A 72,089-nucleotide genomic window follows, 5' to 3' on the forward strand; every position below is an offset into this window, starting at 1 on the left:
TCGACGTCTAGGACATGTTCTGAGACATCAAGAGATCACCAGTGTAGTGTTGGAGGGGAGCGTGGAGGGTAAAAATCGTAGAGGGAGACCAATAGATGAATACACCAAGCAGATTCAGAAAAATGTAGGTTGCAGTAGGTACTGGGAGATGAAGAAGCTTGCACAGGGTAGAGTAGCATGGAGAGCTGCATCAAACCAGCCTCAGGACTGTAGGCTACAACAATATAAATTAAGAGAGCGCAATTTCATTTACTCTGTATTAACCTTAGAGAGTGACTTCTGCTACCTTGGTATTTATTTGATTGTTGTTATTTTAAAAGTGAAACCGATTTCTCATATGCTTAAAGGTAATTCAGTTCAATCTTTCAATAGTCAAAAATAAATGCTTGCCGTTTTCTAAATTTTGCATTAAGTTACACTGAGGTTACTAAACGTCTTTTTTTGCATTACATTTAACGTTACTTTCAAAATTTAGTGTTTCAGAATGAGTAACTTCAAGTAGTGGGGCAACTGATAACGCGATTGATGTTAGCTGATGACACGATTACCGTTATCCAAGATAGTGGCTTTTGGAGGGATGATAGCTCAATTGCGCTACCTCTACTAACCTAAAAAAATGGCGAGAAAGAATTGGCTATCTCCACTAACCTAAGTCAACTCTTCCTAGGAAGTAGGCATAAGTCTTTATTTAAACCATTAGAGGCAGTACCACTATCAAGTGTTTTCGCCATGCTCTTGTCAAATGTTCACGAATTTTCCTCTAAGAGCTTACTCCTGCAGCTGATGCAAGTTATTATGATTTTGTCATTTAATTCGAATATAATTTTTATAAATTTGTTTAAATATGTTTAAATTTGATTAGATTTCTTTAAATTTATTATCTACCTACGGCATTAGTGTGTTACCACCACGAGGCTGAGATATAGGTTGTCGGTATGTTACATGAAATCATTCAACTCTACACATAAGTCCTTATTAAGCAGTTAGAGCGAAATTAACGTGCATTTTCCAAGAGGATTGTGGTACTGCCTCTAAGAGCTTACTCCCACAAATCATGGGAGTTAGTGTTGTGTTGCCTCTACTAGAGCCTGCTCATTCAATTCGGATATAATTTGTTTAAATTTATTATCTACCTACAGCATTAGTGTCGTGTTGCCGCCATAGGGGGCTAAGATATCGATAGCTCTATTACTTGCACTGGACATATGTCCTTATTTAAACAATTAGAACCTCTACAACCATCAAGTGTGTTCGCCACCGTCTTTGAGAATGTTCACGAAATTTGCTCTAACACTTTATTCTTGCAGCTGATGAGAGTTAGTATGGTGTTTCCTTTCAATTCGAATATAATTTGTTCAAATTTTTATAAATTTATTGCCTATCTGCTGCATTAGTTTCATGCTACCGCCATAACAGGCTGAGATATGAATAACTGTATTACATGAACTAGACATAAATCTTTTTTTTAACGACTATAGCACTACAACCATCCACTCTGCTCACGAAATTTGCTCTAGCAGCCGATGGGAGTTAGTAGCGTGTTTCCAATTCACTTCGAATATAATCTCTGTAAATTTGTATTAATTTCTTTAAATTTGTTTAAATTTATTATCTACCTACAGAATTAGTGTTGTATTACCGCCACAAGAGGCTTTGATATCCATGTTTTAATAGCTGTAGTACATGCACTGTATCTACGTGACAGCGTTGTGTTTCGTCCTCGGATAATAAACATCGTCCGGGTAGAGTAGAGTGCGGGAATCGGCATAAGAGGGTGACATACGTAAAAAGAGAGCCAGACTTTGACGCTCAAAACACCAGATCTCTTCCACTGGCCCACAACGGAGCCGGTGTTGGTCTCTATTCTAGACGTTGCAGTTCACACATAAGGCGAATCTGCAAGATGGGTCCTATGGAGAGTCCCTCGAATACCAGGTCGAACGTACACCAGGATCGAGCGTCACCGCGTTGACAGAGCACCATACTACGTTCCAGTGCACGGTAGGACACGTCAATTCGACGACATTAAGCGACCGGCGGCGAAGTAGTGTGCGGCAGGTGACTGGCTGTTGGTAAGCGAGAGACGGGGAGGTTGCCGTACTCCAGGTAAAGCCTGCCAAAGCAGGAAAAGGGCACCCGTGTCTGACCTGAGGTCAAGGGAACACGGTGCCAGGCCATCCGTCAGTAGGCCGGTGAGGCTGGTCGGTCATCGTCGCCAAAGCCTGCGGTGCAAACTAACGAAGAGAAATACTGCTCGATAGTGAACACTGACAAGGCCAAGTCCGCCTCGTTCTTTCGGAAGAGTGACGGAGTAATATCGAACCTTTAATATCATTCCAGCGCTGACAAAGGAACCGAATGCGGCCACGATGCTCCGAGCTATGTGTTTAGGCATCGGTAGTGTTTGCGCTACGTGCGGAATTCGCGATGCCCGATAGACGTTAACATATTCGGTCCGTTGATGTAGGTCCTACACACGAAGACGAAGATCCACAAGCCCAGCACTTGCAAGAGACTCCGATAATTGATGGTGGTCGTGCGTGAGATGTAGTCCGTGAAGTCGATACCGAGACAACGGATTTTATCGCGCAGTGCCACCCTCGCAGGTGTCATCCCACGCCAGTGTTCAAAACCATTGATTTATGTACATTTACACGGCATCTCGAAGCTTCGAAGTGGCTAACCAATCCAATGATTTGCGAACATCACGTTCGTCACGAAGAGGTAACATCAGATCATCAGCATACGCAGTGCACCTAAAAAAGAAGCCACCAAGAGACAAACCCGTGAGGCGGTGTCGCAGCCCGCACAACAAAGGTTCTACTGCAAGGCGTACAGTATTGTCCATAATAGGCGTACCTGTGTAACACAGCGGCGAATTTACAAGGTGTTCGACAGTCTAACGTTGACAAGCGCTTTCCCTGTTGCGCCACGTAGGAGACGAGTAACACCTCGGAGGAAGCGTCGGGGTAATGCTTATTCTGAAGAACAGCAGTTTAGTACGTATGACTGACGCAATCAAATGCTTGACGAACATCGCAGCCAGAGCTCCCGATACGCGACGCACCTTAGCGAGGGCAATCAGCGGCACAGGGCGGAGCGGATATTATGCATCCCACCTATCGATGACTCATCAATTGATAGGACACGGGATGTCGTACGCAGAATTCGAGCTGCCACTCGATGCGTGAGATTTAGGAACCAGGTTTTAAATTGTATGACATTTCCAGGGGCAGATGTGGACTGTGACCACAATCTATTGATTATGAACTGTAGATTAAAACTCAATAAACTGCAAAAAGGTGGGAATTTAAGGAGATGGGATCTGGATGAACTGAAAGAACCAGAGGTTGTAAGGAGTTTCAAGGAGAGCATAAGGGAACAATTGAGAGGAATAGGGCAAAGAAATACAGTAGAAGAAGAATGAGTAGGTTTGAGGGATGAAGTAGTGAAGGCAGCAGTGGATCAAGTAAGTAAAAAGACGAGGGCTAGTAAAAGTCCTTGGGTAACAGAAGATATATTGAATTTAATTGATGAAAGGAGAAAATATAAAAATGCAGTAAATGAAGCGGGCAAAAAGGAATATAACCGTCTCAAAAATGAGATCGACAGGAAGTGCAAAATGGCTAAGCAGGGATGGCTATAGGACAAATGTAAGGATGCAGAGGCTTATTACAAAAAACTCGATGGTTTGTCACCTAATGGTTCCATGTCACAGACATCAGCGAAAGTTCTTCACCAAATGTTATGCACAGATCACATCTGGATCACCAGTGAAGACGGAACAGGCTAATATTGTTGCTCACATGCCAGTTGCGCAGTGAACTAGCTTTATTGCTGTACACCTGTACTGTGTTGAGGGACAAGGATAAAGTGATGTCATGGCGATGGAACTTGATGGTGTTTGTTTGCCATAAGTACATTGACTCTGCACAAAAGAGTAAACAAGTAAACGGCAAATGAAATCTATTTATAATGTCTACTAGCTGGTGAATGCGGTAAATGATGTTCTCACAGGAGTGCACGTTGAGGGCATACAGGCCTCAGTGATATGAGCATGTCGTCCGATCACGTGACCACGGAATAACAATGGACGTAAGTCTGGAGTGAAGCAAACTTTCTTTATGAACCACCAGGCACACTGTACTTAGGAACGAAAGCGAAACATGTGGACAGCCCTAAATAAAGCCAAACACATCAGTAGCTCACGTTAAGCTCAACCCAAGTAGTCCATGGCTTGTGCACCAGACCCAGAATACGTGTATACACGGTACTATAGCCCATCTCAAACTGGTTTGTTTTTTACTCCTGTGTGCATCATACCATTGTCATAATTTGGCCTAACAGAATATTTGCTTGTCAGTGGACACCACGTGCCACACGCTTTGCGCTGATTGCCGTCCACATATTTCTGCGGGACAGCTGTCGTGATAGTCACTAGGGGAAAGATAGACACTGCCTACAGGAAAATTAAGGAGACCTTTGGAGAAAAGAGAACCACTTGCATGGATTTCAAGATTTGAGATGGAAACGCAGTTCTAAGCAAAGAAGGGAAACCAGAAATGTGGAAGGAGTATATAGAGGGTCTATACAAGGGCGGTGTTCTTGAGGACAATATCATACAACAGGAGGAAAATGTAGATGAAGTTGAAATAGGAGATATGATACTGCATCAAGAGTTTGACAAAGCACTGGAAGACCTAAGTCGAAATAAGGCCCCAGGAGTAGACAACAATCAATTAGAACTACTGACAGCCTTGGGAGAGCCAAGCCTAACAAAACTACCATCTGGTGACCAAAATGCATGGGACAGAAAAATTACCCTCAGACTTCAAGAAGAATATAATAATTCCAATCCCCAAGGAAGCACGTGTTGGCAAATGTGAAAATTACCGAACTATCAGTTTAGTAAGTCATGGCAGCAAAATACTTTACAGACGAATGGAAAAATTGGTAGAAGCCGACCTCAGGGAAGATCAGTTAGGAAATATTGGAATACGTGAGGCAATACTGACCCTACGACTTATCTTAGAAAATAGATTATGTCTACAAAAGCTAGAAACGTAGGTTGGCCTTTCCTTAGAGTATTCCAGTGCACTGTCAAATGTTTTCTCTCTTTGAATTTCTGAGGGTGGCATGGGTAATATACAGGGAGCGAAAGGCTATTTACATTTTGTACAGAAACAAGATGGCATTTATAAGAGTCGAGGGGCATGAAAGGGAATCAGTGGTTGGGAAGGGAGTGAGACAGGTTTGTAGCCTCTCCCCGATGTTATTCAATTTGTATATTGAGTAAGCAGTGAAGTAAACAAAGTTTTTATTTCTTCTCCATGGATTTTAATACATACTCCGAAGTTTTCTTTTGAGGTTCGGCGATGAAATTGTAATTCTGTCAGAGAGGGCAAAGGACTTGGAAGAGCAAATGAAAGGAATGGATAGTGTCTTGAAAGGAAGATATAAGATGAACACCAACAAAAGCAAAACGATGATAATGGAATGTAGTCGAATTACGTCGGGTAACGCTGAGGGAATTAGATTAGGAAATGAGACGCTTAAAGTAGTAAAGGAGTTTTGCTATTTAGGAGGTAAAATAACAGATGATGTTTGAAGTAGAGAGGATATAAGATGTAGACTGGCAATGGCAAGGTAACCATTTCTGAAGAAGAGAAATTTGTTAACATCGAGTATAGATTTATGTATTTATTTCATCTCAATGTCATCGGCAAACCTCAGAGATAGCAAAGGACTACGAACAGCAGTTGTGGGGAATGGATAGTGTCTTGAAAGGAGGATAAAAGATTATATCAACAAAAGCCAAACGAGGATAATAGAATGTGTTCGAATTAAGTCGGTTGATGCTGAAGGTATTAGATTAGGAAATGAGACACTTAAAGTAGTAAAGGAGATTTGCTATTTTGGGAGCAAAATAACTGATGATGGTCCAAGTAGAGAGGATATAAGATGTAGACTGGCAATGGCAAGGAAAGCGTTTTTGAAGAAGAGAAATTTGTTAACATCAAATATAGATTTTAGTGTCAGGAAGTCTTTCCTGAAAGTATTTGTATGGAGTGTAGCCATGTATGGAAGTGAGACATGGACGACAAATAGTTTAGACAAGAAGAGAATAGAAGCTTTCGAAATATGGTGCTAGAGAAGAATGCTGAAGATTAGATGGGTAGATCACATAACTAATTAGGAGGTATTGAATAGAATTGGGGAGAAGTTTGTGGCACAACTTGACTAGAAGAAGGGATCGGTTGGTAGGATCAAGGGATCACCAATTTAGTATTGGAGGGCAGCGTGGAAAGTAAAAATGGTAGAGGGAGACCAAGAGATGAATACACTAAGCAGATTCAGAGGGATAGAGAAGCATAAGGAGCTGCTTCAAACCAGTCTCAGGACTGAAGACTCCAACAAAAACAATGTGGGATATGGAGGGCAGTCGTTGATGATTCCAACCATTTGACGAGTTCAAATGATGGTCCCTTCACGGTGTTGACGTGCTCGGTTGACAGTCATCTGTCGAGCCGGTGTTTGTCGCATAACAGAACAATATCCGAGGATGGCGTAGTAAAACTCTGTGATTCCCGGGGGGGGGGGAGGGGGGGGGGTCAGGGATTTTCTCTGCGACGTGATGACCGGGTGTTGTGTAATGTCCTTAGGTTAGTTAGGTTTAAGTAGGCACAGTCTACACGTGTCTCCAACTGCCGGTTGACATTCCGGTGAGATCAGGTAAGCGGGCAGCGCCTACGCCATAGTAGTTGTCGTCGAAGCTTGATGGTACAGGCGTAAGCAGTGTGATCAGTAAATGCAGCTGGCCACAACTCGGCTGCCTTGACCGCATCCTCGAGAGAGCGGGATGTATACAGCCTTTTAATTCTGCTTGATTAATGTCCCGTAAAGTGCGCGAAACCCTATCAGCACAGATGATGATCCAAGTGTCTATCTAATCGAGCTCGCAAATGACAGTGCCGAGTTCTGGGCGTAGTGTATGCTGAGGAATTTGGTCATAGCGAATTGTACAATAAAACTGCCCCCGATCACCATATCATCTATCCTGCCTGGGCATAACTGTGTTAATTCCTCAGTAAAGAACTGAGGAACGTTCACGCCTTTTGTTGGTACCGGACGCTGCGTAATCATTGACGAGGAGTATCTCTGGGATTATAAGAGCCATGCCCCTGGCATTTGATAGGTAACTTATATCGGTCGCTATTAAACTTTCTTTGAAAAGTTTTGCGGGGCCACTGCCTGTATCCAACGCATGTGATACGCGTGTCGTGCATCCAGAGATGTCCTGGAAGCCAAGAATGTATATTTCCTGCAATAAGGCCACCTCAGTGTCGGCTGAATAAAGTGTGTCGCGTAACAATGCAAGATTCTCGCGCAACTGGATGATATTGATGTTAATCTTCACGAATCGACATGACTGTCGTTCGCCCTCGACGGCAGCGTCAGTCATCGGTGCACCCGGTGGCGACAGGTTCGCTCACCCGCACGCCACCCTGACGTTACCATTACCATGTTGTCCGCAGGAGATGGGTAGGATGATGTAACTTCCCCTCTTCTGCATGTGGTGTGCCCACCTGAGAGTCGTCCGCCCACGAGTTACTGGAGAGAGGCTGTCGGTGTGGTTCATCGGCTACCAAAGAAGCCCCTCTTGTTACGATTCCTCGCGGCTGCGTCGGTGTTCCATCGCCCCTCCATCCCCGCACTGGTGTCAGCAAGAAGGAAAGTCCGTCGTGGCAGTTCCTAAGAGTGAGCAGCGTCGGTCGACAACTCCGGAGCACGGACATCCACGACACTGTCTACATCGGTGTGATCGTTTGCCCCTGCCCACAAGAGACAGTCCCGAGACGGCGTGCCTCCGTGCCTCGGCGCCTTCAGAGAGGAAAGTTCGGGTTGGCACGACTCGTGAATCAACATCCAGCCGCTCGTTGTGAGGTGACGATTGCTGTTCAGGTCAATCAGGCGACTCCGTCTGCATAAGGAGGACCGTATGTGGCTCATCAACAGCGTCTTCGCCCGCCTGCGGTGGCAGCATGTCCCGATCCCCGCCGCACGACGTCGCAGATGTACATAAGTAACTGGCAGGATCGATGGAGGAACGTGCTGTGCCGCTTCTCTTGAAGGACTCTTGGCGATCCGCCCCTGCAAATAATCAGAGCGAATGTGACTCTCCTTGCTGCTTCCTGAGCATGTGCCCGGTTGTCCATCGTACGCGATAATTGTACGACATCTCATTTTCATTTTGTTCGTTGCATCTGCTCGGGGCGGACGTCGTAAGCCATCCGTTTAAGTTCGTTGTTGCTCGATTATCTCAGTTTTTTTTTTAATACAGAGGGCAGCTAACCCTCTGACCGAGCACGCTGAGCTACCGTGCCGGCGTCCATCTAAGCCACCAAGGGCACAGAGGATAGCGCGACTGCAGGGATTTACCTCTGGCACGCCTCCTGCGAAATCCACATTGTGCGAATGCACGAACAGTGCCCGAACTCTTACGGGAATCGGCAATGCGCCGTGAGGAATGAGTATAATGGGCGGGGACACAACGAATGTAGTGCGGGACAGTACGTTGAGAATGTGGGTTTCGCAGGAGGCGTGCCAGAGATAAATCCCTGTAGTCGCACTATCCTCTGTGCCCTCGGTGGCTCATATGGATAGAGCGTCTGCCATGTAAACAGGAGATCCCGGGTTCGAGTCCCGGTACGGGCCACACATTTTCATCTGCCCCCGTTGACGTATGTCAACGCCTGTAAGCAGCTATGGGAGTTCATTTCATTGCAATATCATTCTAACGAGCTGCATGGTCAGCGATGGTATCTGTTCTTTCGGACATGTCCAAGAGAACAGATACCATATATATATATATATATATATATATATATATATATATATATATATACTTGAGAGGGGGGGATAACGGACTTCGTGGATACCTCAGAAAGTGGCCTTACACCCCTGCCTGCGTGTTCAGCGGTATCAGCGCCGGTAAGTCCATCAAAGTACGTAAACTGTGGTTTGTCGGCAGTGCACTGTTCTTCGTCAATCATCTAAATATTGACTACGCTGGCTGTGTGCTAAAAGTGAATACCAGTTGTGTCCTTTGGATCTAGACGCAGTTCGTCACGCAACAAGTTTTCTACTTCGTGTGCTCGCGGTCTCGGATATTCGGCTTGGAATGTAATCTTGGTAGTGTTCTTCCTAAATGAGTTCGTCATGTCATTGCAGTGAGCTTGTAGTAAGCGTCTCGCGCTCGCGAACGCCACGAGGCCGGCGGGGCGGCGACGACGCGTCCTCGCCGGTCCGTCACTGACGGCCAACTTTGGTCGCAGTAATTCTACCGACGTGGAATTCTTATATTTCGACCGTGTCTACGAGTTCGAATAATGATTTCCAAACGAAGCGAAAGGATGAGTTAAATTGCAATGTATCTTGACAAATACTATATCCTAACTATTGTGTTGCTTCTATTTGCAGTCGTAAACAGCAAGCTGAATCTCCACAAATCGCTGAGATGTGAATACAGGCTCTTCTGAACTTGGGCATTGGTAATGCTCTGTTCTTGGACTCTAAATTATTATTTTGCCTAAATTATTATTTTGCCCCTCATTGTACATTAGTCATAGCAGGACGTCAGGTTTTGCCGGCCTCTGTGGTCGAACGGTTATAGACGCTTCAGTCCGGAAACACGTGGCTGCTACGGTCGCAGGTTCGAGTCCTGCCTCGGGCATAGATGTGTGTGATTTCTTAGGTTAGTTAGGTTTAAGTAGTTCTACGTTCTAGGGTTAAGTCCCATAGTGCTCAGAGCCATTTGAGCCATTTTAATAATATTGTTTACTTTTTTCGCACTCCACGGGGTCAGTAATCGTGTTCTGATGCAACCCCAACTCCAATTGCGAGACGAGCTGCAATAGGTATCCAGGTTGAGGATCCGTGGTGCGAACACACGGATCCAAGTGGTCCCCAAGATTCTCGACTGGTTTTAAATCCTTGGAGTTTGGTGACCTGGTCCTCTTCGAACTACACACGTACACTGCCAACTGTGTGACAAGTTGCATTGTACTGATGATAGATGCAGTGGTGCTGAGGAAAAACGAGCTGCATATAGAAGTCGACACGGTTCACAGTGGTGGATGCATACATGTTATGATCGACTGTGCCTTCCGGAATGACGATATCACCCACGGAAGGCCACGGAAAGATATCCAGGTCATAACGTTGCCCCCCCCCCTTCCCCATCACCCCCTCCCCCGCCTGGACCATTCCGATGACTGTTGAAGGGTACCTGCTTTCAGATGTCTCATTCAGATGAAGCGTAAAACGTGATTTACCTGAAAAGGCCACTCGGTGGACGTCCAGTTGCAGTACTGGCGTGCAAACTCTACCCTTCGTCGCCAGTGAATGGCAAACAGCAGTCGCCACGGGCGCAGGAAGCGGGCGCCTACTGCTCAAGCCCACAAGTAGCACCGTAGGAGTACGCATTAGGAGTGATTTAAAATGGAATGATCATATAAATTTGATAGTCTGTAAAGCAGATGCCAGACTGAGATTCATTGGAAGAATCTTAAGGAAATGGAATCCGAAAACAAAGGAAGTAGGTTACAGTACGCTTGTTCGCCCACTGCTTGAATACTGCTCAGCAGTGTGGGATCCGTACCAGATAGGGTTGATAGAAGAGATTGAGAAGATCCAACGGAGAGCAGCGCGCTTCGTTGCAGGATCATTTAGTAATCGCGAAAGCGATACAGATATGATAAACTCCAGTGGAAGATGGAGAGATGCTCAGTAGCTCGGTACGGGCTTTTAAAGTTTCGAGAACATACTTCACCGAAGAGGCAAGCAGTATATTGCTCCCTCCTACGTATATCTCTCGAAGAGACCATGAGGATAAAGTCAGAGAGATTAGAGCCCACACAGAAGCATACCGACAGTCTTTCTTTCCACGAACAATACGAGACTGTAATAGAAAGGGAGAACCGATAGTGGTACTCAGGGTACCCTCCGCCACACACCGTCAGGTGTCTGCAGGGTATGGATGTAGATGTAGATGTAGATGTAGATTATGTCAACGACTGGCAAAGGTCCCGAGTTCGAGTCTCGGTCTGGCACGTAGTTTTAATCTGTCAGGAAGTTTCAACGACTGTATTGTTTTCCGCTTCCCTTGACATCTTTCATGTACCCTCCACTGCCACTGCTGCGGCGTGCTGTCAGTGAGTGATTATTGCACGCTGACGTCAGACTTAGGCAGTGGTCACGTGGACTGTCTACATACAGACCATGCACGCCACTGAGCGAGGTGGCGCAGTGGTTAGCACACTGGACTCGCTTTCGGGGGATGACGGTTCAAACCCGTGTCCGGCCATCCTGATTTAGGTTTTCCGTGATTTCCCTACATCGCTTCACACAGATGCCGGGATGGTTCCTTCGAAAGGGCACGGCCGATTTCCTTCCCTATCCTTCCCTAATTCGTGCTTGTGCTCTGCCTCCACCACGCTTGCGTGTGACACCAACTGAGCCGTGCTGCGGTCACGTTGGTGCTGTTCTACAACGTACAGTTTTCGCCCTCTGTTTGAGGCCAGACGGTATCGTTTAGTTGGCACGGTTGAGTTTGTTTGTCAGCTTCTCGTGTTGACTGGCGCCACTCGGTTTCGCAAGGGTTGCATGCCAGCTAGTGGCAGCTGCGGCTGTTATCGATATGTAGTAACTGTTGCCCCATCTTTGGGGCGACGTCGTTGGTTTTCTGGGTCGTGTGAGTTGGCCAGTTCGGTTGGGGACTCAGGAGGAGCCAGGCCCGCACAGTGCCAGAACACGTCGGGGCCGCTGGCGGTACGCATGGACTGCCGGATGGAAGGGCTGTGTTCACGAGGGAGTACGACCTCGTCGTAAACCGGATCCAGCAAGCTTTAAGGTCAGTGCATTTCAATCCATGTACAGAAACCTCCACCAATGTGATATCTCGCGATTCTCCAGTGACTTGGGTTCGTGTTGCTGCTCGTAGTTTCGCCGACGCGAAGAGTAGCGAGTGGAGTGCTTGGGAAAGGCAGATCTGATTAGCTTCTTATTACTATTTACTGCGTTCAACTTGTTACAATTTGTTAAGTTCAACAAACGGTAATTTTTTTTGCCTGGTGGCCGCTAACGTCCCAGTTACCTACCCTGGGGGTTAGTGTGCGTAACGGCAGTGTAAGTTTCCTCGCCTTTCCTCTGCTGTCCAGTAAAGCGCGTAGTTTTGGAAGCTTTCTTGATCGTAGGCCGGCTGGTGATTCTTCTACTCCGGTTGTAGTGATTGCTTTCTCGTTCCGGGGGCTCTAAACACAGTATTCTGGGGACGTAATACAGACTGCCGGTTCCAGCTTTGGCGTATTGTTCCATCGTTGAATTTGGTTTATCAGACGTCAGGTAGCTTCACCAAAATTACCATTAGTCATTCGTCTGAATTACCATCTCGTGAAGTGAATGCAACTCTTGGCTGTCAATCTCATCGCTCGCGAAAGTGTTTGTTGCCGGAGCTTCTCTGAGGTCGATTCCTGGAGCACCGTCTGTGGCCCCTTGGTTCTTGTAAGACATGTGTGTTCCAAAAGGACTGATGGCCAATAGTTCTGTGTTACGCTCCTTCAGCCCACGCCTTCTGCGGGTATAATCTGCCTCAGTACCCTTTAGGGAACTTATGTACTGGTCCTTGTGTTTTATTATTGTATTATTTACTACAATACCTTGTAATGCCTACATTATATATGTCTACTTAATAGTTCTGGTCACCTTCTGGAATAAATCTAGCAGTGTAGTGTTCAGTGGTTGGTTAACTTTGAAAGCGTTGTTTTTTAATTAACCTTTGCTATTGTATTTGCTGTTTTACAGCAGATTTCTAAACTTTTTATATTATTGCCGTTCCTGGCGTGATTGTGGCCATCTGCCTTAAAATTCTAATTTGTCATTCCTGGCCTCTGATGCCTTCTGCTGTGTTTGTGGCGACTTACCTTTAATATTCCAATACCAGTAAGTTGTGAATTGCAGCTAGTTCTTATACAATTCTTAATATATTGCCATTCCTGGCGTGTAAGACTTTCTGCCCAGATCACAGTGGCTTGCTTTTAAAACATTATCTGCTGTATCTGTATTTAATGGTGATTTGCTAAATTCTAACACACTGAAAACTCTTTTTTAGACAGTTGTTTACTTCTTCATTATTAACGTGTGTTATTTTTTATTTATTGTTGAGTATGGAATTACTGGTTTAAAATAAATTGTGTATAACGGCCCCGTCCACAAGCGTAACCAAATCCTGCTTTCTCTTGCCTAGCAGGTTTCACCAATAACTAACAACGTAAGCCACATGAAGGGGAACGGAACAAAATCGGCAGATGTAAAGGTAATATGCAGAGTACCACAGGGACGTGTTATAGCACCGTTGCTGTTTACACTATATATATATAAGCGTGGGATGCCTTTCAAGGCTATTCGCAGATGATGCAGTTGTCTATACCATAGTAGCAACGCCACAAGATGGTACGAATTTGCATAACGACCTGCACAGATTCGATGAGTGGTGCAGGCGCTGACCGTTGACCCTGAACGTAAATAAATGTAACATTGCATATAAGTAGGAAAAGAAATCCGCAACTACACAGCTATACCATTGATGACAAGCACCTGGAAATAGCATATGCCGTAAAATATCCGATAGGCGTAACTATCCAAAGCGACCTTAAGTGGTATGACCACGTAAAAGAAATAATGGGAAAAGCAGACACCAGACTCCTATTTCCTTACGATTCTTGCGATCAGTCTAACTCAGCAACGAACGAAGTGGTTTATAAGGCGCTTGTTCGCCCGATTCTTGAGTATTGTCCATCCATCTGGGATCCCTGTCAGTTAGGACAGAAGTTCCAACGAAGAGCGGCGCGTTTCGTCACGGGATCGTTTAGCTGGCGAGAGACCATCACGGAGATGCTAAACAAACTCCACTGGCAGACGTTACAAAAGAGGCGTTGTGCATCACGGAGAGATTTACTACTGAAATTTCGGGACAGCACTTTTCAGGAGGAGTCGGACAACATATTACTTCCCTCCACATACCACGCGGAGAAAATTACAGATCTTAGAGCCAATACAGAGGTTTACAGTCAATCATTCTGCCCACGCAGTATTCGCGAGTGGAACAGGGCTGGAGGGATCAGATAGTAGTACCGTAAGTACCCCCCGTCACACACAATTAGGTGGCTTGCGCAGTATGATGTAGACGTAGACGAAAATCTGAGTTTCTATCATTAAACACGATGTGAAGAGGAGCTGACATTTGCAGTTATTCTCATTTGTAATTAAAAATCAAGCACTCATTTTAACAACTGAACGAATTATATTAGTATTACTCTTGTAATACGTAGTTAGTGTAATTTTTACGAAATTCGTAGTTTTAATGCGATTATTAAAGTTTTTACATCTGGCCAGATGAAACGTATTGACAGTCCTTTTTACAGGCGACACAGCTACAGTTCTACAATGATTTCCTGGTTCTTGTTTCATTATGGGCCATTTAGTTCACTGCTTCCGCAACAGAAGAAGAGAGAATGTTAGTTTGGCAGGAAGAATAGTTTCCTGACGATTCCTGAAAAATGTTTTTCACCCTTTTGTAACAAATGAGTCTCTGTTTCTGTCCACAGCGTCTGGTTCTTACATAAAAGGAGCGTTTATGTTTTACGACTTTTACTTACTCCAATACATACACGGAAACATTATGAAGATAAGGTCTTCATATAAGGGTTGATCAAAATGTTTCTGTTCGAAGGCCGTACAATCCAGAAACGATATTTCAATCCGGCGAAATCCCCGTCAGCATTGAGGTACTCGCCCCATCGGTGCACCATGTTGATGAAACACGGTGTCCTGCTGCGTGAAGAAGTCCGTTGCTGCGTGCTACACATCGTCCATCCTTCAGTGGCTTTTCTGAAGGGACGAAAGGTATGACAATCACATGAGGCAGAGATCAGTAGTTGGCACAAATGCGTCACGGCATGTGCAATGTGGAGACGTACGTTATCGTGAAGCACCAGCAGCCCTTAGCGCACGCATTCTTCATTCTCTGAAGGGCGTCTACCGCTGCTTATCCTTCGGCAGTGAAGGAAACAATAACAGCACGTTGGTCCCTTTTCAACGCATTTGGTAATATGCCACGTTTAGACATTTACCGGACACACGTCGGATAGAAAGGGATACCACACTAATCCCTCGCCTGCATCATACTGTTTATATACCCACATATAAGTCAAGTTACGTTATATATATGCTGCAGCAACGCCCTAAAACGGAACTTTTTGGTCGACTCATATTATACAGAGTGTCACAAAAAGGTAAGGCCAAACTTTCAGGAAACATTCCTCACACACAAATAAAGAAAAGACCTTATGTGGACATCTGTCCGGAAACGCTTAATTTCCATGTTAGAGTTCATTTTAGTTTCGTACTTCCTCTATTCACCGCCATGATTTCATACGGGATACTGTGCTGTTCGAACACGTGCCTTTACAAGTACGACACAACATGTGGTTCATGCAATATGGAGTTCCTGCACATTTCAGTCGAAGTGTTCGTACGCTTCTCAACAACAGATTCGGTGACCGATGGATTGGTAGAAGCGGACCAATTCCATGGCCTCCACGCTCTCCTGACCTCAACCCTCTTGACTTTCATTTATGGGGGCATTTGAAAGCTCTTGTCTACCAAATATACAGACTCTTCGTGCTCGAATTGCGGACGGCTGTGATACAATACGCCATTCTCCAGGGCTGCATCAGCGCACCAGGGATTCCATGCGACGGAGGGTGGATGCATGTATCCTCGCTAACGGAGGTTATTTTGAACATTTCCTGTAACAAAGTGTTTGAAGGTACGCTGGTACGTTCTGTTGCTGTGTGTTTCCATTCCATGATTAATGTGATTTGAAGAGAAGTAATAAAATGAGCTCTAACATGGAAAGTAAGCGTTTCCGGACACATGTCCACATAATATATCATCTTTCTTTGTGTGTGATGAATGTTTCCTGAAAGTTTGGCCGTACCTTTCTGTAACACCCTGTATATATTATACAACGTTCATTATGGAGCAAACCTTCTAATGAGTTACATATTAACATGTTGTCGTCTTACGATCCTCGTCATTCCCGGAGTTTTAGATCTGAGTACCAACATAGCAATTTCCAAGCCGTGTAAATATCTCTACAAGCACTGTGAAATACTGAAATTTATTCCTGAAATTCAACTTAACTGTAAAAGGTATAGATGTACTACCGATGCGACATTTGAAAATCTGATACCAGGGCCGGCATAAATTTGTTTACAAGGTGTACAACTTTGCTTCCCCCGTTTTTCCCCAACATTTGAGGCTTTAGAGAAAAAAATTGATTACACTTGTATCATTCAAGGTATTTTCGACCGGTGGCCAATACGTTCTCCCATCTTTCGGGCACTGTACGAATCCAGCGTCGAAAAAGTTGTTCATCTTTTGTAACGTTCCAAGAATAGATCCAATTTCCTACTTCTTCACGAGTTCAGAACTTTTCGTCAGCCAGGCCATGCGCCATTGATCTAAACAGGTGATAGAGGGAGCAATGTGTGAAGAATACGGCGAGTGGGGTAGGACATCCCATTTTAACGTTTCCTAGTACATTTTGACCTCCTTTACAACGTGGGTCGAGGGTTGTCGTGCTGCAAAATCACTTTATCGTGCCTCTCGCTCTATTGCGGCCGTTTCTCTTTAAATGCTCTGCTCAAACGCATTAACTGCGTTCGATAACGAGCACCTGTGATTGTTTCACTTGATTTTAACACCTCATACTGCACCACACGACGCCGAGCTGGTTCCACCAAATGCAGAGCATGATCTCGGAGTCGTGAATATTCGGTTTGGACGAGATATCCCCATGATTTTCTGCCTTTAGGTTATCGTAATGACCCCATTTTTCGTCCCCGGTCACAATGCGATGCAGATCCCTTCCGTTTTTGTCTCTGAAGCAACTATTCACACAAAAACGCCGTTCAACATCTCTCGGTTTCAGTTCACAGGGGATCCACGTTCTTTCTTTCTGAATCGTGCCCATAGCCTTGAGACGTTTTGAAATATCTTGCTGTGTCACTCCCACTAATCGTGCCAATTCTTCTTAAGTTTGACGAGAGTCTTCACTCAGCAATGCCTCCGATTCTGCATCTTCGAAAACATTCTCTATTCCACCACTATGCCGGTCTAAGACGTTAAAATCACCGCTCTTGAATCGTTGAAACCACTCACGCAACATTCTTTCACTAATAGCGTCCTTACCATACGTGCTTGAGAACATTCGATGAGACTCGCCGCTGTTTTGTTCATACTGAAACAAAACAGTAACACCTCCCGCAAATGACGAGAATTAGGATCGTAAACTGACTTTATTACGCAGACACAAATCGACTAATGTCTGAATGAGGTTATGTTGACCGAGGTCAAGGCTAACTGCCTGACGTCTGCGATCTGTTTCTCTCGACCGCTACTTATCGTTGCCGCCACCTATCGGCAAACGGCGGAAGCAAAGTTGAACACCTTATATATTACAGTTAAGTTGAATTTAAGAACTAAGTTTCTGTGTTTGAAACTGTAGTTCGTCATCAAATATGAATTCAGAAATATTTTTGCTGCTTTGACGTTTAGCTTAAAATTATATTTTCAAAATAAGGGTCCAACCATTCCTTCGCACTTCAACTGTGGGAGAACCGTAACCAGAGTTAAGATTACTCAAGTACGGTGAACAGGAAACAGTAAAAAAGAAAAGACCTTGTAATTTATTTTTCATATTTCATTAATATCTGCAGGTACTTTTACGAAATAGACATTTGATAACCCTTATCAATCAGTTTCCAATTGTAACTGCTAGGTTCCAGATTTTCATTATGTGAGTATGTGATCCTTACGGAAGCTTGTACAAGACTCGAGAATAAACTATCGGTAGTAGACAGTGGGGAGCGAGATTGTCGCGCAGTGCAGATACTAGTTGAAAATAACATGTGGAGTGGATTCTGACCGACCGCAGGAGAACAGTGACATTGCATTGCATTGTATTGTATGTTAACCGGGGACCTAGAAACGACGGAGAGGCTCCGTCCCGGCCGCAGCCGCAGTGGTTCACAACCCCACGACGACTACCGCAGTCCACTTCACCGCTCCGCCGCCCCACACCGAACCCAGGGTTATTGTGCGGTTCGGCCCCTGAAGGACCTCCCAGGGAACGTCTCGCACCAGACGAGTGTAGCCCCTATGTTTGCGTGGTAGAGTAATGGTGATGTACGCGTACGTGGAGAACTGTTTTGCGCAGTAATCGCCGACATAGTGTAGCTGAGGCGGAATAAGAGGAACCAGCCCGCATTCGCCGAGGCAGACGGAAAGCCGCCTGAAAACCATCCACAGACTGGCCGGCTCACCGGACCTCGACAGAAGTCCGCCGGGCGGATTCGTGCCGGGGACCAGGCGCTCCTTCCCGCCCGAAGACGTGCGTGAGACCGCACGGCCAACCGGGCGGGCGAACACTGACATAGTTTGATTAAAGTTTACATTGTCACGGTGAATTAAATACGTTAGGTCGTCTACTTGCAGTTGAAACAATTTTGGAGTAATATTAATAATGACAGCACGAAACAGATTAGTAACTGCAATGCTGTCGGCAATAAAGCTAACATGACACAAATCGAAACTCAGAGTGAGTTTGATGGATATCAGAAATTAAACTTGACAGTGCCGCCCATGACTTGAGTTGGGAACTGTCGCAGAGCTCGAACTCTGGCTGTGTCGATTGGCTAGGGTATGAGAGAGTGCTGCAATTAGGTGCCAAACTGATTCTTATAAAACGGATCCAATCCCCGCGAGTAACCCTTTCGCTACGATGAACTTCTGTAGAAGTCGGGAGCGAATGTGGCGCTCAACCGGTGGACTGGTGCAGCAGTTCCGCTTCGCGTCATACTTCTCCGCTTCACTACGCTCGACTTGTGTGGAAGCTTGACCTATGCACCATCTAGCGGCTTTGTTCAACGTCTGTAGTTAACAACAGTCGCTAGATGCAGTTGCAATCACTTTCAAAGTGTTTGTTTCGCTCATTTCCCGCCTTGATTCTGATCTGAAGTGACGTGTTGTTAACTTCAGTTTCTACTAGAAGTGATATGGCAGGTAAGCGATATACTGTGGATGAAACTCTTTCTCACATACTGGATAGTGACTCTGAAGATGAAAGGGAATCATCGTCCGAATCTGACGATTAATATGGAACACTTATGAGTGATTTGTATAAATCTTGCCTAATAAATATATAGTACAAAGTCCAATAATGGCGACAGCACTACGAGTGTGAAAGCAGGACAGAGCAGAGCTGCAGGGCGCGCAAAAAATGCGGCGTGCAGCGGGCACTGGTGCTCGGCCACAGCGCACGGCGCCGGCATCAAAGGCTGAATATGAACTGCACTCACATAACGCACCAAACACACCACAAAGTTAATCCTTTTCTCAACATTCATTCCTACGGTACCATTGTTCTGGCAATTTTTGAAGCAGTACATATACACGTGAACTAATATTTAATGCGGATAACAAAACTGTCATGTTACAATTATGCATGTAATAGATATTTTTAACGGAATTCGTGTACGTCTCCAATGTAACAACACTTTTTAGTTTCTGTGATGTGTAAAGTGTAAAACTAACTTGCAGAGACGTTAATCAGCCACACTCAAACTAAATTGGAGGACCGAATAAAATAGTAGAAGTAGACGAATCTTATATATATTAGACGAAAGAACCAGAGAGGACGGCCTTCTAAAAGTGAAGTAGATCATATTTGGGTGTCCAAATAAAATGGCTCTGAGCGCTATGGGACTTAACATCTATGGTCATCAGTCCCCTAGAACTTAGAACTACTTAAACCTAACTAACCTAAGGACATCACACAACATCCAGCCATCACGAGGCAGAGAAAATCCCTGACCCCGCCGGGAATCGAACCCGGGAACCCGGGCGTGGAAAGTGAGAACGCTACCGCACGACCACGAGATGCGGGCAAAGAGAGTACCGCAAGTGTTGTGAGGGTATTGTCCCGAGACAAGTTGAGTTTAATCGGTCTCATAAAACACTTCATACTGCCTCTAACAAAAGTAATCACACAAGATTTCAGTCGTACCAGACTCTGAAGGCTGAAGGGTTCTACCACGAATTTGTGAACCACTCCATTGATAGACACATATTTCGCAAAGCGATGTCCACAAGATATTCAGACAAATATTATCATTTTTACATTTTTCTGACAACAATAAACCAGATAATGCCGACCGGCTTTTTGAAGTGAAATTTGCAGTTGATTATTTTTCCAAAAAGTATAAAGAAATGTTTAATCTAAGTCAAAATATCTCAACTGATGAAGGAATGAAACCATGGTGTGGACAGTTAAATTTTACAATCCATCAAAAATTACCAAATAAGGCATACTCATACGGATGCTGTGTGATTCGAGTACGGGATACATTTCTTCATTAAAGATATATCTCGGCTCTGAAGATCCCCCTGATAAAATGAACTTGCAAAACATGAATGTCCAGTGACTACTGACATTCCATGCTTTGACTCACAAATCTGTAGAAGTTCAATATGGTAAAGACGCTAGAAAATCTGAAGAGGAAATTTTAATGTTCACTCTGGATGTAGTGGCAGTCAGTGAAACGATATAGGAAAAATATCATTTCTGGTAAGATGGATTTCTCACGAGCAGAAATGTAGGGTAGAGGTTGAGTCTTTGAATGTTCTAATCCTGCAAGAGAACACAATATAATGATGGACACAACAAACTAAATCTAAAACAGAAATTATACCAGGTACAGAGACGTGCACAATAACAATGAGGTAACATGCATGACAAGGTAAACATGACTGAGCTAGAGGTTGCTCATCCTATACCCAAAAAATGTCAGCTCGAAAGCTGAGTGCATGGATGAGAGGCTGTGTACATCCACAAGCACCATCTCCATCTGACTTGCACGGTACACACTGCAAACTGCTTACAAAGATTTTGGGAGTGTATGTGTGGGTCAGTACAGTGGCCAGTTCAGTGGCCAGTTCAGTAATAAGAATATTCTCATCAAAATTTGCACCAAAAAGCTAATGGTTATGTTTCAGGTATATCTGCCAATGTCACAATCTGACGAAGAGGGAGAAGTATATGCAAAATGTGTATGTAATGAGGATGTAAATCTAATAATCATGAGTGACTGGAATGCAATAAAGGCAATGTAATACATGGCAGAGTTTAGGAGAATGAGCTTGATAATAGAAGTGATGAGTAAAAAAGTTCCATTTCTCTATAAGTCTGTTATTAATTATGAATATGCTATTTTAAAGTTACTGGAGGAAGAGGTATATTTGGAAAAAGTCTGAGGGACATGAGGAGATTCTATCTGGATTACATCATTGAGCCATTTTGTAAAATCTGATATTGGATAGCAGGGTATACTCAGGAACAGATATACATTCATGTCACAAGTTAGTAATGACCAAGAGCAGACCGAGGCGTAAGAGAATAGTCCATAACTGTTAGTGGTGAAGTAAGTGGGGTACTGAGAAGAATGGTGTGTGTTTAAAGTTATCTGAAGCAATAAATAGTGTGGTAATGAATACTGCAACACGCAGATCAGTTGAAGAGGGAAGGATTTATCTGAAAACGGCAGTCACAGAAGTTGGACAGACAAATTTATGTATGCACGAGGTAACTGTAAAAGAACTCTTGTTACAGAATAAATACTGAAATTGATTCGTAAAGTAAGGAACTACAAAAATGTGCAATATATCACAGAAATACAGCGAAGTAAGTCACTTGTTTGAAACAGGAAAGCAAAGGAGGCAAAGTTAAATGACGCGAAAGTAATTCCACTGTTGAACTCGGAGGACTAAGCTGGCATGTGGTAAGAGTGCATTAAGGCTTCTATGTGTGGTAGGATCTGTTTGATGACATGACAGAAGAAGAGTTTGAACACATAGGTGATGCAATGAAAATTAGGAGTTGAATAAATTATTGGGAGACCTGTAATCCAATAATGCTGGAGGCACACGAAGTCCTAAAACTCCTAGTGGAGGAGGGAGTGAAGCAGTTGGGGAGGGGAATTTTACTTTTGGAACACAAATTTATTTTTCTGGTTTATCACAATGTGTAATTGACTTTCATATAATTCTAAGTATTTGGCCTCTGGTTCTACAGAGGAATGACTAAAATTCAGTGGACTGCTGTGGTAAGAAATGAAGAGTTTCACCACAGGAACAGTGGCAAGAAGGGACAAACTGAAAGGGCATGCGTTAAGACACTAACAATTAACTTTCATCATACTTTGGGGAGCTACAGAGGTAATAATTTCAGTAGATGGCAGAGATTGGAATATGTCCAGAAAATAACTGGGTGTTATACTGTGAGGTTATGTAGTTGGGATAGAGGAGTTCACAGTACGCCAAATCAAACCAGTCAGGAGACTGCTAAAACATCAGTATTTCTCATGAACTGTTCTGGATCATGTACAACAAATCTTATAAGAGAAAACTTTTACTGTAAATTTTTAGGTTGAATACCTAAAATCTTATTCAGCTGTCTAAAATACGATCACGGGAGAATACCACATTTATATGGCATCCTATTATACAATATATTGCCTTATGTGTAATTCTCTCATAGTCACTTCAATTAATTAGACTACATTAGATTACACTTTTCTTGCTCATCTTATGATCTCTCAAAGACACTATCCACTGTGTTCAACTGCTCTTCCAAGTCATGTGTCATCTGACAATTTCATAGCCAAGGTTTTCCTTTTATCTTTTTTAACTTCTTTGTTCAATGTACCGACTGAATAGCATTGTTGGTAAGCTCCAGCCCTCTCTCCCTACCTTAACACTATTCCCCTTATGCGTCTTTCAGCACTTAACTGCTGTGTGGCATCCATACAATTTATGAACAACTTTTCTCTCCATGTACAAAAGTCAAACCAAACACCTTTTAACCATCTACATTTCCAAATTGCTTTGTTATTGAGGAAACAGTTTTGGTGATATATTATGCTGTCTTCAGGCCCCACGCCCAATGTGTTTGAAGTTTTCCCACCTCTGGCCCAGTCACAATAGGGGCCAGTATTCAATGACTGGCATCTAGATTTTTGATACGACGCTCACTTTAAACATCACCTGCCGACTGCTCAATTGTCCGTATAAAATAGTCTGTACAGAAAAGCCAAGGTCCGACAACCATCTGTGAGAAGATGGGTCATTTGAGCTCAATAAAACACATGGAGCAAAATATGTCCATCTTGTGTGTTACGTATATGTCATTCTTTATGTGGCTAGTTTTCGAAATAGCTCTTTAATGCCTACTTATTTTTCTGCACTGCAGTATATTTGTCCTATTCTCTAAGTAGCGAGTCATGTTTGTCAGTAACTATATATATTTAAAATTGGACCTCTCCCTACCTCCTAGAGCTCTGTAAAATGTTCTGCATGCCTCCATTAATGTGGTGAAGGCCTTCAAGATAGGTTCCTTAAACTAGACTGACTTCGGTACTCTCCACATATTACTTTTATCATATTCTAAAGGTGCTCTGTCTGGCCAACATTTTACAGTATATGCCCCTGTGTGTTTAAAGTATTCATCACGTCTTTTCCCTATTTCTGTAATTAACCTGGTGTGTAACTAGGCTGATACAGAAAATTTAACCTACAGATGAATGTCACCGATTCTTGTTTTCTAAGTAGTGAACCTACCGCATTTTTACGTACCTTCACTTTGCAAATGGATGTTTTTTTTCTTTTTGTGTTATGCAGTTTCTCTGGTGTCCGACTTTTAGTTGGCTGCTCTAAATTTTTAGAATTGATAGAATTACTGGGCTGCAGGTTAGATTATACATTTACATGGATGTCATACTTACGACCTGATTCACGATTCATTAAGTGATACGTATTTTAATGTACATTAATGTAGACTGGGCAACAGACCATGCTTCCTTGTCTGTCCCAATTCTACATAACTAGGTCTGCAATCCCAGCTTTACTTGTATGCATACTTCCTGTATCTGGTATACTCCTGTATCATAATACATTTCATACTATACACAAGTAGAGTGTCAAATGAACCATGAAAAAAAGGTCATATTGTATGGAACACACCTGAGGAACTACTTGTCAAACAAAATTATCCGACATAAGAACTTCACAACCAAGTCTGATACTTTCTGAAGGTAGTCTCACCTTGACTATTCATGTCTGGCCACAAAAAGTAACTTGTTTTTTGTTCTCCTCTTCCATTCACCAGGCAGGCCCGACGGCAGTTTGTAACCTCCAAATGGATCTGGTAGCTCATATTTCATTCCAGCCATAATGACAACTAAACTTCAGATTAAAATGGGTGCCTGGTGCATCTTGTGGACAATTTGAATGTGTACAACATCTTAGAATCACAATTGTAAAGAAACACTCTACTGGACGATATCTGTCACCTAAATCTCTCCTTGGTTTCCTTTACTTCCATTAGATTACCACTCCTTAACATCCCCCCTGCCACATTAACATGTGTGTTTGATGTTTGTTATGTATCTGAAATAATTTACATTTTTTATTTTTATCATAAATAAACTCATTACTAAGTAACAGTACAGTACTAAAAAGTACCATTACGCAGAATGTGCTTTTGTCTTATAGCAAATGACAGTGTTTTCGTCCAGGCGACACAGCAAGCTAATGGCGTTAGAACGAGCAAACGTGGCCGTCCTCAGATCCGGTGCATGAAACACTGGCTACGTAGTAACATTATTCTAATTTACATCTCTTTGTTGACTGTGAACAACTCTAATAGATATTAAGAGTTGTCAGTGGTTTACAACAATTACTTGTGAAAGAAAAAGATCAAGGAATTTCGTCAAAATATTACGTTGAATTACGTCAATTGAGGCATTACATTGAATTCTGCAGATGGAAGGAAATTAATAATACAAGAATGATATTTCTGGTAATATTGACATTTACATCTATAGTTTCCTACGGTTGTTACAAGGACGAGTGATATTTACCTGCAAGATTCTCTAACTGTTTTCCCTCGAACATAGCTCGTACAAAAGCAATTACAGAGATTGCCTTTACCTTATTTCCTCCATAATTTGCAGTACTATTCTTCTTTTGGAGCCATGGTAGTACAACCAACTGTCGCGCAATGAGCATTAACAGCGACTATTAGTGCCACAACAAAGGAATTGGATGTCAACTATTGAAGGAAAACAGGCTGTACGCAGGAGCGAGCAGCATCTGTTGAAACGAAAAAAGTCAGTGACTTATTTGGTTTCACCAACATACAGCGTAAAATGCACTACTTGTTCTGCCATTTGTAGAAGTATGACTAGTTTCATTTCAACACCAAACGATACGCGACACTCTTAAATGACTATTCAGTGAAAAAAACGAAAATTGACAATTTGCGATTCAGTTTCTTGCCTCGCTGTTTTCGGTCAAAAATCTATCATCTTAAACTTATAAGATACATCCTGGGAGATAATGCAACAGCCTTTACTGATTTTGAAAGTTTCAGTCAGGTGACCAAAGAGTTGTCTTCAAAACTGTCACATTCAAAAACGAGAATCTTGCCAAGATTAATGGAACGACAATTGGAATCTGAAGGACAGAAAGAATGTCCTCAAGAACGAGTCACTGGTTTATAATTTCCTTAAAGGGTTATCTGAGTGCTTTGGCGTTATCTCCAGGAACGAACTGGTCAGGCAAAGTTACGTTACTGGACCTCCGATTCAAACAAGGATTTTCAGCATGAAGGCTATTGCAGAGAAGTAAGCGTTGGTTGTTCAACAAGAACACAGCTCATTTCTGAACTATTTACCACTGTAATGCCAGAGCAACCTGGAATGAGTTTGGTGAAACCAAGAAAGGCACCACGTGCAAAATGCGGCAATTGTAGACTCGGATAAATATTTAGCGGAGGGATATTTGCCTAGAAACAGCGATCCCGTAAACTGGTGAGAAACAAGAAAATTACAATGGCCGACGCTGTATCAATTTGTTCCAAAAGCGTTATGCATCGGAGCAACATCAGTGCCCTGTTAACGAATATTTTTAAAAGCACGACAAATATCCACTGAGGAGAGACATCGACTGAAGAGGGTCAGATTTTATTTATAAATTCCTTTTTGAATACACATATGGTAATACTGACTAAATGAAAGCAGACACACTAATTACAGTTGTAATTTGTATACTGTACATTTCCAATTGAGGTAGCAAGATATAAGAAGTATCACTTGATAAACATTTAGTATTATTTTGCAACATTTGTAACTTTTACAGCAGACGATGTTTAAAACTTTAATATCTCACCATTAATAGGGCAGTAACAATTTTTACTATTTTTAAGTTCTTTAGAACTAGGATCAAACCAGATAAAAATTCCGGGTTAGTGACATGAATTAAAAAGGCGATGTGACTTCCTTTCACTAACTGTGTGAGAGTGGTGAGTCATGAAAAAGAAAGTGTTCTTCCCGGTGGTTGACCAGTTGTGATCCGATTTCAGAGAAGAAGCTCTGCCCATCTCTAAATCTGCCGCAGCGATTTGCTTGGCTGGAAGAGTGGGCCTCCGACAAAGAGACTTGAGCAAAATGCTCGGCAATCGCGTTTGCGTCGGTAAACAATACGCCATTTATCCTAACACTGAACACCTGTTAGGGTCTGGTACCCGAAAAGACGCTTGATTTTTGCCCAGACTTGCGAAGGTGACACATGGCACCCAGTGGTCGAGATTTCTCTCTCCAAACACTCCTGCTTCCATCACTTGGTAAGTTGCCGAACAAGGGCACAGAGCTGTTGTAAAGGCAATGAGGTGCTCCAGGAAGGATGTTGCTTATGCCACTGTAGAGCTCACCGACGCTCCTTAACTGCTTTACAGAGTTCTGGCGACCACCAAGGGACTGCCTCACACCTCTGGCACCCTGAAGAGCGAGGGACCGCGTTTTTCTGCAGAGAAACAATTTTGTCACCTGCTCAACCATAAGATCGGTGTTACCATGTGGGGGAGAGTCAACGGTAACATCAGAGGTTAAAATTTCCCAGTCTGCCTTGTTTAAAGCCCATGTGGGCAGGCGTCTGTATGCCTGATGCTGGGGCAGTGACAGGAAGATGGGGATGTGGTCACTACTATACAGGCCGTTATGTTCTCTCAGCATCGGATTACAGAAGGACGGGGAAGGAAGTCGGCAGTGCCTTTCAAAGAATCCATCCCGGCATTTGCCTAGAGTGATTTAGGGAAATCACGGAAAACCTAAATCAGGATGGACTGACGCGGGATTGAGATTTCGTCCTCCCGAATGCCAGTCCAGTGTGCTAGCCACTGCGCGACCTCACTCTGTCGTTAAGTGATCACCAGTGGATAGATGGGAGAGGTCCTGGGCTGCAAATTGATAAATCAATGGCCGAGTAACTACATCGAGCCACATTGAATTGTGTAGCGGCCCCAGTGTTTAAGAGGTAGAGGTCGAACTGAGACAGTAATGTTTCGATGTCTCTGACTCTGCCAGTAAGCACACTGCCACCTCAAGGGGTTATGGGCGTTCAAATCTCCCAGAAGTAGGAAAGGCTTAGGGAGTTGATCAATCAGTGCACCTAATACAATCAGGTGTACTGCACCATCTGGAGGAAGATATACATTGCACACAGTTATTTCCTGCGTCGCCCATATTCTGACAGCCACAGCTTCAAGAGGGATTTTTTGGGGGGGTTTTAGGGGGCACAACTGCAATTGTAATTAGGGCCCAGACTAAGTTAGGAATGCTCCGCGAGGCACAAGGTTAAAACAGCAACTAAAAGGGACAATACTATACAAGACGGACAGGCAGAGGATTAAAAAAAACTGCATAATCAAATGTCAGACAGGTTTGTCAAGTTGACAAAACGAAGAACGTGAGCACCTGCTCCTGGGTCATCCGCTAAAATGGCATCCAGAGTACATGGCAGGCGGAGATCAACACGCAGTGTATTAAAATTTGGACGGAACTTTAATACGTGGCGGACCGTCAGCAGATGGCGATGGCTGAAGAGGCAGTGTCCAATTCGTAACCGGGCCAAAACGACCTCTTCCCACCGAGAAGGGCATGAAGAGCACGTCCAAGCCGTGGCAAGAGGTTTCAAGGGCGGAAGCTTGTTGTCCCTAAGTACAGCCCAATCGGCATGACACAGTGACAAAATGCGCTGTCAAATGACCCTGCTACAATCTGATGAAGGGACACAACAAGAAGCTGTCTGAGGCTGGAGGACCACAGCCTTGGCCACGGCATCTGCAGCTTCGTTCCCAGGGATACCGACATGGCCAGGAACCCACAAAGCTAACCGGAGAACCGTCGTCCACCAGCTACTGAAGAGAGCGTTGGACCCGGTGCACAAAAAGGTAAACCGGATATGGATCACTGAGGCTGTGGATAGCGCTCAGGGAATCGGAGCAGATGACATAAGCAGATTGTCGGTGGCGGCAGATGTAAAGAACAGCCTGGTAGAGAGGAAATAGCTCAGTTGCTAAGAGCGAACAATGGCTATGGAGCCGGTATTTGAAACTGTGTGCCCTGACAATAAAAGAACACCCGATACCGTCATTGGTCTTAGAGCCATCTGTATAAATGAAGGTCATATTAAAGAACTTCGAACGAAGTTCGACAAAACGGGAGCGGTATACCGAAGCTGGGGATACCTCCTTTGGGAACGAGCTGAGGCCAAGGTGAACGCGAACCTGAATCTGGAGCCAAGGTGGCGTTTGGCTCTCGCCCATTCTAAAGGTTGCAGGGAGTGTATATTTAAGTTGCTGAAGGAGGCAACGAAAGCGTACTCCAGGGGGTATCAGGGCAGAGACATACAACCCGTATAGACGGTCGAGAGTGTCGTCAAAATAAGGACCTATAAGACGGGCGGTCCAGCATTGATAGTAGCCGACAGGCATAACGACAAATCGCGCAGGTAGGTTAGTGACAATTCACCGGCTTCAGCATGAGACTCTCGATGGGACTAGTATAAAACGTTCCTATCGCAAGACGTCAACACCGATGTTGTATGGAATTGAGGCGGCGTAAGATAGACGGCCGTGCAGAGGAGTATCCGAAGCTCCCAATAATCCAGCTTGGAGCGGACGATCGACCGATATATGCGAAGTTGGACGGTTCGATCCGCTCCCTACGACATAGCACTGAGAACACGGAGGAGTTTCCTGTCAAATGTAACACCTAAAAATTTTGTTGCCTCCACAAATGGGAGAGCAATGCTACCGACTCGTAAGGATGGTGGGAGAAACTCTTTGTAGCGCCAGAAGTTAATACAGACCGTCTTCTCGGCGACACTCCTGGAGTAAAGACGGTCAAGAGAACGCTAAAGACAGCGGTCCAGGAAACATGTAAGCTGCGAGCTGCAGTAAATGGTAAAATCGTCCACGAAAAGGGAGCCTGATACATCAGCTGGGAGGCAATCCATTATTGGATTGATCGCTATGGCGAAGAGACCGACGCTCAAAACTGAGCCCTGTGGCACCCCATTCTCCTAGCGAAAGGCGACGGACATGACAGAACCCACACGTACCCTGAACTGTCCATCGATTAAAAATGCATGAATAAAATATGGTGCGGAGAATGCCCGCCTTCCAACAGGTGTCGTAAGCTTTCTCCAAATCAAAGAACTCATCCGCGGTCAGGCGCTTGCGCAAGAGGTTATTCATAACGAAGTTCGACAAGGTAACCAGATGGTCAACCGCAGAGCGGCGCCTACGAAATACACATTATACATTGGTAAGTAGGTGTCGAGATTCGAGCAGCCAAACCAAACGAGAGTTATCCATTCGCTTCATCACCTTACAGACACAGCTGGTAAGCGAGATGGGTCGATAACTGGAAGGCAAGTGCTTGTCCGTTCCAGGCGTAGGAATCGTGGCAATAGATTAGCGCCAGCATGTGGGAACACCACCCTCAATCCAGATGGGATTATAAGTACGAAGAAGGAAACCTTTACCCACAAGAGAAAGGTTCTTCAGCATCGGAATATGAATAGAATCAGGTCTTGGAGCGGAGGACCGTGACCGGGCAAGTGCATTTTCGAGTTCCCGCATGGTGAATGTGGCATTGTAACTTTCACGATTCGAGGAGCGGAAGTTAGGTGGCCTAGGCTCCTCTGCCTGTTTTCGGGGGAGGAAGGCAGGGTGGTAATGAGCAGTTCCCGAAACCTCAGCAATAAATCGGCCAAAGGCATTGCCGACATCCTTAGGGGCCACAAGGACGTCATTCGCGACCGTCGAGCGAGATGCTGGTGAGTGGACCTTAGTGCTAGATAGCCGGCGCAGGCTACCCCAGACAACAGAAGAAGTAAAACTGTAAAGAGCTTGTGAAAGCAGCCCAGCTGTCTTTCTTGCTTTCTTTAATAACACGACGACACTGTGCACGTAATCGTTTATAATTAATACAATTCGCCATCGTATGGTGGCGTTTAAAGGTGCGTAAAGCATGTCGACGAGCACGTATAGCGTATCTACCTGCTGTGGTCCACCAAGGGACCGGTGCGCGACGTGGAGAAGAAGCAGTGTGAGGAATGGAATATACAGCAGCAGTGAGAATGACTTCCGTGAGGTGTGCGACCTGACTATCGCAGCTTGCGAAGGTTTGATCCTGGAAGGTCGCCCTGGAAGAGAAGAGCCCCCAGTCTGCTTTGGAGATGTGCCAACTAGTTGAGCATGTAGATGGGGTATGATGCAGGAGATGGATAACACAAGGGAAGTGAACACTCTAATATGTAGCAGAAAGTGCATACCACTCAAAACAGCGTGCAAGTTGGGTAGTACATATAGAGGAATAAATGGGGATAGGTGTGAGTTGTGTCCAAAAGAAAAGTAGGGGCGGCAGTATTGAGGCTGACAAGATTGAGCTGGTTGAAAACGTCTGCTAAAAGAGAGCCCCTCGGACAGGATGCTGGAGAGCCCCAAAGAGGATGGTGAGCATTGAAGTCTCCAGTTAACAAAAATGGTGCAGGTAGCTGAGCAATAATTTGCATCATGTCTGCCCCAGTAGCAGCAGATGACGAAGGAGTGTAAACGGTACAAACGGAAAAAGTGAAAGTGGGGAGAGTAATTCGGACGGCAACTGCCTGCAGGCCCGTGTTCAATGTGATGGGATCGTAGTAAATATCATCCTGGACCAGCAACATAACCACTCCATGAGCTGAAATACCTGCAGCAGTGGGTAGGTCAAAAACGTACAGGATATAGTGTGCCAAGGCAATTTGATCGATTCATTTCCTGGAGAGCTATGACGAGCGGACAGTGCAAGTGGAGCAGCACCTTTAAGTCCTCTCGGTTGGAGCGAATGCCGCGAATATTCCAGTGAGTAAGTGCAATCATGAGAAGAAAAACAAGATGCAAGAAGGGGGTCACCTCAAAGGCCGCTGAGGGCCTGGCTTTGAGCGAGCACTGCCGCCGCTATCAATAGGCGGATTGTCATTGTCCATTGGTTCAATAGGTTCATCGGCCATCTTGTTAAGATGGCCGGGAGGGGGAGCTTCCTCCAACGGTGAACGGCCAGATGTTGGGCTACCAGCGGTGCGGCCAGGGGAAACGGATGACGGCTTGGAGCGGCAACCGCTGGGTGCAGCAGGAAAAGAAATGCGCCGTGGCGGAGAAGGAGAACATTGCTTCCTATGAGCCTTCTTGGAAGGTCGTTTAGTGGTAGTACTGGTCGATAGCTGGGAGTTCGAGGTTCGTAGGAAGTCTGCACTGGACGGTTCCTTCTTGAAGGCCCGTGCATCTGACTTCTGGGTTTTCGTCGTGGCAGAAGCTGATGAAGGTGCTTGTGTCTGAGGGGTGACGGGAGGAAGAGGAGACGTCGACCGGGCGGTCTTAGCACTGGCCGAACGGACGACCGTAGTGCTTAAGATCAGATCGCGTGTCTGCATCGATAACTCCCTGGTAGTCCGAGGAGCGGCGAGGACGGTACTATATTTCCCCGCTGGCAGCAGCGTGGGCTTCCTAATAGCAAATAGCTTGCGAGGAGCTGAAGTGGATAGTTTCTCTTTGACCCGAATTTCCTGTATACAGCGTTCTTCCTTGTAGATGGGACAGTCGTGGGAGGATGCTGCATGGTCACTCTTGACAGTTCACAGAATGATGAGATGGAGGTGGACGGTCACCCTCATGGACATCCCTGCCACAAGTGACATTTAGCCGCGTTAAAACAAGACTGGCGAGTGTGATTAAAACGCTTACACTGGTAGCAGCGCGTAGGTGTCGGGACTTTGGGGCGAAAAGAAATAACCTCGTAGCCCGCTCTGATGCACAGCAGCTGTTGAACACTATCAATGGTCAAGAAAAGTGTTCGGGTTGGTACAAGGTCATTGTTGACCTTTTCCATGACCCTATGGACAGCCGTCATGCCCTGCTCAGCGAGGAAATACTGAATCTCCTCGTCAGTCAGTCCATCGATCTAGTGTATACCACACCATGAGACGAATTTAAAGTGCGGTGAGCCTCCACCCAGACAGGGAACGTTTAGGAGTGTGGCCCGAAGCAGTTTTTGTGCCTGGAAGGTGCTCTCAGTTTCTAGTAACAGGGTACCGCTACGCATCCTGGTACATGATTTTACACATCCAGCTTTGGCATCTACGCTCTTCTGGACAACTAAAGGGTTGAAAGAAGAAAAATCTTGTCCATCCACAGATCTAGAAATTACAAGGAACTCTGTGGCAGGCGGTAGTACTTTTGTAACTGGTGGCTGGTCAAGTTTCCGTTTTTTGACAGAAGTCGAGAGAGAAGAAGAGATATCCATTGCGGAGTAATCCCCTTATGATTGCCAACGTCTCCAATGGCGCGTTCCTTCCTTGTGGGGACCCTCTCAAAGGGCACTCCCACCTCATGTCACACCTCCCAAGAAACGGACAGAGGGAACAATAGGCATGGTCGGAAGGTTTCCCTGGGCCCGGCCTATACCAGGGGGTATGTGCGTGCCTTACTTGTCTACCCAGCGCGGTGAATTACGCGTTAGCCCGTCACCGAATACGCGTGTGAACGTGTGGGTCGGCCTTCAGGCACACAGGGAGGAAAGAAGGAGAGGAAAATGTAGGGAGAGAGGGAGAGAGAGGGCAGACTGTCTCAAACGCCGAGGCGGAGGCCAGGGAAGGAGGAGCAGGAGAAGGAGCGGAGAAGGAGGGGGGAAGGAAGAGGGTCAGTAGGAAGAGGTGGAGGGGGAGAGGGGAAGGAAGAGGATCAGTAGGAAGAGGAGGAGGGGGAGGGGGGAAGGAGGAAGTGGAGGAGGAGGAGGAGGAGGAGGAGGTGGAGGGGGAAGGAGGATGAGCATGAGGAGGAGTGGGGAAGGAGTGGGGAAATGAGGGGTAAAGGAGGGGGAGGGGGGAACGGAGGAGGAGGGGGGAACAGAGGAGGGGGCGGAGGGGGGAAGGATGGGGGAAGGGTGCAGGGGTGGAAGGAGGGAAAAGTAGGGGGGAAGGATGGGGTAAGGTGGAGGAGGAAGGAATGTCGAGGGAGAAGGCTGAGGAGGAAGGGGCGGGGGAGAAGGCAGAGGAGGAGGGAAGAGGGGGGAGGAGAAGGAGGGAAGACAGTAAGAGGGAGGAGGATAATGAAAGGAACCAAAGGAAGGAAGAAACCATAATAAGTGAAAAACCAAATGACCACAAATATAAGTAGTGGAACCGTTTCTGGATGCAGGCTCAATCTACCCTCTTGAGGGAGAGGGACTCTTTTTAGTCGCCACTTAGGACGGGCAGGAATACCGTTGGCCTATTCTTGCCCTGGACCCACAGGGGGAAGAGGAATTTGAAAGGGCACAGGTTCACTAGAGAGTTTAGGACAAACATGAACACCACCTGACACTGATATAGACGCTACGGTTCCTGTCATATGCCTTATAACCGCGTAACTGGCCTTCAACAAAGCGATCTCACGAGCGCAATCACCAACTATGCCAAAAGCTCTTTTGATAGCGTTTTGGTATTCCTGTGGGGTGAGTGGCCCAGTTATCCTCTGTTTGTTGCCGCCTTATATTGTTAACAAACCTTAGTGCATAAGCCAAAATCCTTTGAGTTTCCTTTAAAGGGGAATACTTACACTACGATTCAGCATTAAGCTCAATAACAGACATCAAAGACACCTACACCCCTTTCTGGCGCATCTCCTATCACAAGTGAAGGAAAAGTGCTGTAGTCCAGGTCACTACTGAATAGCCATGATGGGGCAGAGCACCACTGCAAAAGTGAATCCATATGTGCTGCGCTGATGCCACGTGCTAAGCAATCAGCGGGAGTGTCTTCTGATTTGATGTGTCTCCAGTTGGAAACAACTCATTTCCTGAATTTCAGAGACTCTGTTGACAACAAAGGTTTTCCCGTGAGACTACGTTGCAGCCAGCTGAGAACTATTGGAGAATCCGTCCAAATATGGATATCACTACTGTTTACAATGTCTAAGTCACTGGCCAAATTATGAATGAGCCGGGCAAGACGAAAAGCATCTCATAATTCCAGTCACAGAACAGATAGTTCTGTGACAGGGGCTAAACGAGATTCGGCCACAGCCAATGAAACTACAATCTTGTTGTTGGGAAGAACACATATGATGTATACACAGGCATCATATGCCAACTGTGAAACATCACAGAAACATGGAATTTCGAATTTAATGTATTGAGGACAGGGAATGACATGCCTGCTAATAAAAATATCAGTTCGTTAAGGCAGTTACATATAAAGGACATTCCATTCATCAGCTAGGTTGGATAGAAGGACTTAATACAAGTCAAGGCTTAGTTGACATAAGCGCTGCAAGAACAGTTCCATCTTGTGACTAATGGGTCAAAAAGGCCTAGTTGCTCAAAAATGAATGCTGTTGTAGACAGGCGATCTTTGAGCACCGATGATTCTTCAGCTTCGAGTGGCACTGAAAAGGATAAGAGCTGTGGTACCGTAAGATTCCTAATGTTTTTATTACTTCTCCATCAATGAGATTACAAGGTACAAACGTTTCTGTGTGCTGCACTGGAATTTGTTCCACAACCTTGTGGCTACTGGAGTTCCATTTCCTCAGTAGAAACCATCCAGAAGCTGATAGCTGAGTCACCTGGGTTTCTGAGTTTCAGATTCCATATCTGACTCGCCTATGAAGTCGCCCACATAGAAACTAATCAACGAAGTTTAGGCTGCCACTGAAAACTTGTCTTGATTTTCGAAGCCTAACTGTTGGAGACATGTAGTCGCAATAAAGGCAGCAGGAGCAGTTCCATAAGTGGCTGTGGACAATCCATATTCTTGTATCAGCTCACACGGTGATTCTCACCACAGAATTCTCTGAAAGTTACTACTATCAGGATGGAGAGACAGTGATACCTGGCCTCGTAACTGAATGATAGAAAGAGCTCGAAAAACTAGATTTCGAAGCAGCAGATTCCGACATCTCGTAACAAGTTTCTTACTTAAGTGTTTCAATACTATACCTTACCAATTATGTAGTATATCGATGCGAAAATTACGACAGATCACTGGCGACATCCAATGGGAAGTTACTGGCAATGCTTGAGGGAAGTTCGCTTGAGCGGCTGACCACGATTTCTCGTTAAGGTTTGTTTGTAAGCTCAGGATCGTTCCTCGAAACTACTATGAAATTATCGAGCAAGGTAACGCAGTAGTTAGCAAAATGTACTCGTATTCGGGAGGTTGACAGTGCAAACCTGCGTCCGGCCAGTTAAGTATAGGTTTTCTGTAATTTCCCTTAACTATTTACTGCGAATGCCATGTTGGTTCTCTTGAAAGGGCATGGCCGATTTCCTACTCCATCCTTCCATGAATATGCTCCTCCTCGTTGTCAACAGGACGTTAAACTTTAACCTGCTACTCCTCCAGCTACGAAATAGGAGTTAATATTTGCCTATATCTATGGATACCACAATTTGCACACGGAATGTGGTGTCACTAAAAACCTGTGTGCCATACTTTGCGAACGATTCTTTTGTTCATCAGCAAGTAATTAAATTTGGTGCCATAGCGAAAACATTTATCCGGCTGTGTTGGCTATCGTCAGACGAGGCAAAGGAAGCAGAGGCAGCTCAGCGTCGGAAAGCAGGGAAGTCGCATTTGTCATTAGTTTGAGTATAAACGAACTTTATTTGCGTTAATTAGGGCGTATATAACACCCCTGCACACCCACCAATTTACTGGCTGACAGACGACCAATTCCATGACAGCCTACACACGTCCCGACCGACTAAACTCTGTGATTACAATGCGGGCCTGCTGTCGTAGTTTCTTTATTTTATGTTTAGTTCATTGTGTTTGCCCTATGGGATCCCGCTCGGTTTTTCACAAAAGCAAAAACGGGTGAATCGTGCATTACGAAACAGCTGAACATCATAAAACCATTCTTAAGCGAAAATACTGCAGTCCTGACAGAGGTTGTAAACTTCGAGGAGAGACTGTTAGCTACGTATATTACGATTTGTCGCCAATGGCAGGAGACGTAAGATTCAGTGTTCTTCTGCTGCCACAATTATTAACTAAAGTTGTTCCTGAAATGTGCAACGTGATTTATAGTTGACTGAGAAAATACATCGTGGTAAAGCAAAATAAATAAAACAAAAGTCATTCGTGAAAACATTATTGATTTATTTGTGGATGTAGCACAACAAGATTACCTGTAAATTTCAGAGACCCATATTCGAAGAAGAAAGATTACACATGGTGGAGGCGCGCATCATCTAATAAATACAACAGATGAATAAGAAATGAAGCATTTAGCGACTGTTAGAACTGAAAAAAACTACATGGCAGATGGCATGCATATAGGCTGGAATTTTTCAGTACTTACAACAGTGAAGCAAGTACATTTTATGAATTAACGTCCATGGAATGTCGATACTTCAGTTTTAGATTTCATTTCCGATAAGTATCGGAAATAAAACCTAAAAAGAGAAAGAAGGTCGACAGACTTAACCTCGTGTTGCATAAAGAGAAACCAATATGTATTCGTTAAAAAATGAAACAGGTGCCTCATTTCTTGCATCTCTATTGTTAATACTCCTCGCACGATGTGCCGCAAATACATCAGCAGTCTTTAAATTTCTTTAAAAACTCAGTCCTTAAAGTATCTTCTCCTCGGATGTCGACATGTCTATTAGAATACTATTTAATTCCGTCGGCTGTGACAAAACATGAATTTTAGTCGGGCGGTTGGCACGATCACGCACACTCGACACAATCTGTTGGGTCGGCTGTCCAGTGGTGCGTCGCGCCCGACAGTGAAAGTTGGTCGGTCGGTCGGTCAAAACACCGACACACAACCAATTTGTCGGACGGACAGTGGTTGAGGCGCCACGAGAGGCGCTGCTGGCGAGTCACGTGATCAGGCTGACGGCTGCGACAGACGAAAGGAAGAGCTGTGAATCATTCTTCCTGCATTGCTCGTTGAGATAAAGTTCGAAGTGCTTTTTTTGAGTTGTTTGATGGAGTTGGTGTTGTTGGTGGAGTAGTTTTCGCTGGTGTTGGAGTTTTACAATAACCTGACCAGTTCTATGTGTGTAATGATTTACAAGCTTTAATTCCTTCTGAACAGAGACCGAAAACCATGAGAAGGGGTTTGCTGGAGACAAATCTTGTGCAGAATTAAGAACAATTTGAGGTGGCTTGAAGAGCTACCCTGACAACTCTGAGAAGAGCGAAGAGGAAGTATATCAAGGACATCATCGTGGATTCAGAAACAGGCGAGAGCAGACAGTGTCACAGTAACGCTTAGAACGTTCACAGGCTACAAAGGATATTGTCGAAGACGTAAAATAGTTGCAAACGACTGAAATCGCCAGAAGATGGAAGGAGTACTTCTACCATCTCCAATTGTAATGAAACCAAAGTGGAATTCTATTTCCATTCTAACTACGGCTGACCCACACCACTGTCGTCCCTCCTCCCTCCCCCCCTTTCCCAATGCACACAGCATGATTTCCAAACGAATCAAATAGCTTAAGAAGGGAAGCCCAGGTGAAAACAGAATACAAGCCAAATTGATCCAGACTGGAGGTGAGAAACTTACTTGCAGCAGACTACACCAGCAGATAATTGTAAGGACCAAAGAAGAAATACCAGAAAGGAAAACGCTGCTAATCTATGCAGTCCATAAACGAGGATGATTGACTAAGGAGAGCCACTCAACAATAACACACATTTGTCTAAGATACGTCATCTTGTCCAGCTGCTCGTATAGAGAACTCAACTCTTGAAAATTAGTAATTGATGAATTCAGAGAGCCAAGGTTCTGAACAGTAGATCAGATCTTCGTTCTTTGGTAATTCACTGAAAAACAGATGACACAGTAAGGAACCAGATTTAATCTGTTGATTTCACAAGTTCTATGATTGCAAACACCACAGAAGCCTGTTCATTAGCACTCGTCGACAGGGTCAATATACTGGTCAAGTTGTTACTGTGGGTGGAAGACCAGTCCTGCAACTGAGTTTCTCAATGGGAACCCTTCATATCGAATAGAGATCAGCTCCATGATCTATGCAGGGAACCTGTCCTACAGCCCAATGAATCTGTTTTGGTCGAGGTGAATGTCGAGACCATTAAGGATTCAGCTATAAAAAATATTGATCCTAGAAATAGTACTATATTCCTGAGACGAGTCGAGTATCGACTGGACATAGTGGGGAAGGTAACTTTTAGCCACATGCTGTCCTTTGTGTCTGACTGCATGGAACTGAATTAAGGAAGAACATATTCGCGTTTTTGAATTGAGAGAGTAGCAGAGAGACACTGTGGAACAGAGGCGACAGTGGCAGTGGTAGAGATAACTGGTGGAGACCGCTGCTGAGAGTGAGTGGAGCCTAGATTTTTCCAGGCATCGTCACGGTGGGGGGTAGGGGGGGGGTGGTAGGGGGAATTATTTTCATGTTTTCCACACCCCTATAGCCATCTTTTTGTTCCCCATTTTAGTGGAGTATGAATACTTAACTCAGAGAGATGGGATAAAAGATGTGCAATGTTCCATGTTACAACAGCGTACGTTCATGCGCCAAAATGTTTGATGAAGAAACGAAAATGAGACTGTGCAGCTGGTTCCCCACTTTTCTGTCATTGTTTTACAGAGAAACATTTTCACCTGTTTGTTCTCAGGGGAGCATTTTTAAACTGCTGGTATACTACAAAAATGTCAGTGTAGGGGTGACAACCTATTACATGAATGAATACATACATTTGACTGGGGAGGGGGGGGGGGTGACATCTGTAGCCAGTAGCTGGTCTAATAAAAAATTGAAGTAACAAGTGAAAACGCAGTGCCAGTAACTCAAGGTTCAATATGTTAAAGTCACTATGCAGGCAGTCAGAGCATACTGTAAATCTGACTTTGCCTTCTTGTTATGTGAGCACTTTGGTTACAACGATTATAACAATTGTTCCTGTAACTGGTATTCAATCATGTCTTCCATGTCCCTGGTTGTCACTAAGATGGCGACACTGGTACCGGGCTCTGGGATGGTTATTAATTTCAGGTTGCCTACATTACAGCTTCCAAGGACAACAGAAATTTTATAATTATTATCTCACATAATTGACCAAATTCAGACATTCATAAAGCCATAATTTACTCATTTAGATGTGTAATATAGTGGAAATTCAACAGAATAACACAAATAGTTAGGAACTTGAGGAACCAAGTGCTTTTCGACTCCCCGTAGATTGTGTGCGTATACCTGGACTTTATCAATTCATTGTTGGCGAAAGAGCGCTTACCAACTTCCAAACTTTACACTCAACTTCAAAACTGTCCAGAACATTTCGTTTTTACATGTTTCAAATCAATTAACACAATTTACAGAGCGATGAGTCCTCTACTCTCATGCGTGGGAATCTTTAGAAATTCAAGTTACACTGGTACATTTTTAAGACCTGTGTCTTTTACATTCAAAACTACATAACCCCACATAGTAACTTTTAACAAACTTCTTTGTTCTTTATGAGAGAATTAAAGTGTCTTGCAAACCAGTATTTGCATAATTCATCACTTCGTTCTTAAATATTATCAGAGTGTTCATACTACTGTGAAGAAACTAATTGTATTGTTCACATCCATAAGCCGTAAAGTCATTGGTTTAATTCGCATGGGGAACTTTGCTATTAATTTTACAGACTTTGTCCAGGTTTCATTGTAGAAATATTACCAGAGAATTTTATGGGCATCATAGAATAACAAGGTATTTCTATTACTGCACACTGATGTTCATTAAGGAAGATTGAAGGAAAGCTTGTGAAGTGGAAGGAAGTTTATTCACCGCCAAATTTCTCTCCAACAAAAACCCCATCATTTACAACTCTCCAAACTTAGTTCATTACGTTAGCTATGTTAACTTTCCAATGAACAATGAACTTCCAAAGACCCCAACTGGTAACACTGGAAGAAACATAGCAATTAGACGTTAACTTCATAATTTTGTGTGTAATAATTGGACGTAATTCCACTTGCTACATAGTAGCAGATGCTGCAAAACTAGATATATAAGACACTTTCATACTGACGCTCAATAAACTGTGCAAAGCATCTGCCATCAATCTGATCACTAATAAATGCAGGGCATTTCACGTTTCCTGTTACACTTTTTGATAGAAAGCTTAGTAGACGAAGTTTTGGTAATGAGCTCATGTCCAGAAATGTACAAAGTCTCCTCTACAAACCATGAAGGCCTGTGTTAGGAATTGTGAAACACACTGGACACGGACAACAGCGAGAGCAAACTGCAGATTTTGTATCTTGTTTGTGGTGGCGAGGAGACAAAGTTAATTCACATCACCTGCAGTGCATAAAACAATGAGCAGTAAGACATCCTTACTCAACAGATGCAACATCTAAATTGGCAGTCTCAATTTATGAGAAGCTGTTCATAGTATACTTCAATGTAACTGATGTATACACTCAAAACTGCAAGTCGTCAGTTCTTGTATAGCTTGGCATTATGACAAGTCTCTTGACTGTAGTGCTAAAACTAACGAGTGCATTACGGTGGATGTTCACATTCCAGGATACAATTTTTGTAACTAAAAAATGAGCAGATAACTGCAATAACGAATTTTATCCAAGTCTCTTAATTATCACGTTACAATGAAGTATTACACAGGAGCTCTAAATTCATATAAATTACTGTATTAAAGAAACGTCATTATTCCACTAGTGCTGTCGTCTGTTAAGTTTATCATTGGCCACCCAAATATGACAATGAAAGACACAGTAACAGAAAGTACACACACACACAAAAACCAAAGTTCTGCTGCACAGACTGCATAAAACCCCTTTCGGTGCGAAATAAACACACCAAGGTAGCTGCACAGTAAATATAGATGTATTTTGTAGTAAAAGGACGATACCAAGCTGTTAAACGTTGTTCTATTAATGTTTTTATCAGCACTGAACATGTTATACAGTCAAAAACGCTGAACAGTTTATTGCTCATAAGTAAATAGCCAAAATGGTGCTAAATTACTTTCAGTACATTTAATTCATAAATCATGGAATTCTGCCACTTATTATTTGCAAAATATTCATGGGTTTTGTTATCTTATAGATGCCAATTTACCTCACTTATCCATTGCATTCATTTTAATATGCACATTACACACAACGAAGTCATCTTTCTTGAAATGTTAACCATTTCCTACGTGGTGCAGAACAGATGTAGAGAATAATGCTCAGCTAACATTTATTTACACTGTATTGTATGATTAAATACAATGAATAAGAAAAAAGGTAATAGCAACTCTGCAGGCGAGGCACATACATAAACAGCTTGTGAAGAATACATGAAGTGAAACAACCAACAAGCTCTTTTTTTCAATACTGCCCTTGCTCATGAGATACTTGTGTACTACTCCTCGTCAGAACTAATGTTGCAACAGCGCATCACACCTGTGGGAACTGTGGCTGATGTTACACTGAAGCCAGGTTAACAGAAGTGACTGGGACACAATTTTCTCCTCACAATAACATGTTTCTTTGTACCTTGTTACCTTATATCCCAAGTTCTGGATGGTCTTCTTTGTTGCTGTAGTTCAGTGCGAAGTCAACACAGATATTGGAGAACAGGTGGCAGTTTCTTGTGCCACGTAGCACATTGCACTCTTCCGGTTATCCTATCTCCCTCAAGAAATGTTCTGATGTAAAGCCAGAGACAGGCCAACTTAGGAACAGCGACCCATAGAGTTACCACTGTCCTTTGGCATTTTATAGATCACCCACAGTACTACCACATCTCACAAATTGGTCCGTGAAACATCGGGATGGTACATCTACTAAGATTGGCATCTCGCACTTTATTCATTCTAAGCTGTCCACTTCCACGCCAGACGAAAGTAGCAGTGCACTGGTATTTAAAATTGCATTCAGCTGAAGATTCTGAGATGCAACGATGTGTTCCGAGTGACTGAGGTACAAGCATGTCAGAATCTCACAACATGTAGCCACAGGCAGTCGTTGTCAACTGCTCTGTGTATATTGGTTTCTTGGCTCTTATGCTGGACTTTCCAGCAAAGGTGAGACAAGTACACAACAGGAAGAAACGTGCTGGCTGGTTGGCAGGTAGAGCTTATTTGTCAGAATTTTAAGTTTTGTGGAATGATGTTGGCCTACAGGCATCTTATGTCCCTCTTCCAAATAGAAAACAGCAGGTGAAGATTCTTCAGGCCCCTTATCAAGCTGACTGTACATCATGTCATCTTCCTGTTAAAGATGCAGAACCGTCTTCTTCAGTAACTGTCGTATTTCTCCTAGTAGTGGTCACCAGGTTCCAAATGAAGACTATTAGTGCAGACATCCGTTAGATCTGGGGTGACTGACAATCGGGAACATTACATTTTTTGAGATGCTGTGCAATGAACTGTTTTAGGTTGAAGTAAACTGTCGAAACATTGTGGGGCACTGTTGCTGAAATTGAGGAAGCACTTTCACTTCAGTCTTCACATTTCGCACCAGCAACATAACTTTAGTTCTATCCTTCATTAATGACCAACCCAGTGCATAACGTCCCAGTAATTTTGGAACACCAACCTCATCTGTCTCATTGGTTGATTTCTCTCGGTGCAGTGTTGAAGTGCTAAGCTTCTCTCTAGGATTGTCCCTCTAGTAATGGCTCCAGGAGGGAGTTACCATTATTCTCATTTACTTCTTTTGGCGATGATACAAATGCAGCAACTGTTACCATTTTATGTGGTTTATGTCTCAACTCCTTCAGTTTTGATACAGAGGGACGTCATCAACCACAGGCCACATTGTTCCCAAATGAGAGTAGTAGAGGGTGCATGATGTCTACACACCCATTATGGTATGATCTCGCCATCTTTTCATCAACCTTCATATCTGGGGCTTGTTCTGAAGCTTGTGAGTACTACGATTCTAGCACAGATTACCAGTATTGTCATATTATCCTCAGTTTGGAGGGCGACATTTTGTCTTACAGGTTGGCATTCCTAGCAGGGCTGACTTCACATCTATGGAGGCTCTCCTCCATATGGAATGTAAGATTAGAGAAAGAGAATGAGGGACACCCTCGGGCTCGCAACCTAATACCGTTGGGGTCGAAAAATCAAGAGTTGACCAAGAGAGGCCGACAGGAAAGGAAACCAAAAGTCAAAGTTAGTGGAAGTGGTGTCAGAGCGCTAGGTCATCTAAGGCTATTTGACACAAAGAGAAGGAAGATTTGTGAATTGTTACTTAATGCATAGTACACTCAATACATGCAAGCAAACCATAAGTAATAAACATTATTTTCTATGCACTGACAGGAAAAGCACTTACTGAATAAATATAATTTTTACATGTGGACACTTCATAGAGATTTGTTACATGTACCATTCAATGAGACATTGAAAACTGTTTAACTGGTACACACAGGTCACTCCTTAGCTAATAATTAAAGCTGCTTGGCATGAAAGTATTTTCCTCATTTTAATAATAGTGGAAATAATTACACATATTGTTTGATCTGGTACAGAAGTTAAAATTCCTCATAATTAAATTGAAATTGTTCCACTGAAATGTTACAATCTTTGTCTAAAATACTAACTTAGATAGTTATTGTGTATCTATAGGAAAGCATCATACAGCAATAACACACTGCATGTTCAGCACAAAGCTAATCTTTAAGAGAGCTGATATGTCTGTCAGTTGAAATACTTTGCAGTGGAATTTATTGTCATGATGATAGCCCATACATGTTCAGATAACGACTGACTTCAACCAAGACAAAATATATAGACTTTTTAATATGTAGATTATAGAACAGAATAAATTTCTTTTTCGAAAGTCCCCATGTATTTCTATAAGACTTATAGAGGAAGTAATGGGTTTTACTAATTAAAATGTTTAAAAAATCCCATTTACAAGCTTAATTTCAGTTAGCATTATTGGCTATTATTTAAAAATATGTTAACAGTATGTATGATGTCCCCCAAAATATAGAGCACACATTATCAGTCCACATATACAGGGTGTTAACAAAAAGGTATGGCCAAACTTTCAGGAAACATTCCTCACACACATGTCCAAGTAACATATTTACTTTCTTTGTGTCTGGAAACGCTTACTTTCCATGTTATAGCTCATTTTATTACTTCTCTTCAAATCACATTAATCATGGAATGGAAACACAGCAACAGAACGTACCAGCGTGACTTCAAACACTTTGTTACAGGAAATGTTCAAAATATCTTCCGTTAGCTAGGAAACATGCATCCACCCTCCATCGCATGGAATCCCTGATGCTCTGATGCAGCTCTGGAGAATGGCGTATTGTATCACAGACGTCCACAATGCGAGCACGAAGAGTCTCTACATTTGGCGGAGTTGCGTAGACCAGAGCTTTCAAATGCCCCCATAAATGAGAGTCAAGAGGGTTGAGGTCAGGAGAGCGTGGAGGCCATGGAATTGGTCCGCCTCTACCAATCCATCGGTAACTGAATCTGTTGTTGAGAAGCGTACGAACACTTCTACTGAAATGTGCAGGAGCTCCATCGTGCATGAACCACATGTTGTGTCGTACTTGTAAAGGCACATGTTCTAGCAGCACATGTAGTATCCCGTATGAAATCATGGCGGTGAATCAATACATAATGGCGAAACTAAAATGAGCTCTTACATGGAAATTAAGCGTTTCTGGACACATGTCGACATAACATCATCTTCCCTTTATTTGTGTGTGAGGAATGTTTCCTGAAAATTTGGCCGTACCTTTTTGTAACACCCTGTATAACAATAAATGCATAATAGTACGCATTATATCAAACAGCAACAGAAGAGCATTTAACAATGTGAAGAACAGTAGACAATAAAATGTTATGATTTAAATTCTGTCCTTTTACTTCAGAACCACACTCTGTAGTGTGAAAACCATAACTGATCTAGTAACAACAGAGAGTCAAGATATAGTTTGCTGTTCAAACTTCTGCCTAAGATACACTTAACACAATATACAAGTCAATCGACATTGTAAGCACCTGTAAGAGAAGGTATAATATACATCCTTCAGGATAATCAGCTAGATGTAACACATCCTTTGTTAAGGATGCCGGTTAAGTGAGCAATAACATTTTAAAATTGTGGAGCATGCAAAGTAAGTAATAGCTGTATGTTACATGAAGAGTAATTAACATTTCTACATCAGCCATCTACAATCTCGTGTAGTATTAATCTGAAAATATTGTTCCATCCACATTGGAAGTACTAAACATGACACTGCATCATCTAACTGAACCACATGTAGTTCTGATCGTTGCAAATGTTTGTACCAGACTTTTTTTACAGTGCTTGCAAGAACCAACACTAATAGGGACTTCCGATTGCCATTACCGAAACTATGTTTCCTTTCAAAGCGAACTAATTTCAAAGACTAATAGTACAAACTTAAACTAAGATATATTTGTGGAATACAACTATTTTGGGGAGAGAGTATGGATAACGAAACCATCTTGAAGCACACAAACACCAATTTCATTAATTACTTTGAAACTTGAATTTGGAGTCTACACCTGCAGTTTTAAGACTGTAAACTAATCCAAAAAGTAATTTTACACGAATTGTTGAATACATATGTGAATAACAGTGGCCGGCCGTTGTGGCCGAGCCGTTCTAGGCGCTTTAGTCTGGAACCATGCTGCTGCTACAGTCACAGGTTCGAATCCTGCCTCGGGCATGGATGTGTGTGCTGCCCTTACGTTAGTTAGGTTTAAATAGTTGTATGTCTAGGGAACTGATGACGTCAGATGTTAAGTCCCATAGTGCTCTGAGCCAGTTTTTTAAAAAGCTTTAAGGTCGTATGATTATGGTAACAGAAAAATTTAACTGCGAACACTATGGCTTCAACTAATAATTCCTTTCACAGAGAGGTAAGTGTAGTGAGAGGTTACTTTTTATTACGACTGGTTTTGGTCATTTACTATTTATGTAAAAGACCAAACAGAAGGAAATGGAATCTAACATCAAAATGGTTCAAATGGCTCTGAGCAATATGGGACTTAACTTCTGAGATCATCAGTCCCCTAGACCTTAGAGCTACTTAAACCTAACTAACCTAAGGACATCCAGGCCCAAGGCAGAATTAGAACTGCGACAGTAGCAGTCGCGCGGTTCCAAACTGTAGCGCCTAGAACCGCTTGGCCAATCTGGCCAGCAATCTGACATCGAAACTGAACAGAGGACCCAGTAAGATTACTAAATAGAGTTTCTTTTCGAGAAAATTACTATCACATGATCAGAATTCATACCTTTCATCGTACACGAAAAACGATTATCATAATGAAAATATATGAAACAGTGAACGTAGTGTTGGAATTCTAAAGTAAAAAACTGCCTGTGAGGTACACGGCTAAGATATGAAGTGTCGAAGTTAACAGTTCGAAGATCATGCAAACAAAGAGCGTGAATGTGCATAATACATAACATTAGGTAAAAACACTTCTATGTCAAGTTTGTACAAATGTATAACAGTAACAAAGCTGTGTTCAACAAAGGCACTTTAAAAAATCAACCAAATGGCAAACATACGTACAGGGGGCACATGATGTATACATGCCATACAAACGTAATAAAAACAGTGTACAAACCATAACGTGTAGAAAGCAGAAAACACCCATGTCATAAGCAGCTGACTCTCTAAACATACTGGAGTCAGATATAATTAAATTATATCAAGGAACGTAGATGCAGTACTACATCTAGTATTTATGAAGTATAATAATATGAAGAGATGGCAATGTGTATATCAAACTATCGTATCAAAAACTATCTCTCTATAAGCTTCTGCATAATCACATTAAACTAACAAAGAACACACAACAACAATAAATCCTTAAAAATGTAACCATACATCGTTCATATTAGTCGTACTTGAGACAAGGTGTGGGGAGTCAACAACAGGCAACCAGTATTACCGATCATACTGACTGCGCTTGTGACATTTCTCTTTCCACAATTACTAATTATAAAGGAAACTATTCGCAACTGAATCACAGTAGTGTGTACAAATATCTACAAGGAAATATTATACTAAGAACAAACATTTGTGATGCAAGCACTCTTACAGAGAGAGGCTCATAAGCGCTAGAGTAACAATGAATTACTTTGTAGCTGCACACACTTTCCAGGTAACACTCTAGATATTACAGTTATTAATAGGAAACCAAGCTCAAACTAACATGTCGTGTACGAGGGTTGACTGAAAGGTAATGCCTTCACCTCCGTAACATTTCAACTGTTGACAGCATTGGTATGTGGCAGGTACTGGCTTGTTCTGTAGCCTCTCCTCTACAGCTCCAGGTGGCAGGAAGCCTAAGCATTGAACTGTTGTAGTGTTGTAGTGTTACAGTGTAAAGTATGGAACCCTACAGACGGTAGGGCAATGCATTTAAGCAAGGACGGTAGGGCAATGCATTTAAGCAAGGTGTAGTCATTTGATTCTTGACAGCAGAATGTGTCACTCCAAAGGAGATTCATCAGAGAATGTAAGCATTTTATGGTGAATGTGTTGATGTGAGTACTGTCCGTCATTGGGCGTGTAAGTTTAAAGGTGTTGATGCGAGAACATCTGACTGGCGTGACAGAGTTGGATGTCCTGGAACAGCAACCACTGAGTTTCACAAGCAAAGCGATGACTGATTCAGAACGATCGTCTTATCAGTCAGAGAGAAATTTCAAGCACAATCAACATTTCACAAGAATGTGTGGGTCACATTATTGCTTCACGTGTAACCACAGAAGAATTTCAGGGACAATCTCACCACCATGTATCGAAGCAGGGTTGCCCACTGCTATCCTGCTTTGGTCTTACGCTACTTCAGTAACCTAATTAAGCAATGAACGTTTAATTTTTTTTTTTTTTTCATTTTCACTACTCAGATCCCGACTACAGATTCTGTGGCCTTCAGCCTCATAGCACAGAATTCAGAAATAGTTTAAATAAAATTCCCCTAGTAAAACCTATTATTTCAGTACATTCTAGTATATATTCTAAAAGCAATGAGGTAATCAGTTTTATTGGAAATGCATACTATTAACAGTTATGGACGATGACATATTGTGCAATATATATTAAGTAACATTCGAGTGAGCTAATAGATCAAATTCAGCTATAAGAATGCATCCAAAAGAAAGCCTAAATTTTACTGATTCCAGCAAAGTGTTTAAATTTACCCAAAGTCTGTTAGTTCAATAGATATTAAGACTTAAAATCTGTTGCCTGTATGACTTTCAGTGCCAATTGTGACCAAACTACTAAATAATTCCGACATCTGTTTTGATATTTTTGATATCTTTATTTTTCTACGTAAAGTGACTCCAGTCTCAACTTTGTAAGTGCATTAATTAAGAATTAAGTAAATTTGAATATGTAAAAATTATTGTTCTAAAGGGCTACCGTGGTTACAAGTCGGGAATTCCCACGGCGGATGCATAAGTTAGTTTCGCGTATTTAAATTGATACAGCTTACTCATGTTAGTTAAATAATAAACCCAATAGTTAACTTAAAAACCAGTTAGAAAGGATCATTTTAACCCTGGGAAATTATAAACTATAATATATTAACAGAATAGTCAAACATTCAAGCGCTCGTCTATTTAAGGTCGGAGCTAGTGCAGCTCTAGTTAGTTCTCGGTCAGATTCTCTTGGAGCAAAAGTGCAGCAAGTTGGTCAATTTTTTCGGTAATTGTGACTGTGAACTTTGTTAAAGACTGGAAGTTTTTAACCTTCCTAATGTGACGATTAAGTGTAAGAGGTCTGGTCACATGAATATTCTGTGTGCGAGTGATAACAAAGAAATCTCCATGTGGTTGACATAAATGTTCAACAATCAATAAAATCTTGACTTTTGATTTTGGAAAACTTAACCTAGGATCCTGGCTTCTTAATTTCAGTGTGATTTAGGTGAGACAGACGTAGCTACCGGGAAGACAAAATTGAATAAGCAAAGCAAGTTAGATCGAGAACACTGGGCGAGGAAATATTTCAGTACCAGTACATCCGATTGTGACGTGAACTTTAAATGACACTACTAAATAAGGACATGTCCCGGCACGTTACATGTGGTGCCCCAGGTGAGGAAACAACCCAGCACGTTACAACCATACAGAATCCTCCATACAGTCCAGATTTAGCACCATTTGACTTCCATCTGTTCTTGATAATGAAAGGCGATCTGCTGGAACATTATGCTTCTGATGAATACGTTGAGAGAACTGTGAGACTGGTTTCAGGAACAGTGTCGACTTCTTCTGTGATGGATTCAGAATACTTGTTCATTGTTGGCAGAAATTTATCCAATTGGCTCGTGTTGATTATGTGGAAAAGTGAATACTTTTAGTTAAGGATCACGTTCTACAGACTATGTCTACATGTGATTTATTAAGATATTGCCATCCAAACCCAATTAACGAAGGTGGAGCATTACTTTTCACTCAACCCTCGTACTTGACTATGGCCTATTACATATAACGACAGGAACAAGTGTTGTACCATATTATGATTGTGTGTTCTTAAAGTTTCAACAGCATGCAATAAAACCCATGAAAAATGATAAAGCTAAAGGACACAAAGCAGAAATTTAATACATTTGTTGTTTTAAGCCTTTATTTTAAATGAATATGATGGATTTTAGAAAACTTTTGTTTGAATTCTCTGACTGGAAATATGGTTTCCATAGGCCAGGATGTATTGGACCTCAAGCAAACTTTGAAAATGCTATGGGAGATGGCCAAATACAAACTAGGAGGAAATGTTTACTATTGTGTTTCTAATTGTTATCAGTTACAATTACAATTATTTAAAGCTGTTTTATACACTGCGGTTTCTTTGAATCTCTGGTATTTTGCAAATGATAATATTTTACATATCTGTTGTTCAGCATTTAGAGGTTTGAAATTGTGTCTAATGTTTGTTGGAAGCAACAAAGTGCTCATTATGAAAGTGAGTGTATGTTGTGCATCCTTATCTGCACTGCCTGATGACCTCTCACCGTTTCTGACAAATCCTTTTCTTTGTGTGTTGTAATCTTTTAAGATGCAGGAAAATATATGTAACACTGAAAATAAAATTGTCTGGATTTACTCAGAAATAGGTATGATCTTACATCCAAGATTCATTTCTGTTGAACCAGGAAGCTATCAGAGAGGAATGATTAACCAAATTCATGACATGCAGCACTAGATTCAACTTTTAGTAAGATCAGTGGAATAGTGTTTGGGAAAAAAGTGCCTTCAGTCCTGGGTCCATGCTTTTCTGATTTATTTCAATGATCTAATGCAGTTGTGAATGGTGTAGAATAAACTTACCATGTTTTCACATGGCACCAGAATTCTGACACATCTTTTACGACTGAGTGGCAAATCTGCAAATTACAGCCTCCTTGATCTCCACTGCTGGCGCCAAGGGAATCAGAGGAGAGCCGTGTGGAGGAGACTGGTTAGTTGGTTGTTTGAGGTTTAAGGGACCAAACAGCAAGGTCATCAGTCAATTGTTTCAAATAGGGTCCATTCCGCTAATGGGACATCTGAGGAAAGTCAGAACAATAAAAGGGAAGAAGGCAAAAACGTAAAAGGGCAGTCATGTTGTAAATCGTAAAAAACAAAATGAGGCAAGTTGGCAAGAGAACAAACCCAACGCTATGCTGAAGCAGCATAGGCAAGACCACCTGTGACTTAAGATGTGCAACCTATGGTAAAAGGAGACTGTTTTACCCTTTTTTTAAAGGATTGGTTTGAGTAAAAGCGCAAGAAATGATTATCTCTGTCAGGGAGATGAGTCTGGAATCTCCAAACATGGCTTACAGTGGGAGACACACAAACACTCACCGCCCTGCCCCAATACCTTAAAACTGAGAATAAAATCCACTTTCCTGGAGAAAACCGAAAACCAGAGAGACCATCCGGGAATCGTCAGCCAACATCAAAGGTAAAGTGTGGGGCAGTCTGTACTTAGCACGCAGAGCCAAAAGAAGGGGGCATTCAAACAAAATATGGGCAACTTACTGGAAGGCTCCACAACCACAAAGTGTGGGTGGCTCATGATGCAAAAGAAAACCATGGGTCAGCATGGTATGGCGAATGAGGAGATGACACAGTGTGGTCAAGTCTTTCGGGAGACGCGAAAGGAAGAACGCCACAGGCCTGTGGTCACCTTAATCACGTGAAGTTTATTAGAGAGAGGAGTAGCCAACCAAGTGTGGGCCCATGATTGTGCGAAGTGGGATTTGATGTGGAGCCGTAAATCCTCTGCAGGAGGGGTTACGGAAAATGGGTGGTAAGTGCCTGCACCTCCAGCCAAACGAACAGCAAGCTCAGTACCCGAGATGACGACATGGCCAGGGACCCAAAGAAAGTCAATGGAACAAGCAGCACGGTGAATATCAGCGAGATGGTCATGAATGGCAGAGACCAAGGGATGGCGCGAAAAACACCGGTCAATAGCAAGAAGGCCACTCATCGAGTCCGTACATAACAAAATGCGGTTGTGTTGGGACTGTTTAATGAAGGTAAGAGTCTGGGAAATTGCCATCAATTCCTCAGTAAACACCCCACATGTAGATGGCAGCAGATGATTTTCCGTTCCAATAGAGGACGTGAAGGCATACCCAACATGATCAGTAGATTTAGAGCCATCAGTCTAAAAAACGACAGCATCCCAAAACTCCCACAAAATTCGGCGGAAAAAGGAAAGGAACACCACCAGGGGGGATGGAATCTTTCGGACCACGGCAGAGATCCATCCGAATTCGAGGCCGAGGAACTAACCAAGAGGGGGGGTGGGGGGGTGGGGGGGTGGAGGGAACGGAGCGAGGAAGACAGGACAAAGAAGGAAGCTGAAAACACGACAAAGAGATGCAAGGCGGAGCCCAACCGATAAACCCGCCTGTGGTCGGGAGTCGGGTGGGCGACGTCCATGGTCTGGGAACAGGATAGAATAGGAAGGATGCGTAGGAGAGGAACGGATAACGAGTGCATAAGACACCAGAAGCTGGGACCGCCGAACAGAGTGGGGGGTGGATCCCAGCTTCAACCAGGAGACTGGTCACCGGTGCCTTCCCTACTAGCCCTGTTGATAAACGGATACCACAATGGTAGACTGGATCCAGCATGTGCAGTGTGGAAGGAGCAACAACCATAAACTTGTCAACCATAGTCCAAGCGAGACAGAACTAGAGCATGATAAAGACGGAGAAGGAGGCAACGGTGCATACCCCAATAGGAGTGGGCAAGGAAGCGAAGGACATTGAGTTTACAGAAACATTCTACCTTCAGGAGTCTGATATGTGGCAGTCAAGTGAGCTTGTTGTCGAAAAGAAGACCCAGGAAACGAAACTGTGGGACCAAAAGGCAATCGTTGTGCAGCGAGATAGAGCTCTGGATCAGGGTGGATCGTAGTACGGCGACAGAAGTGGATCACCCGCGATTTTGAAGGAGAGAATTGAAACCCGTGTGAGAGGGTCCATGCAGATGCACGCCGTATAGCTCCCTGGAGCTGCCGCTCTGACGATGCCATCGAGGAGGAACTAACCCAAATGCAGAAATCATCCACATACAGGGCAGGGGCAACCAAAGGACTGGCAGAGGCCACAGGTCCATCGACAACAATGAGAAAAAGAAGGACACTCCAGACAGAACCCTGTGGGACACTGGTCGTCTAGGTCTGTGGAGAACTAAAAACAGTACCAACTCAAGCTCTGAATGACCGATAAAAATCGGTAGTGGGCCCCAAAGACCCCACTGATGAAGGGTAAGTAAGATGTGATGGCGCCAGGCCGTGTCATAGGCCATTCGAAGGTCAAAAAACACTGCAACCAAATGTCGGCGCTCCGAAAAAGCCTGCCGAACTGTGGATTCCAAGTGAAGAAAATGATCGATTGGAGATTCTCCCTCTCGGAAGTTACACTGGTAAGGAGACAATAGATCCCAAGATTCGAGGGCCCAATTGAGCCAACGGGCTACCATCCATTCAAATAACTTACAAACAACATTGGTGAAACTAATTGGCCGATAGCTGTCAACAGATAGCGGGTTCTTACCAGGCTTAAGGACAGGAACCATGATGCTATCACTCCACTGAGAAGGGAAGTCACCCTGGAGCCAGATACGGTTAAACACCCAAAGAAGCTGTTGCTGTTGTGGAGCACTGAGATGGTGAAGCACTTGATTATGAATGAAATCTGGACCAGAGGACGTATCATAAGAAGAAGATAGAGCAGAAATAAATTCCCATTCAGTGAAAGGTTTGTTTTAAGTTTCTGACTCACAAGGGGAGAAACATAAGGTGGAAGCATCAGGCTGCTGCTTTTGGTGAAGGAAAGCCGCTGGATAGGAGGCTTATGCTGATGCCACTGCAAAATGGGTCGCAAGGTAGTCTGCACAAGCTGATGGGTCCGTACAAAGGCCATCTGGGAGGTGAAGGCCTGGGAGGGTGGACTGCCGATGGCATCTTTGGAGAGAGCGAAGTGTAGCCCATACTCGTGACAGAGGGACAGAAGAACCATGGGAAGAAACGAATCGTTCCCAACATATCCGCTTGCTCAGTTTGATTAAATACCGGGCTTTAGCGCGGAGGCGTTTAAAAGTAGCAAGGCTGGCTATGGATGGGTGCCTCTTAAGGTGTTGCAAAGCTCAACGTCGATCATGGATGTCAATGACAATGGCTGTACTCCACCATGGGACTTGCCGGCGACGAAATGGCCCAGATGAGCGGTGGACAGGAAGGCTAGCGACATGAACGATGGCGTCAGGCGCGTCACGTAGGATGTCATCAATACAACCGGACAAAGAGGGAGAAAACACGATCTGTGCTGTGTATAGAGGCCAATCGGCACGTTGGAAATACCAACGAGGTAATGTGTCCATCGGAGAGCGGGAAGGGAGCGAGATAATGAATGGGAAATGTTCACTATCACAAAGGTGGCGACCAGTGTAATGAAGGTAGGAGAGAGGGAAAAGAAAGAGAAAGATCAATGGCAGAAAGTGTACCATGACCGGCACTGAAATGAGTAGGAGAGCCATCATTAAGAAAGCACAAGTCGTGGTCTGCTATGAACTGCCTTTCCATCTAGACGAGGTCTTCTTATAGACCACTGCCCCACAATAGATGATGAGCATTAAAATCCCCAAAAAGAAGGAAAGGAGGAAAGGAGGAGGAATTTGCTGAGGAAGGGCAGTTAAGGTAGCACGTGTAAGACTCCTCTCAAGAGGGAGATAAAGATTGCAAACTATGAGCGCAGAGTAAGTGGACCCTAACAGCAACCGCTTCCAATGTAGTTTGAAGAGGAATCCACGTGCTAGTAATGTGTGTACGGACCAACGTACAAATGCCACCAGAAGCCCGCAGGGGTTCGACCCGATTTCGACAGAAAACACGGAACGCAAGGAGGGTCGGTGAGTGAGCACCAGTAAAATGAGATTCCTGGAGAACCACGCAAGCTGCATAGTAGGACAAAAGAAGGGATTTCAATTCTGGAAGTCGACGATTGGATTTAGCGTGTTCAGCCTCCCTTTAAACCATCGTTCTGTGGTTCTCCAACGGAATTGTAATGGATCCTGTCATACCGCAGGGTCCCCACCCGTCACCGACAACGAGGGGGCGACACCCATGAACTACAGGTCAGAGTCCGGTTGTGAAGTCGGAGAAGGGACCTCCAGTGACACCAGAGGCTCTTTGTCCCGGGACTTATATTTCTTCTTCTTTTCAGGCTGCGCTCGAGGAGGGCTGTGTGGCAAAAAGGAGCCAGCTGCAGCAAGATCAGGAACAGAAAGAGACCGGGCGACTTCGGGGCCAAAAGATCGCGGCACTCTCGGTCGTTGCAGGGCAGCAAACCTTTGGCCTGGAAGGTGCCTGGAAGAGGCATCCTGGGGAGGCGCCCTTGACCGGCAGACGCCGAAGGAGTGGAACACTTCTCTGGCTGGGGAGGGAGGGCAGACCCCAGGGGAGAAGGTGTGGGAGCTGCAGGGGAGGGGGGGGGGGGGGAAAGAGGGATCCAGGATGAGGGTAAGGAAGGGTGAGGAAGGGGTGAAAATGTAACCAAGCCGTAACTAGATGTCACAGACACGGGGTGAAATCATGTATATTTCTTAGGTGCCCTCTGTGTAGGTTAAACGATCGAGTGACTTATACTCCTTTCTTCTTATATACTGGGCAATCTGGTGAATGTGGAGAATGACTGCTGTGACAATTTACACACACAGGAGGGGGAACACAGGCGCTCCTCTCATGGAGTGGACGTCCACAGTCGCAATAGAGAGGTGCCTGTGAGCAGCGGGAAGACATGTCCAAAACGCAAGCACTTAAAACACCTCAAAGGAGGTGGGATGTACGGCTTCCCATCACATCGATACACCATAATCGTAACTTTCTCAGGGAGGGTCTCTCTTTCAGAGGCCAGAATAAAGGCACCAGTATCAATACGATTGTCTTTAGGACCCTTCTGAACACGCTGAACCAAGTAAACACCCCGCCATCCGAGATTGTCCTGAAGTTCCTCATCAGTTTGAAGTATGAGGTCCCTGTTAAAAGCACACCTTGTACCATATATACTGTTGCTGATAAAAACTGCTTTAGCTGCCCAGTCTGCAGCCCTACGTGCCTGTATCCATCTTGGCACAATTGCTGTGTCCATTACCCCCCACCAAACCCGACCGCATCTTGCTCAGGGAGTCCACTTCGCCAAACTTGTCTTCAGTGTGTTCCACAAAGAATAAAGGTTTGGTATTGGTGAGAGTATCTCCATCAGTCCTAGTGCAAACTAGATAATGGGGGAAAGGTTTTGCCCCTAGCTGACGGGCCTGACCCTCTTCCCAGGGGTAGCCATGGAAGGGAAGGCCAAAGGGACAAGAGAAGCAGCACTTGAGGAATCAGTTCCACACGGAGACATGGCCGCAGAAGAACGGCCAGAGTTCAGGACCCGTATGCGTTTCATTTGCATAGCGTCCGCCCTGATACCATCCCCTCCGATCAGGGGCTCTCCTCACGGACGCCACCTAGCCACAGCAAGGGCCGTCTGGCACCGCGTCCATTGCCAGGAGTTCCGATGCTCCAGGGTGACAAGCAACAACTCCAAGGCATGCATGAGGATGTCACAGGGATCACACTTCTGATACCTGAGCTGTGTGTTCAGGGGGCTCAACAAAAAGGGTACATAGCGACCCCACCACATGGGCTGGCTACCGTGCTCGCTATGCACCCTAGTGTCAGACTACGACATGAAAGAGAAGGTAGAACGTACTAGGAGGGCGCACGTCGGAGACACTAGGTAAGGTGCTTTTCCCCAAATGGTTCACACTATGGAGGAGAAATTTTGTAACGGAGGTCAAACCCCAGAGGGGGGACCAAGGAATGCCAAAAGAAGGAAATGATTATGGAACAAAGCCGAATTGTACAACCAACAGAACCAGGATGATAGCAGGGGCCAACATAAGCAAGGACACCAACAGAGGGAGAGGAGAGGGCGAGGGGAAAGGAGCAAGGAGGGGAAAGGAGGGGAAGGGAAAGGAAATGCAGCCCTGGAGAGAAAGAAGGCTGCAATGGCTCGGGGCCCCATGCTCGCCACGCACGTATTCACAAAAGACTTATTGACCCCCTGGGAGGGTGGAGGCTGGTGGGGCAAGACAATGATATCTGCAATATACGGGCAGTGATAGCACCTTTAAAGTAATTGTCTGATGAATGGCGGTGCCTTGATTCTGCTGATATGGCAGTGCTTAACTGGAGTGATGTCCTTACTTGCATGGTAAGACTTCTTACAATAGTGGATTTAGGCAGAGGAGAATGGACTTCCCTACAGAAGTAATATGTTACTTGTTGGTGGCTAACGATTAATTCTTTACATCAGCTTACACATCCCTATATATTTCTATACTTCCATCGTGATTGAAGACGTCTTGCATTTTGGTGGCTCAAAACTTGGGTAGGAGAAGGAGCAGCACTTTCGTGGGTCAATTTACTTCCGCTGATCGTGGCAGTATTAAGATACTGACTGTGACTTAACCTAAGACGTTTGTCATCTCACAAGAACCTTCCCAAGTTTTACGGAACACTCCTCATCTGTCATATGCAGCACATGGCATTGTGTGTGACAAGTGTTGTAATGAAACCTACTATTATTTCATTAACACATGGACAGAAAACATGACAGTACGTTAAACATAGGTTCTCACTAGTTATATTCAATGGAAGGTTACTGAAGCACTGCTGCCAACCTTTAATGGGTTTGACGTACCTGTATAGAGATGTGGATTTACGTAAAGATCGTAGCAGAATGTGATTAACTGATGGAGATAGCCATGTGATTAGTAATTCGGAATGAATTTGAAATTGAGGATACCACCGTTATGCTGCATAGTTATCTTGTGAGTGTCCTTGCTATGGCTATCAATTTTACGATGCTGGCTTCCAGAAACTAATTATGGTTGATTTGAGACTGTGTAAAATGTGTGTGACGTGTGCTTGGATGGGCATTTGATGTCCAGTAAATGTTGGCGTCTGAAATGTGACGTCAGTTGCTACCAACCGGAGGTTAACGGCTGTTAGTAGCACAGTGGACTGTGGCAGTTTGGGTTGGCCAAGGTTTCGTCAGGGGAAGCTACGTTGCATTCTGTTAAACCTAGTTTTTTCCTGTCTTTCAAATCTTTATTATTGCATTTGCTGCATCATACATTTCAATATTCCCTTAGGTCCAAGGTGTGTAAATAGTGTTGAGATTTTAATTCATTCCCCATTGTTAAGTGGCCTGCATGTCTGTTTCACTCACTGACTGTTTGCACGATTATTTTCTGATTTAAAAAAAAGTTGTCTCAGTGTTCCCAGAATTTGCAATATTTGAAGGGTCTATGTTAATTAAATGTATGGTTCTTGCGAATCCTTTCAACTTCATGCTCTTCATTAGTCTACTTTGACGTAAAAAATTTGGAAAGTAATGGTTATTAAAACTAAACGTTTTTGAGTGTTACTCTGCGTTTTAAGACCCAGTGCAGGCTCCATATACCACTTGGTATGCTGAATTCCTTTGCTTGGGCTGGCTAAGGAGTAGTTGACAGCTATTACACAATTTATATGAAGTCACGAGAAGCCAGATTAACACAAAGACAGTCAACAGCCAGCAGGTGAGTTGGTAGCACCACGTTCCTGGGCATTTGCGCCAGCTTCCAACTACGCTGGGAACATGGCGTTCATTCAACTGAGCAAAAGTGAGATCAGCAGCCTTTACATCAAAACGTCTCTCATATTGGAGAAGAAACGGTCACAAAAAAGGCTTACGTTGTTTCTGTGCACTCTATGAAAAGAAACCTAATTATCTTCTGGGCCACCTATTCTCTTCCTCATACTATCTTCACTGCTTAGTGAAGTGAGTAAACTCGTGTGTAAACTAAGTTCAAGAATCTGTTTCGCGTATTCTCAGTTGGCTGAACTGATTTGCTTCTCGATACATTTAGTTCTCTAATGTGTTGCTATCAAGGACTCCATTGTCTGAACAACTCAGCATTTCACATGTGTAACTCCAAATAAATGAATGCTGTAGTCCACTTCTGAAGTAATATTCCATGAGCTTTTCAGCTCAGTGGGAGGGAGATTAAAAAGTTACAGAGCAGCATACTTACCACCTCCTCACAGCAGGTTGCATAACTGGCATTCATTGTCTCTCACCCCTTATGCTACCCCTCTTGCGCATCATGTGAACAGACTCCTTATCTAAGGTAAGAAGCTTTCTAGTTTCACAATTGACAGCTGTTTCAGGGGTCTATTTAGCTTCACATCCGTAGGTGTTCCCTGAACGTGTCCCACATGTGACCACCGCGTGGTGCTAGTAGAGCAACAACTGTCTGCCAGACAATGGCTGTACGTCTTCTTAATGTATTCCAAGACCTTACTGGACAGAGAGGGAACGAATCAGTACATAAAAAGCTCCTTTTGTAGGGCCACATCTCTAGGAGAATGGGAGTAGGTGTTTATGTCAAATGAACGTCGAGAACGTTAGCAGAAATTCTACAGAACATGCTGTTCAAAAGCAATGATATGTCCCACAGGGAAGTCGTTCAGATAATGGAAATCAACTACGCTATACAAGAGAAAATGGTGTGACACGATACTGTTGGTGCGACATACACGATGCTTACCGAGTAGGCAGGCAACACGTCTGTACTAAAATAGAAATGGTTACCTGCTAACCAACTTACGACACTATTACGTTACCACCTAAACTGACGAACTAATCTCTTTCCTTGGTCGACATGTTATTCAAACATTCGTTAAGTAGGCGGTAGAAAAACGACATACATTTTGTTTGCAATGCTGAAGACGGTTGCATTCAGTTAAGTAGCTTGGAATTGGAGAACGGCACAAACTCACGTTTGGCACTGCTGATGGGAACCATAGCTTTGTCACAACTCAAAATTTTGTCAGATTTCCCTCATTTTCAATACTGTCTCGCTCCTGCAGGAATCGGAGGAACAATCCCATTGATGATGTTAATTCCTATGTTGCAAAGGGTACCTACAAACAGGAATTGAATACAGGCATTCATCGTTTTACACGAAGTCATACCATTCAGTTATTTCTGCCGATAACGGCAACAGCTTTTTGAGGGCGGTTACTGTAACAGCGAAGATGCATGTACCCTGAGAATATTCAAAGAATATATTCGAAGCTGAGACAAGAAATATTAGAAACTCTACAAGTTACAACTACTCAGGACCTTAGCCTTTAATCTGCCAAGAATTTTATTTTCAGTACACAGTTTTATTGTTCAAACGCTCTACCGAGTGTTCCAGGCACGCAGCAGCAACGCTCTCTAACTTTATCGCCCCTTTCTATAGACTTCTGGAACGCGAACTGGTAATAGGGATTGGTCAAACAAATGGACAGCCAGCCAGCTTTTGCCCCCAGACGAAACAGTGCATGCTAAGTTTTGGACATCTCATACTGATGCAAACTTTCAGATGATGATGCCTACATCTTTGGCTTTTATTAATTTGTTTGAAGCCTAGGGTATCATCGGGAGACTGGGCCTAATGTATGAAGTGGTAATGAAATCCCAATTCAAAAGGTTAAAGAATCTTGAAAGCATGTTTTGTGACATGATACCAGGTCACTGTAGTAAATACAATCAGTAGCTAGGAATTCCTCCTCAATGGCTCACATGAAGGTGCAATATTAGTCCCAATGGTACTTAGACTTCACATCATGGATGTGCCAGAAATAATATCTAAGAAATTTGGTTACGTTGTTGATTGGATAATAAGAACGAGCAAAATTTGTTAAAATACGGAAGACGTCCTCACATGTAATTTGTCTGCACTGACAGTACTTCTCAAAACGGAGGCTTACAGCTAACATTAGTGAAACGCCACCTCTGACGACGCAGGGAGCACAACATATACGCAATTTGTTGACGCCGTCCACGCCAAGGAGCAGGTGCCTGTCCTAGGAACACCGGGGCTCTGAACAAATGGCTTCTGTCATTCCAGGTGGTTTGCTGTTTTTTGTTGTAAGGCGCAAAGATTTTGTTCTTTCGTGCCAACGTCAGAACTGTAGAACACGAAGATGAAGAAGGGGTTAAAACGACTAAACGGTAAACTCAATTGATGGAGGAAAAGACAGCTTAAAAACAAAGACTGATAAAGGTCTATAAAATACACCATAGAGACAATGGAGGTGCTACACTGAAGATTAAATGTCCTTCGCCATATCGCTACAACAGATCGAGAGTAAAACACGGTCGATAGCCCGCGGCACGCCTGATAACGTAGACGGCAAACGTAAATGAGAACATAAGTGGTTAAGAAAAGTGCATTGTGAATCGTCAGAGACTCAGGATAATGAGTACAAAGTGGTAAGTGATCACCTCTAAACTAAGGACGATGGCTAAGAAGAGAGTGCCCAATACGCAACCCAGCTAAGATGATCTGACGTCAAGAGGGCAGAGGAGGAGGCTGTCCAAGCCACTGGGAGGGCGTTAAAAACCCAGGGATTATTCCTAGAATGGAGGACAACTGGTGATGCCAAAGTGACACCACCTGCTGGCAGACAGGAACAGAGATCATCTGGGAGAATATAAGAACCAGCAGGCTGAGGTACGAGGACTGCAGTCTAGGCAGCAGCGTCAGCAGCCTCATTTCCTGGCAGACTGACCTGAGCAGGAAACCACATGGACATCACAGTGGATCCCTCAGGAGTGAGAAACTGAGTTTTCCTGGACCCGTTGCACCAAGGGATGGGCAGTGTACAGTGGTCAGACTCTGTGCCCTTTAGTCTTCGTGCACAGGACAATGGAAAAGCCTGTGTCACCAGATCTATTCTGGCCTCAGAGGGCGAAGAGCTCTGCTGGAAATACTGAGTAGTGTTGCAAAGGCAGATACGGAAAAACGTTGGTGCAGATGACAACGGCACACCTGATACCACAGTCAGAGCCATCAGCATACAGAAAGGTACTATTAAAAAGTCGCGTGTGTAGGTAGTGGAAGTCAAGGCAATAGAACGAGGCTGCAGTAGTGTCCTTGGGGAGCAAATGAAGGCTAAGGTGAACACAGGCTGCCACAGAAAGCCAAGGTGGAGAAGGGTTCACTCCCACTAGGATACTTGCAGGTAGTGTAAAGTTCGGCTGCTGGAGCAAGAACTGAAAATGGGCTCCAGGAGGTAACTGAAGAGGAGTGGGCCCGATACTGGCTATCAAAGTACTCATCGAAGGAGGCATAGGATGGGTGGCCTGGCATGGCGGAAAAACGCCATGTTTATCTCTTGAGGATAACTTTAGTATGACTGGTAATTCAACAGCTTCGGCATACGCGCTGAACTTGGCTAGCATAAAAGGCGCCAGTGGCCAAACAGATGCGACGATGGTGGGTAGTGTTGAGATGGCATACGAAGGACAGACGCGCAGATGCGTAAACAAAGCACCAATATTCTAGTTTTTATTGGACAAGGGACCAGTACAAACCGATAAGGGGGGTTCAATCTGCCCCCAGGAAGTATCATTGAGGACATGTCCTACATTGAGGAACTACGTACAGTGGGCTCCAAGGTGGGACACGCGTGAGAACGAACAGTTTCCTATTGAGCATGAGCCACAGGAATTTCGTAGTTTCAACTAACAGAAGAGCAGCAGGCCAAAGTTGAGAATATGGGGGGAGAAATCAACTGCACTGACAGGAACCAACACAAACGGTTTTGTCAGTGGAAAAAACAATACCATTCTCGATGCTCCATGAGTGAAGAAGTTAGAGACGTCGCTCAATGTGAGAGGTTCCTGGAGGACTGCAATGGATGGCAGAATCGTCAACAAAAAGGGAGGCAGAGGTGCTCAGCAGGAGGCAGGCCATTATAGCGTTAATGGCGATAGCAAAGAGGACAACGCTGAGGATGGAAATTGAGGTACACCGTTTTCCTGGATAAAGTTGTCTGACGAGGCACAACCCACATACACCTTGAAAACTCCATCTTCTAAAAATTGCTGAGGTGAACAGGGAAGCTATGTGTAGAATACAGACATACCAGTCCTCCAGCAGGTGTCTTCCACAGAATCGAAAAATATTGCTTGCCAGGGATTTCCACAGAAAGCCCTTCATGGCATAGGTGGACAAAGTGAAGAAATGGTCAACTGGAGAATGGCGCACTCTAAATCCACACCACGCCAGGTGGGATGAATCATATGTTCAATAACCTTGCAAACAGCTGCTGAGAGAAATGGGGCAGTAGCTGGAAGAGTGCTTCTCCTTACCCTGCTTATGCTTGGGTGTGACGGTGGCTTCAGTCCAGCATCTCGGAAACCTTCCTTCCACCTAGAGGGGATTGTCCGTATGGAGGATAAAATACTTGCCTGCAAGAGAAGGTGCTGCAACATCTGAATGTTAACATCTTCCAGCCCTGGGGAACAGAATCGGGATTAAGTGACATTATAGTACAACTCTCTCATAGTAAATCCGGCATTGTAGCCTCAAGATTCTGAAAAAGCAAGGTTATTGTCCAAGCCGCCTCCACTTTTTTCCGATGGAGGAAGGCCGGGTAATAATGCGTAGAGCTCGAAATCTCCACAAAACAAAGCTCCAGGAAGTTTAAGATAGCGATAGAGTCCACTATGACATCTGGTACTGTCATCCAGAGATCTGAGAAAGGCCCTTTCTCCCAGATATCCCTACGAGTTTGGCGCAAATGACAGAAGAGCGAGAGGAACTTAGCAAAAACGTAGATGGATTTCATTTACTAATTTTGTCTCTAAGAATGCAGTGGCACTGTGCACGCAACTGTTTACAAAAGATGTAGTTTGTCATCGTAGGAGGACAGTTATAAACGCGGAGAGCACGGTTCCGCGCACGAAGTGCCTCGCAGTACGCCTCAGTCCACCAAGGGACCAGGACACAGAGCAGTAGAGAGGAAGTTCGAGGAATGAAATTTTCGGCTGCACTAAGGGTAACCTGCTCATCGCTAGTGCGGAAGTTTGTTCATCGAAGGTCGCCAGCGAGGAGTGAAGCCTCCATTCAGCCTTAGAAAGCTACCAATCAATTTTGCACATATGTAGGGGTATGTGTCAGCAAACAGAAAGCACAAAGGAAACAGTTGCTGGAGTACACGTCACAGAACGGGCCACTCTACAAGCTGTGCAGTGCAGAACGAGGAGTCCAAATAGCGATAGGTGTGTGTGGAGTGGGTGCTCCAATGTTAAGGCGGATGAGGTTGAGTTAATTGTGAATGTCAGCAAAGACGTCACGCCTCTTTCAGGTTCTTGAAGAGCCCTGAAGGGGCTTCCATTTCATTTCATGTCCCTAGACTCTTACAACTGCCATCTGGTTTCTGTACAAATTGTAAATACTCTTTTGCTCCCTGTATTTTACCCCTGCCACCTTCAGAATTTGAAGGAGAGTATTCCAGTCAACATTATCAAAGGCTTTCTCTAAGTCTACAAATGCTGGAAACGTAGGTTTGCCCTTCTTTAATCTAGCTTCTCAGATAAGTCGTAGGGTCAGTATTGCCTCACTTGTTCCAATATTTCTACGGAAACCACACTGATCTTCCTCGAGGTCGGCTTCTACTAGTTTTTCCATTCGTCTGTAAAGAATTCGCGTTGGTATTTTGCAGCTGTCACTTATTAAACTGATAGTTCGGTAATTTTCACATCTGTCAACACCTTCTTTCTTTAGGATTGCAATTTTTATATTCTTCTTGAAGTCTGAGGGTATTTCGCCTGTTTCATACATCTTGCTCACCAGATGGGAGAGCCAGTCCTGACAAAACTCTACCAAGGCCGTCAGTAGTTCCAATGGAATGTTGTCTACTCCGGGGGCCTTGTTTCAACTCAGGTCTTTCAGTGCTCTGTCAAACTCTTCACACAGTATCTTATCTCCCATTTCATCTTCATCTACATCCTCTTAAATTTCCAAAATATTGTACTCATGTACATCGCCCTTGTATAGACCCTCTATATACTCCTTCCACGTTTCTGTTTTCCCTGTTTGCTTAGAACTGTGTTTCCATCTGAGCTCTTGATATTCATACAAGTCGTTTTCTTTTCTCCAATGGTCTCTTTAATTTTCCTATACGCAGTATCTATCTTACCCCTAGTGCGGTAAGCCTCTACACCCTTACACTTCTCCTCTAGCCATGCCTGCTTAGCCATTTTGCACTTCCTGTCGATCTCATTTTTGAGACGTTTGTATTCCTTTTTGCCTGCTTCATTTACAGCATTTTTATATTTTCTCCTTTCATCAATTAAATTCCATATTTCTTCTGTTACCCAAGGATTTCTACTAGCCCTCGTCTTATTACCTACTTGATCCTCTGCTGCCTTCACTACTTTATCCCTCAGAGCTACCCATTCGTCTTCAACCGTATTTCTTTCCCCCATTCCTTTCACTTGTTCCCATATGCTGTCCCCGAAACTCTGTACAAGCTCTGGTTTAGTCAATTTGTCCAGGTCCCATCTCCTTAAATTGCCACCTTTTTGCAATTTCTTCAGTTTTAATCTACAGTTCATAACCAATAGATTGTGGTCAGACTCCTCATCTGCTTCTGCAAATGTCTTACAATTTAAAACCTGGTTCCTGAATCTCTGTCGTACCATTATATAATCTATCTGAAACCTGCCAGTATCTCCAGGCTTCTTCCATGTTTACAGCCTTCTTTTATGATTCTTGAACCAAGTGTTAGCTATGATTAAGTTGTGCTCTGTGCAAAATTTCACCAGACGTCTTCCTCTTTCATTTCTTAGCCCCAATCCATATTCACCTGCTATGGTTCCTTCTCTCCCTTTTCCTACTTTCGTCTTCCAGTCACCCATGACAATTACATTTTCGTCTCCCTTCACTACCTGAATAATTTCTTTTATCTGATCATGGAGTTCTTGAATTTCTTCGCCATCTGCTGAGGTAGTTGGCATATAAACTTGTACTACTGTAGTAGGCATGGGCTTCGTGTCTATCTTGGCCACTATAATACGTTCACTATGCTGTTTGTAGCAGCTTACCCGCACTCATATTTTTTTATTCATTATTAAACCTACTCCTGCATTACCCCTATTTGATTTCGTATTTATAACCCTGTATTCACCAGACCAGAAGTCTTGTTCCTCCTGCCACCGAACTTCACTAATTCCCACTATATCTAACTTTAACATATCCATTTCCCTTTTTAAATTTTCTAACCTACCCGCTCGATTAAGGGATCTGACATTCCACACTCCGATCCATAGAATGCCCGTTTTCTTTCTCCTGATAACGACGTCCTTTTGAGTAGTCCCCGCCCGGAAATCCGAATGGAGGACTATTTTACCTCCGGAATATTTTCCCAAGAGGACGCCATCATCATTTAACCATACAGTAAAGCTGCATGCCCTCGGGAAAAATTGCGGCTGCAATTTCCCCTTGCTTTCAGCCGTTCGCAGTACCAGCACAGCAACGCCGTTTTGGTTAATGTTACAAGGCCAGATCAGTCAATCATCCAGACTGTTGCCCCTGCAACTACTCTTCAGGAACCACACGTTTGTCTGGCCTCTCAACAGATATCCCTCCGTTGTAGTTGCACCTGTTGTGGTTGGCAGGAGAGCCAACCGTGATAGTAAAGGAGGCCGAAATGCTCGCGTTTTAGCTCACGCAGGCTCGCGTGAGGTCTGGAACATGACAAGGGAATTACAATTGAGAAAAACGGACGTAGCTGGTGGAATACTTAACTTTAATCCATTAATGGAGAACGTCGCTCTTTAAAGTACATGATTCACAATATCAATAATACGGATAATGGCGCCTTGCTGGGTCGTAACAAATAACGTAGCTGAAGGCTATGCTAACTATCGTCTCGGCAAATGAGAGCGTAGAAGTCAGTGAACCATCGCTAGCAAAGTCGGCTGTACATCTGGAGCGAGTGCTAGGAAGTCTCTCTAGACCTGCCGTGTGGCGGCGCTCGGTCTGCAATCATTGACAGTGGCGACACGCGGGTCCGACGTATACTACCGGACCGCGGCCGATTTAAAGGCTACCACCTAGCAAGTGTGGTGTCTGGCGGTGACACCACAGCACCTACGGTACGGATATCTGTACCGTTGAGGCACGCAAGCCTCCCCACCAACGGCAAGGTCCGTGGTTCATGGGGGGAGGGCCCTGAAGGGTATTGTGTACATTAAAGTCACGAAGTAGCAAAAAGAGGTGAGGGTGTTAGCCACTGCTAACATCAAATGCTGGAGTGATGTCAATAATAGAAAGGGAACAAGTGATGAAAGGAAATTCAGACTGTAACAGCTTGCAGCCAAGTGTTCAGTGAGAGTGATTGAATATGAACGTCAACCAATAGGAGCAGCATGAATCCTTCACGAGATGGAATGTAATCATTGGGAGGGAGGGGGGAGATTAAAGTGGACTGGAAAGAAACGGAAGACGTCGAAGCCATCACAAGGGCAATTTTGTTTCCTCGGGGCAGGGATTCCAAGAGCAGTTTAAATCCTCATTGTTGGATGTAGTGACAAACATTCCACTGGAGGGAAGTCATGACGGATATGGGAGGAGGAATAATGGTGGGTTGTCACCTCATGGGCTGCTGAGTGTCAGCCTTCAAAGAATCAATGCTATAGGGCGTAGTGGCTGGAGGATCCTGTTCCATGCAACCTACGAAAGTGTCGGCATCCTCACTGAGTAAGTGTGCAGGTTCCATGGCACGAAAAAGGTTGGCACTGGCAGAACGGAGCTTGGGCAGGTGAGGGTGTCATGTGACGACGCTGCTTATGAGGACCAGCCAGTCAGCGAAAGGAAAGACAGTTTTCCTTGGATATCTGAGCCTTTGCTGTCGGCAGATGAAGTTTCAGATGTCTGTTGGCTTGAAGGATGTTTAAAATCTTCACAGGGCACTTTAGTCCCTGATTTCTAGCCTGCTGGTTGTGTAGCAGGTGATTTCGTCGCCAGAGGTGAAGATGTTGCGAGTTGCAGCTTCGGAGAAGGAGAAGCGGATACTACCGTGACACTAGGCTATTTTACAACTGCGATGCTGCATTTGAGAACGCATGTCCGTGTGGCGATTTGCTTTGAGGAGCGAGGAGTATCGAGATTTATACTTTTAGTAGCAGATGGTGGAAAACACAGCTTTCACTATCCAACAGCTTGTTAACGATAGGTTAAGGCTCTTTTTCCTTCACTCTGATCGCCTTGACAGCTTACTCACGGAGATACAGAGGAAATTAACGAGATGAGGCAGCATAGTTGATATTGTAATTTATGCAGCAGGGAGAAGGTGGTGGGCAATTGCACTCATGAGCATCCCTACCACAAGTACTACATTCGGCTGTGCTTCGTCAAGATATTTGAGTATGGTTGTAATGTAGACACCAGCAACAGCTGACTGGGCTTGTCATGTGGCACGTGATGAACTACTTAGCTTGCCGTGATCTGACAGAAGCACTACTACATCGGACATGGAACAGTGTGTGTAGGCACTATGGTTTTGTCAACCTGTTTCATTACCTGATGGTCTTCATGCATCCAGATAACACTCGCTGCAGAAAAACCAGAAATATCAGTGGAAGTTCGAAAAATACGTCCCACTGGTGAGAGTATTAAAATCCTTAAGGTAAACTTCAACTAAGTGCCAGAGTTTGAGGTGCTCATCAAAAGCAGTGATGCTCACATTATGGTAGGTACAGAAAGCTGGTTCAAATCCGAAATGGTAGATATTTAGGGAAAATTTAGGTGTACATGGAAAGTATAGCCAAATGACAAATACAGGTCGTGTATTTGTCGCAGTACAGTAACTCAAATCCACAGAGAGAAATTGAAGCTGCATGTGGGTGACTGCACAAGACTGAGTACCACAGGTGGGTATAAAAGGATCCTATCGCCCAACAGACTCCTCTACTGATGTAACCGAACACTTGAACAAAAATAATTTTCCCAGTTAATTGTTGGATGATTAAAGTCTCCACCACTGATTACAATATGATTGGGGAACTTGTTGAGAAGTGAACTGAGGTTTCGTCTAGTGGTGGGTATGGTAGGGCGTCCTGTGAAAGTTCACTAACAATTACTGTTAACTGACAGTTAAGAACCCTAGTTATGATGGAAATATATTGGATTTAATGCAACGAACATACCTGAATTCTGAGGATACCCACATCGAAACTGGGATCAGTGACCATGGTGGGGTTCTGGCAACAGTGATTATTGAAGTACAGAGGTCAACTAGAGCAGAAAGATAAGTATGTTCTGTAAACTAGATGAAAATGGATGTTGTCATATGTGAATGACGAACTGGCAACACAAGGCAGGAGCATGTAGAAGAAATATGGCTCAAATTTGAAAGGGTAATTGACCACATGCTGGATAGATGTGTGTCCCACAGAACAGTTCATAATGGGAGATAACCTCCATGGTATAGAAACGCTGTAACGGAACTTTTAAAGGAACATTAGTGCAAAATAGGTCTGAAAGCTTAGGGCTATAGATAGGTGCTGAATGAAATGTTTAAAGGGATCACGCTCTGTTGACAGGCAGTGACTACCGTAGCCAAATATGTGAATGTAGGCTTTCCCGGCGTGTACTGCAGATGAAATCTTCTCGGGCTTCCATCCGGGTATCTGCGTCGAAAACCCGCGACGTTTCGATGAGGACATTTAACGTATATAGAGATGGGCAGCACGAATGGTCACAGGGTTAATTCGTGGGAGAGAGAATGAAAGAACTAATTCTCGAATACAGAAGCTATCCCGAGAAAGTGTTAAAGTTTCAAGAACCGGCTTTAAATGATTACTCTAGGATATACTACCATCCCAATCGCTCACATTGGGATCGTGAGTATATTATTAGAGTATGTACTGCACGCACAGAGGCATACGAATGATCGATCGTTCTTTCCGTGCTGTATACGTGAATACAAGAGGAAGAAGCTCTAGTAACTGGTACAATGGGACGTAACTTCTGCCATGGACCTCATGATGGATTGCGAAGTATAGATGCAGATGCAGACTTAGACGCTACCACCTTGAAACTCATCTGCATCGTCCTCTTGTTTCCTCCCTTACAAGCCAATCATCTTACTTTTTCTTTTGGCAGTCAAAAACTGGCGGAACTGTTTTCGTAGCTCTATTCTTTTTTGACAAGTTCTCTTTACTTGGGCGTCCTCGCTTTGATTTCTCTTAACGGCTAATAGTCCACCCGCAATTTCCGCTTTTAATTTGCGCAGTGGAATGTGTTGTTCTTGAAGTAACCTGCAGTCCATTCGAGTCACCTGGTGATCACCGCAATTTTAATTGCGTCCTGGAAGCTGTATAAATACTAAATCATCGATGCTATGTAGTATTTCTATAGTGATGATAATTTGTCAATCAAATACCACCAATACAGGTGTTGTAAGGTGCAATGACCCATCTTGGGACTTGCACGTATTGTCTTTGTGGAATGTTCCACCTGTGTCTCACCCTGAGTCTCAATACCAACGAAAGATGAATGCAGAGTAAGACGTTTGTTATCGTACGTATTACTACAATGGATCTCCTGTATCTTTTATTGGACATGCTATTGCTCCTCGTTCTCCAGCCTTCATGTCTTTTCGTTGGGGAGGTCAATCTTTCAGCATATTTACTCCTAATACTCAAGAGAGTACTAAAGAGTGTCACTCATAAAGAAATTGTCGGCGTGCACCTTGAAATTGTGGTTTTCTGTCAATGTGTGATTTTTGTAGTTTTCGGGCGCAAACTACAGTGGTCATTAGCGCCCAGACTAAATTATGAATGCACTGTGAGGCACAATGTTAAAGCAGCAACTAAAAAGGACAACACTAATAAAAGGCACATTAACAGGCAAGGAATAATAAAAAACAGCATAATCAAATGTCAGACAGATTTGTCGAGTGGATAAACGATGAACGCGAGCAGCTGCTTTTGGGTCATCCGCTAAAATTTCTTCCAGAGTACATGGAGGGCTATGATCAAAGCGCAGTGCACTAAAATTTGGACAGGACATTAAAATGTGGCGTACAGTTAGCGATTGTAGCGATTGCCTACATTGGCAGAACGGCGCCGACGCAGCCGTCAGCAGATGGCGGCGGCTGAACCGGCAGTGTCCAATACGTAACCGGGACAAAACGACCTCCTCCCACCGAGAAGGGCGTGAAGAGGTTGTCCAAGCCGTGGGGAGAGGTTTCAAGGTCCGAAGCTTGTTTTCAATAAGTGTAGACCAATTGGCATGTCACAGCGATAAAATGCGCTGACAAATGACCCTGCTGAAATCAGATGAAGGCACACAACAAGAACCTGTCCGAGGCTGGAGGACCGCAGCCTTGGCGGCGGCATCTGCAACTTCATTCCCAGGGATACCGACATGGCCAGGAACCCACATAAAGGTAACCGGAGAACCATCGTCAGCCAGCTGCTGAAGAGAGCGTTGGATCCGGCGCACGAAAGGGTCAACCGGATACGGATCACTGAGGCTCTGGATGGCGCTCAGGGAATCAGAGCAGATGACATAAGCAGAATGTCGGTGGCGGTGGATGTATAGAACAGCCTGGTAGAGGGCAAAGAGCTCAGTTGTGAAACCGAACAATGGCCATGGCGCCGGTATTTGAAACTGTGTGCCCCGACAATAAAAGAACACCTGACACTGTCATTGGTCTTAAGAGCCATCTGTATAAATGAAGTTCGTATTAATGAACTTCGAACGAAGTTCGACAAACCGCGAGAGATATACTGAAGCTGAGGTTACCTCCTTTGGGAACGAGCTGAGGTCAAGGTGAACGCGACCCTGAGCGTAGGGTCAAGGTGGCGTCTGGCTCTCGCCCACTCTAAAGGTTGCAGGGAGTGGATAATTAAGTTGCTGAAGGGGGCAACGAAAGCGAACTCCAGGGTGTAGAAGGGAGATACATAGAACCCGTATTGACAGTCGAGAGAGTTATCAATAAAGGAACTATAAGACGGCTGGTTGGCCACTGATAATAGCCGACAGGCATACCAACATAGCAGTACATCGCGCTATGAGGTTAGTGGCAATTCACCGGCTTCAGCATGAAGACTCTCGACGGGACTAGTATAAAACGCTCCGATCG

The sequence above is a fragment of the Schistocerca gregaria genome, unplaced genomic scaffold (genome assembly GCF_023897955.1).
Source record: "Schistocerca gregaria isolate iqSchGreg1 unplaced genomic scaffold, iqSchGreg1.2 ptg000362l, whole genome shotgun sequence".
Classification (NCBI taxonomy): Eukaryota; Metazoa; Arthropoda; class Insecta; order Orthoptera; family Acrididae; genus Schistocerca; species Schistocerca gregaria.